The sequence below is a fragment of the Carassius auratus genome, chromosome 34 (genome assembly GCF_003368295.1).
Source record: "Carassius auratus strain Wakin chromosome 34, ASM336829v1, whole genome shotgun sequence".
Classification (NCBI taxonomy): domain Eukaryota; kingdom Metazoa; phylum Chordata; class Actinopteri; order Cypriniformes; family Cyprinidae; genus Carassius; species Carassius auratus.
In genome coordinates, this window is record NC_039276.1 from 1 (window position 1) to 72,089 (window position 72,089).

General features: G+C 36.4%; 1 protein-coding gene across 1 annotated transcript; it reads left to right on the top strand.

Moving 5' to 3' along the window:
• The first annotated feature begins 11,818 nt into the window (after window positions 1-11,818).
• On the top strand, window positions 11,819-55,930 carry LOC113052867 (ubiquitin-conjugating enzyme E2 E3). The gene is made up of 6 exons (XM_026217303.1): window positions 11,819-12,306; window positions 13,985-14,191; window positions 15,168-15,218; window positions 48,591-48,723; window positions 52,683-52,830; window positions 55,137-55,930. The coding sequence occupies exons 2-6, from the start codon at window positions 13,992-13,994 to the stop codon at window positions 55,232-55,234; spliced, it is 630 nt and encodes a 209-aa protein (XP_026073088.1). The 5' UTR covers window positions 11,819-12,306; window positions 13,985-13,991; the 3' UTR covers window positions 55,235-55,930.
• Window positions 55,931-72,089: the final 16,159 nt, after the last annotated feature.

Genomic DNA, 72,089 nt, shown 5'->3' on the forward strand with positions numbered 1-72,089 from the left:
TGCTAAGAAGGCCTTGGGAAGCCGCCATACCCGAGTAGAGTGAGCCTTGGCCCCCAAAGGAGGGGGAAGACCAGAGGACTCATAAGAGACGTTGATAGCCTCGACTATCCAACGACTAAGGGTCTGCTTGGTGGCAGGAGAACCCTTGTTAGTAGGACCGTAGCAAACAAGCAATTGGTCGGATTTTCTCCACAGGGCAGCTCTGTGGACGTATGCGTGCTCGCACTGGACACATACAGTTTAGCTTCTCTTGGTCTGGCTCCCGAAAGGGAGGAGGACAAAAGGCCTGCAGTACGATAGGTTGTGGTGTTACAGAGGGAACCTTTGGAACATAACCCGCTCGAGGGTATAAGAATGCTTTGGCCATACCAGGGGCAAAGTCTAGATAAGTAGGGGCCACCGAGAGGGCCTGGAGATCTCCAACTCTTTTTAGTGAGGTGATTGCCAGTAACAGGGCAGTTTTAAGTGTCAGATGTCTATCTGAGATATCTTGTATTGGCTCGAATGGAGCTTTACAGAGAGCCTCTAGAACCACAACCAAATCCCAGGGGGGAACACGGGACCGTACTGGAGGTCTTAGCCTCAGCGCACCGCGGAGGAAACGTGTAACTAGGGGGTGTCTACCCACTGACTGATCATTGAAAGGGACATGGAAAGCAGCTATGGCCGCCACGTACACCTTTAAGGTGGAGTGGGATAACCCCGCAGAGATCCTAAAAACTCCAGAACTGTACCAACTGGGCAGTTAACAGGGTCAAGGTGGCGATCTCTGCACCATGAAGTGAAAAGTTTCCACTTCAGGGCGTACAATTTCCTCGTAGAGGGAGCTCTGGACTGGAGGAGGGTCTCAACAACCTCGGTTGAGAGACCAGCTGCTAACAGTTGTGCCCCCTCAGGGGCCACACCCACAGCTTGAACACCTCCGGGCGAGGGTGAATTATCGTGCCCTGCGCCTGTGAGAGTAGGTCTTTCCTGATCGGTATCTCCCACGGAGAGCCGTCGAGGAGTGAGACTAGATCTGAGAACCATATTCGGCCCGGCCAGAACGGGGCTACTAATAGAAGACGGACCCCGTCCAGGCGTACTCTCGCCAGAACTCCCGGGAGCAGAGTGATAGGGGGAAATGCGTACAGACGAAGCCTCGGCCAGGTCTGTACCATAGCGTCCAGTCCCAGAGGAGCTGGATGAACTAGAGAGAACCAGAGGGGACATTGCGATGTCTCTTGAGTCGCAAAGAGGTCCACCTGAGCTTTGCCGAACACTCTCCATATCTGCTTCACCACCTCGGGTGAAGCATCCATTCCCCGGGCCTCGGCCACTGCCTCGACAGTATGTATGCAGCTTGTACAAGGGGCGTGAGCGCAGACCCCCCTGTGATTGATATAAGAGACCACTGATGTGTTGTCGGTGCGCACCAACACATGTGACCTCTCAGGTCTGGGAGGAAATATTTTAATGCTCGATAGACTGCTAACATCTCTAGGCAATTGATGTGCCATGTCAGATGGCGACCACTCCACAGACCGCGGGCAGGGTGGCCACTCATAGACCTCACCCCAACCGGTGAGGGACGTGTCTGTCGCTAGTGTTACACGGCGACGAAGAGATCCCAGCACCGGGCGCTGATTCAAGAACCAAGGTTTCTTCCACATGTCTAAGGCACGAAGGCATCGCCGCATGACCTTGATAAACTCGAAGTGGATTTCCCTCGGGGAAAAGCCCTTGGACTTGAGCCACCACTGTAGGGGTCTCATGTGCAGCAGGCCAAAAGGTATCACGTTGGACGCAGCTGCCATCAGCCCTAACAATCTCTGGAATTGTTTGACAGTGAGTGACTGGCCTTCTTTGACTCTTTGACTCTTTGACGTGCCTGCATCGTGGTCAAATCCCACACTACGCCTAGATAGGTGGTTCTCTGAACTGGAGAAAGTACACTCTTCTTGGCATTTAGTCTCAAACCCAGCTCCCCCATGTGTGCGAGAACGACATCTCGATGTCGAACCGCCATCTGCTCTGATTGAGCTAGGATCAACCAATCGTCGATATAATTTAGAATGCGGATGCCCTGCATACGGAGGGATACCAGAGCCGCATCTACACATTTCGTGAACGTGCGGGGTGAGAGTGCAAGGCCGAAGGGAAGTACTCGATATTGATAAGCTTTGCCCCCGAAAGCGAACCTCAGAAATTTTCCTGTGTTGTGGAAGGATGGATATGTGGAAGTATGCGTCTTTGAGATCTATTGTGACAAACCAGTCCTCGGATCTGATTTGAGCTACAACCTGCTTGACAGTGAGCATTTTGAACTTCAGTGACATAACTGAGCGGTTCAGGTGACGTAAGTCTAAGATCGGACGCAACCCCCCATCCTTCTTTGGAACTATGAAATACCGGCTGTAAAATCCGGATTCCCTGTCTAGAGGAGGGACCACCTCGATGGCCTCCTTCCTTAATAGGATATTCACTTCTTGTTCCATAACCAGAGCCTGCCGGGGGCCGACCACAGTCGGTGTAACCCCGTTGAACTTCGGTGGTGGATGACCGAACTGATTGCAATAGCCTTTTTCTATTGTACGCAGGACCCAATGAGATACATTTGGCAGTAGCTTCCACGCTGCTAAATAATCTACTAAGGCAATCAGTCTCTCAAGACTGACCTCTGGTGTAAGAGGCCCCCGAAGGGGCGGCGAGCATCCCAGCTCCGCTGCGCTCACGGGCGGAAATAACTGGGAGTAGTGCTCGCTGGAGGCGGCTGCGCCCCGAAACTCTGGCAGGGTTGGCAGACCGACCTCCTGAGGGCACTGAGGTGGACCGCGCTCTACCCCAGTAGGGGCTACCCTCTGGACCCTGGCGTCAGGATCTTTTCGTCGAGGACTTCCGGGCCTCGATGACTGTTCTTAAATCTGGCCTTTTTACTTTGGAAGTCCCCGACTCAGGGCATCGCTGAGGCCCTCGGTCCCGTCGTGGGGGAACCCGAGCGGCGACACTCTGTTTTTGCGCTTCCCGGTATGAGGAGCTGGTATGTGGCGTGGTGATCTCCCAGATGCACCACGAGAGCGACGAGGGAGGAAATTCTGGAATGCCGCCGCCTGTTTGCGTGCCTCCTGGAACCTGTCGACGACAGTGTTGACTGTGTCGACTGTGTCGCGAAACAGGCCCGAGGCTTGAAGCGGGGCGTCCAGAAGGCAGACCCTGTCTCTTTCTTTTATCTCCGACAGGGTCAGCCACAAATGCCTCTCCGCGGCCACTAAGGCTGCCATAGACCGTCCAATCGTGCGAGCGGTCTCTTTAGTGGCGCGGAGGGAGAGATCAGCGGTCTTTCTGAGTTCTTCAATATCTTCAGACTTAATCCCCTCTCCCTCATCGACATCTCCCAGCAGGTCGGCCTGATAAGCTTGTAGGACTGCCATAGTATGAAGGCAAGCCCCAGCCTGACCTGCTGCCACATAACCCTTGCCCACAAGCGATGATGTAACTCGCAGCGTCTTAGTGGGCAACCCCGGAGCCTTTAGGGACGATGCCGAGCCGGTTACAGATAGCCCGCGAGCGTCTGTTCGACCCGTGGCATCGTTCTATAACCGTGCTCTCCCAGCCCCATCACGTTGCCATAGTATAGTGAATCGGGGCCAAAGAAGCGGGTAGAATATGGGTGCTTCCACGATTCGATTTTTAATTTATCGCGAGGAACGCTGCTGAAGGCTCCCTCCTCGAAGAGAGCCCTCCGGGATCGAAGCGTCCGCATTGGCAATCGCTCGCAATGCGGACAGTCGGCCCCCTCGAGAGCCGACTCAACATGCTTCGGTCCCAGGCAAGACACGCACAGACTGTGTGTATCCCCGCTCGTAATGTAGCGAGGGCAGGGAGGAACAAACAATCTGTAATGTGGCTTGGAATCGCCCTTTATATGTTTGGTCTTTTGCTTTGCTTTAGGCATATTGAGCTGTTTAGCGATGTTTTAATGGCTAGGGACAGACAACAATAAATAGGACCAACGGGACAGACTTTTGACATGCACACACAGAGCGCTTGCTGAAGCTGAAGCCAGCTGCACGGCACGTGCTTATATAGCTTCCTGGTCGCTACGTCACCCCGCTCCGTGACGCCACGCCCGTCCATTGGACAAGATTGCACACGATATTCAGAGTAGGTCTCGTCAGGGACTTTCCCCAAAGTGCTACGACGCAGCTCGAGTTCCTGAAAAGGAACTGGATAAGTGTTTATGTACTTACTGTAGATGCTTGGGGTGAATTTGGTTTTAGTTTTCTCCAAAACTATACAGTAGAAATATTTGAAACTTCATACAGTAATGGTCAGATTTACTGTAAACAGAAATAAACAGAAAGAACGAGCAAACCTATAAAACAAAGATTTTTATGAGTGCTTGAACATGGGACATGATGTAAAGTGCTTATGCACTTAAATGCTTGGGGTGAATTTGGTTTTAGTTTTCTCCAAAACTATACAGTAGAAATATTTGAAACTTCATACAGTAATGGTCAGATTGACTGTAAACAGAAATAAACTGAAAGAGTGAACAAACCTATAAAACAAAGATTTTTATGAGTGCTTGAAAATGGCACATGATGTAAAGTGCTTATGCACTTAGATGCTTGGGGTTGATTTTGGCTTCAGTTATCTCCAAAACTATACAGTAGAAATATTTGCAACTTGATAGAGTAATGGTCAGATTGACTGTAAACAGAAATAAACTGAAAGAACGAGCAAACCTATAAAACAAAGATTTTTATGAGTGCTTGAAAATGGGACATGATGCAAAGTGTTTATGTACTTAGATGCTTGGGGTGAATTTGGTTTTAGTTTTCACCAAAACTATACAGTAGAAATATTTGAAACTTAATACAGTAATGGTCAGATTGACTGTAAACAGAAATAAACTGAAAGAGTGAGCAAACCTATAAAGCAAAGATTTTTATGAGTGCTTGAAAATGGCACATGATGTAAAGTGCTTATGCACTTAGATGCTTGGGGTTGACTTTGGCTTTAGTTTTCTCCAAAACTATACAGTAGAAATATTTGAAACTTAATACAGTAATGGTCAGATTGTCTGTAAACAGAAATAAACTGAAAGAGTGAGCAAACCTATAAAGCAAAGATTTTTATGAGTGCTTGAAAATGGCACATGATGTAAAGTGCTTATGCACTTAGATGCTTGGGGTTGATTTTGGCTTCAGTTTTCTCCAAAACTATACAGTAGAAATATTTGAAACTTAATACAGTAATGGACAGATTGACTGTAAACAGAAATAAACTGAAAGAATGAGCAAACCTATAAAGCAAAGATTTTTATGAGTGTTTGAAAATAGGAAATTATGTAAAGTGCGTATGCACTTAGATGCTTGAGGTTGATTTTGGCTTTAGTTTTCTCCAAAACTATACAGTAGAAATATTTGAAACCTAATACAGTAATGGTCAGATTGACTGTAAACAGAAATAAACTGAAAGAACGAGCAAACCTATAAAGCAAAGGTTTTTATGAGTGCTTGAAAATAGGAAATGATGTAAAGTGCTTATGCACTTAGATGCTTGGTGGTTGATTTTGGCTTTATTTTTCTCCAAAACTATACAGTAGAAATATTTGAAACGTAATACAGTAATGGTCAGATTGACTGTAAACAGAAATAAACTGAAAGAGTGAGCAAACCTATAAAGCAAAGATTTTTATGAGTGCTTGAAAATGGCACATGATGTAAAGTGCTTATGCACTTATATGCTTGGAGTTGATTTTGGCTTTAGTTTTCTCCAAAACTATACAGTAGAAATATTTGAAACTTAATACAGTAATGGTCAGATTGACTGTAAACAGAAATAAACTGAAAGAGTGAGCAAACCTATAAAGCAAAGATTTTTATGAGTGCTTGAAAATGGCACATGATGTAAAGTGCTTATGCACTTAGATGCTTGAGGTTGAATTTGGCTTTAGTTTTCTCCAAAACTATACAGTAGAAATATTTGAAACCTAATACAGTAATGGTCAGATTGACTGTAAACAGAAATAAACTGAAAGAACGAGCAAACCTATAAAGCAAAGGTTTTTATGAGTGCTTGAAAATAGGAAATGATGTAAAGTGCTTATGCACTTAGATGCTTGGTGGTTGATTTTGGCTTTATTTTTCTCCAAAACTATACAGTAGAAATATTTGAAACGTAATACAGTAATGGTCAGATTGACTGTAAACAGAAATAAACTGAAAGAGTGAGCAAACCTATAAAGCAAAGATTTTTATGAGTGCTTGAAAATGGCACATGATGTAAAGTGCTTATGCACTTATATGCTTGGAGTTGATTTTGGCTTTAGTTTTCTCCAAAACTATACAGTAGAAATATTTGAAACTTAATACAGTAATGGTCAGATTGACTGTAAACAGAAATAAACTGAAAGAGTGAGCAAACCTATAAAGCAAAGATTTTTATGAGTGCTTGAAAATGGCACATGATGTAAAGTGCTTATGCACTTAGATGCTTGGGGTTGACTTTGGCTTTAGTTTTCTCCAAAACTATACAGTAGAAATATTTGAAACTTAATACAGTAATGGTCAGATTGTCTGTAAACAGAAATAAACTGAAAGAGTGAGCAAACCTATAAAGCAAAGATTTTTATGAGTGCTTGAAAATGGCACATGATGTAAAGTACTTATGCACTTATATGCTTGGAGTTGATTTTGGCTTTAGTTTTCTCCAAAACTATACAGTAGAATTATTTGAAACTTAATACAGTAATGGTCAGATTGACTGTAAACAAAAATAAACTGAAAGAGTGAGCAAACCTATAAAGCAAAGATTTTTATGAGTGCTTGAAAATGGCACATGATGTTAAGTGCTTATGCACTTAGATGCTTGGGGTTGACTTTGGCTTTAGTTTTCTCCAAAACTATACAGTAGAAATATTTGGAACCTAATACAGTAATGGTCAGATTGACTGTAAACAAAAATAAACTGAAAGAGTGAGCAAACCTATAAAGCAAAGATTTTTATGAGTGCTTGAAAATGGCACATGATGTAAAGTGCTTATGCACTTAGATGCTTGGGGTTGATTTTGGCTTCAGTTTTCTCCAAAACTATACAGTAGAAATATTTGAAACTTAATACAGTAATGGTCAGATTGACTGTAAACAAAAATAAACTGAAAGAGTGAGCAAACCTATAAAGCAAAGATTTTTATGAGTGCTTGAAAATGGCACATGATGTAAAGTGCTTATGCACTTCGATGCTTGGGGTTGATTTTGGCTTCAGTTTTCTCCAAAACTATACAGTAGAAATATTTGAAACTTAATACAGTAATGGACAGATTGACTGTAAACAGAAATAAACTGAAAGAATGAGCAAACCTATAAAGCAAAGATTTTTATGAGTGTTTGAAAATAGGAAATTATGTAAAGTGTGTATGCACTTAGATGCTTGAGGTTGATTTTGGCTTTAGTTTTCTCCAAAACTATACAGTAGAAATATTTGAAAATTGATAGAGTAATGGTCAGATTGACTGTTAACAGAAATAAACAGAAAGAACGATCAAACCTATAAAGAAAAGATTTTTATGAGTGTTTGAAAATAGGAAATGATGTAAAGTGCTTATGCACTTAGATGCTTGGGGTTGACTTTGGCTTTATTTTTCTCCAAAACTATACAGTAGAAATATTTGAAACGTAATACAGTAATGGTCAGATTGACTGTAAACAGAAATAAACTGAAAGAGTGAGCAAACCTATAAAGCAAAGATTTTTATGAGTGCTTGAAAATGGCACATGATGTAAAGTGCTTATGCACTTATATGCTTGGAGTTGATTTTGGCTTTAGTTTTCTCCAAAACTATACAGTAGAAATATTTGAAACTTAATACAGTAATGGTCAGATTGACTGTAAACAGAAATAAACTGAAAGAGTGAGCAAACCTATAAAGCAAAGATTTTTATGAGTGCTTGAAAATGGCACATGATGTAAAGTGCTTATGCACTTAGATGCTTGGGGTTGACTTTGGCTTTAGTTTTCTCCAAAACTATACAGTAGAAATATTTGAAACTTAATACAGTAATGGTCAGATTGTCTGTAAACAGAAATAAACTGAAAGAGTGAGCAAACCTATAAAGCAAAGATTTTTATGAGTGCTTGAAAATGGCACATGATGTAAAGTACTTATGCACTTATATGCTTGGAGTTGATTTTGGCTTTAGTTTTCTCCAAAACTATACAGTAGAATTATTTGAAACTTAATACAGTAATGGTCAGATTGACTGTAAACAAAAATAAACTGAAAGAGTGAGCAAACCTATAAAGCAAAGATTTTTATGAGTGCTTGAAAATGGCACATGATGTTAAGTGCTTATGCACTTAGATGCTTGGGGTTGACTTTGGCTTTAGTTTTCTCCAAAACTATACAGTAGAAATATTTGGAACCTAATACAGTAATGGTCAGATTGACTGTAAACAAAAATAAACTGAAAGAGTGAGCAAACCTATAAAGCAAAGATTTTTATGAGTGCTTGAAAATGGCACATGATGTAAAGTGCTTATGCACTTAGATGCTTGGGGTTGATTTTGGCTTCAGTTTTCTCCAAAACTATACAGTAGAAATATTTGAAACTTAATACAGTAATGGTCAGATTGACTGTAAACAAAAATAAACTGAAAGAGTGAGCAAACCTATAAAGCAAAGATTTTTATGAGTGCTTGAAAATGGCACATGATGTAAAGTGCTTATGCACTTCGATGCTTGGGGTTGATTTTGGCTTCAGTTTTCTCCAAAACTATACAGTAGAAATATTTGAAACTTAATACAGTAATGGACAGATTGACTGTAAACAGAAATAAACTGAAAGAATGAGCAAACCTATAAAGCAAAGATTTTTATGAGTGTTTGAAAATAGGAAATTATGTAAAGTGTGTATGCACTTAGATGCTTGAGGTTGATTTTGGCTTTAGTTTTCTCCAAAACTATACAGTAGAAATATTTGAAAATTGATAGAGTAATGGTCAGATTGACTGTTAACAGAAATAAACAGAAAGAACGATCAAACCTATAAAGCAAAGATTTTTATGAGTGTTTGAAAATAGGAAATGATGTAAAGTGCTTATGCACTTAGATGCTTGGTGGTTGATTTTGGCTTTATTTTTCTCCAAAACTATACAGTAGAAATATTTGAAACGTAATACAGTAATGGTCAGATTGACTGTAAACAGAAATAAACAGAAAGAACGAGCAAACCTATAAAGCAAAGATTTTTATGAGTGTTTGATAATAGGAAATGACGTAAAGTGCTTATGCACTTAGATGCTTGGGGTTGATTTTGGCTTTGGTTTTCTCCAAAAGTATACAGTAGAATTATTTAAAAATGAATACAGTAATGGTCAGATTGACTGTAAACAGAAATAAACTGATAAAACAAGCAAACCTATAAAGCAAAGATTTTTATGAGTGCTTGAAAATGGGACATGATGTAAAGTGCTTATGCACTTATATGCTTGGAGTTGATTTTGGCTTTAGTTTTCTCCAAAAGTATACAGTAGAATTATTTAAAAATGAATACAGTAATGGTCAGATTGACTGTAAACAGAAATAAACTGATAAAACAAGCAAACCTATAAAGCAAAGATTTTTATGAGTGCTTGAAAATGGGACATGATGTAAAGTGCTTATGCACTTATATGCTTGGAGTTGATTTTGGCTTTAGTTTTCTCCAAAACTATACAGTAGAATTATTTAAAAATGAAAACAGTAATGGTCAGATTGTCTGTAAACAGAAATAAACTGAAAGAACGAGCAAACCTATAAAGCAAAGATTTTTATGAGTGCTTGAAAATGGGACATGATGTAAAGTGCTTATGCACTTATATGCTTGGAGTTGATTTTGGCTTTAGTTTTCTCCAAAACTATACAGTAGAATTATTTGAAACTTAATACAGTAATGGTCAGATTGACTGTAAACAGAAATAAACTGAAAGAGTGAGCAAACCTATAAAGCAAAGATTTTTATGAGTGCTTGAATTTGGGACATGATGTTAAGTGCTTATGCACTTAGATGCTTGGGGTTGACTTTGGCTTTAGTTTTCTCCAAAACTATACAGTAGAAATATTTGAAACTTAATACAGTAATGATCAGATTGACTGTGAACAGAAATAAACTGAAAGAACGAGCAAACCTATAGAGCAAAGATTTTTTATGAGTGTTTGAAAATGGGTAATGGTGCAACAGATAGAATAAACTTTGATTAGGCATGATTTTGCCAATGATTTTTTCCAAAACTATACAGTAAAAATAATTGAAAATTAACGCAGTAATGATCAGAGTGACTGTGAATAGGAATCAAGTGAAAAAATGAGCAAACCTATAAAGCAAAGATTTTTGTAAATGTTTGAAAATGGGACATGGTGTTAAAAAGCTTATGTGATTAGATTCTTGGAGTTGAATTTGGCTTTAGTTTTCTCCAAAACTATACAGTAGAAATATTTGAAAATTAATATATCAATGGTAAGAGTGACTGTGAATAGGAATCCACTGAAAGAAAGAGCAAACCCATGAAGCAAAGATTTTTATGAGTGTATGAAAATGGGTAACGGTGCAGGTGCTAAAATGCACTTTTCTGGAGTTATTTTGCCATTAATTTTCTCCAACGCTATACAGTAAAATAACTTAAAAAATTAATTCAGTAATATTCTGGGTCACTGTTAAAAGTTATCAATTGGAAAAAGGAGCAAACCTTTTAAGGAAAGCATTTTATGAGTTAGTGCTTTTTATGAGAAAAGAGTGAAAATGCACATTGACTTTTGGAGTGATTTGCCTTTAAATTGTACAAAAATTTTATAATAGCTTTAACTTGAAAAAAAATACAGCAATAGTCAGGATCACTATTAGTTGAAAGGTATACACACACAAACAACACACACATACGCATTACATATTGTATCAATGTTGATATATATATATATATATATATATATATATATATATATATATATATATATATATATATTATATATATATATAAAATGTATATTTATAAAATGTATATATAACATATATATATAATATATAATATATATATATATAAAATATATATAGAATATATATATATATATATATATATATATATATATATATATATATATATATATATATTTATATATAATATATATATATATATAAAATATATATATATAATATATATATATAAAATATATATATATAATATATATAATATATATATATATATATTATACACACACACACACACACACACATATATATATATATATATATATATATATATATATATATATATATATATTTAAAATATATATTTATAAAATGTATATATACAATATATATATAAAATATATATATATAATATATATATATATATATATATATATATATATATATATATATATATATATATATATATATATATATATATATATACACATTGATAAATTATATATATTAATGTAAAATAAAAATGTTAATGTACAAAAATAATGTATTCAGAAACATTAATTCAATGTTCAAGTCATTTAAAAAAATGCATTATTTATATCATGACATGAAATAGCAATACATAAATATTCTGATGTCCCTTTAAGTTCTTTTTATGGGTTAAATGACGTTTTATGCAGATTTTATTTAATTTATTTTTTTTGGGAGGGGGTGGGCACCCGTGAACTTTTGAAAATATCAGAAAAAGTATAAAGGAAACGCCGTTACGACAGCTTCTTTACATCTATTTTGACCGCTCCCTGCACCCGTACCGTCAGTGCACGATTAGACGCACAAACAAAAAAAAAAGTGCGGCTGGCTTGACCGTGTACTTTCAAACCGCGGCTGGCTTGACCGCAGTTCGGGACACCCACCTGCAGTGGAATTCCAGCCAAACTTCTCACTCACGCTCAAAAGTTTCCGTGAGCTGATTGCTCTCACCATGGTGCCGTCCCAACAACAACAACAAGTCAAAACTTCCTCGCGACGCCACAACATCCCCTCGTTCTGGACACGCCGCTGATGTCTTCTTCACACGCACGGTGATCGTTTTTAAATCCAACTCAGGTGGAGCATACCGTGAGGTCATACAATTTCACGTTGGTTTAAAGGTTGTGTGGGACCCTCCGAGGCGGTAGACGCTTATTTCCACGCGCTATACAGCGCCGCCCGTCGGCCCCGAGTAAAACTGCAGCGCCTCCTCTCCTTCCTACTCTCCAATGTTCACAGCTCGGCCGGAGCCCGTCGTCTTCCCGGCTCCATTTCAACTGGATTTTTAACACTCCTTACCACACCAGATCAGGACAGGACCGCGTTTAAGGTAAAGAAGAAACTCTAAGGGTCTCGTAGAGTCCACATTAGGCGGGGTAACATCGTCCTTTCTCAGTGTTTTCAGGTCTGAAGAGAGGGGAGCTCGAAACTGACTTCACGCATCAGTTGGTACACCATGCTGATACTGGAGTGCCTCCTACCATAACAAACCTCTTACAAAGGATTTTAAAAGATCCAATCTGAATCTTTTCGCCCCGGCGTGCGTTAAACGACTCGATTTTTCCTCGCAATCCGCTTGCGATATCGCCTCGTTCTCCTAAAGTGAAGGGGGTGGACATGCTGCAAATAGGTGCAATTATTGCTTTCCTTTGCAGCTCTTGAAATCTCCTTCTTCTCAGCGCTAGATTCTGCTGGAACCGCCGTGTGTTTTTCTCGTTTACTCTCATAAGCTCAGCCGCTTGCATCTATTCAGCTGATGGAAAGCGAAAAAACTCAAGGCTTCTTTTCGCGGAGGAGGGTTTCGCGACCGCGCGATGGTCGCTGCAGCTTGAAACATTAAGCGCAAAACTGATACAATGTATCGTGGATCCATGTGAAACGTCATAATGGTTGCATCAGTGTTGCCGCTGCGCTATTTACAAATACTATCAGCTCAGTCACTAATGGATTAAGTTGGTATGTGTGTGGTTTAACGTGTTAAAACGTGGACGTTTTGTCCTTCAGAATGACAACAGTTTGATGTAATTGGAACGGATCATCTACACGTTTGCTTGTGTTTTCGGAGTCCAAATACTGTGGATTCATTTTGATTGGCGCTCTCATGGCAAGCCGTTTTCGTGTTTATTATTTACAACTAACACATACCTATTTTGTTTACTTGTACTTTTTAATTATCAGTGTATGTAATCCAACACTGACTAGTGGCTTCATTAGTTACCAGTACTGATTAGTTTTTATTCTAGTGTTTATTCATTAGCTGCATTCATTCCTGTAGTGACAAGAAACTAGTCCAGGGTTAACTAGTAGCATATTTTTGCACGGAAATTCAATGGGAATCGGTGATTCAGATATTAGCTATTCACTTCCAACTGGTAAGCATTCCAGCTGTTGCAGGTACCTATTCCAGTTTTTCTAGGACCTGTTTATTAGTTTCTTTGAACTATTCAAATAGTTGCACCTATCTATTTCACTTTTCCTTAAAGGCCTATCTGTCTGAGAGTAGTGTGTGTTCCTTAAAGGCCTGCTTATTAGAGACAATTGTTACTTGTAGATTTAGATTTATGCATTTAGTGGAAGTTTTTATCCAAAGTGACATGCATTGCATTAAAAGTATACACATTTGATCATTTCTTGTACTGGTAACATCTTTAATCTCACTAAATTTTAATTGAACTATAAATTAGCCATTCTTTCTAGTGATCACTTACAACATTTACTAGTAGAAATTGGTATAGGTACTAGTTTATCTAATAAATAAGTCATAGTAAAGCTGAAATGGACAGAAATAGATACAGAAATAATTGTTAAATAAGCTTGCCGTGATATCCTGATTGCTTTTAGAAAAGTCTAAATGAAGTGTCTGTGATATGACTCTTTGTGTTTGCATACCCTACCAATTTAGAAATGTTAGGGTTGAAGTTTCCACTTAGCAAATTTGAGATTTGCTTAAACCCCAGGAGACTCCGCAGTCAGCCCTGGTTCAGAACCTCTTGTTGTCATTTACAAAGGTGGAAAATGTCCAGTGAAAGACAACGGTCAGATGACGAAAGTCCCAGCACCAGCAGCGGCAGTTCCGATGCGGATCAGAGAGATCCTCCGGTGCCAGAACCAGAAGAACAAGAGGAGCGAAAACAACCCACACCTCCACAACAGCAGAAGAAGTCCACCAAACTGTCCAGCAAAACAACAGCCAAATTATCCTCCAGTGCGAAGAGGTAACGATGACATACTCGATCTGTTTTGCCTTTGAGCATTCAATGTCCTTTTTTTGTTATTCAGGAAAAAAAACTTCTGTCAACACATTTAACACTTTTTGTGCATTAAGTTCATTTTCAGAATGTACCAATTAACAGCTTTAGCATCTGTGCTCCATACTTGAGAATAAAAGCGCTAAGCTTAGATAATGCTTTACTGCATGAGCAAAGAAGCCGTGTGATCAGCTTATATTTAATTTCAATGTTTGCTTGGCATAAGTTCTTTTGAGGCATCCCAGAACTTCTAAGTCAAGTTATTTGAGGAACAAGAGATGTGAATCAAATCTGTCTGCCTCGTGGATACTAATAAATACAGAAGTTCTACCCTCAAATTTCATTGGCACTGAAAAAAACAACAACAAAAAAAACCAGTAACCAATCAATCCACACCAGTGCTCATTAAAACACCAGAGACGTTCTCAATGTGGGTGGAATGACAGACAAAAAACAAACTGTTATTCTTAGAAAAGGTAAAAAATTCTGCCCTGGCTCCTTTACACACTGTTGATAATGCTTTAGTAACAGCACCCGAGCTGTGCATTAAAGCTCTTGTCAAATATGCCCGAGAACACCCCCCTCCCTCCCTCTGCCTCATTTACATATAAGCTTGAAAAGAAAATCTTTTGTGCTTAAAGTGACTTAAACCCGCCGATGAGGGGCGGGGTGTGAGCTAAGGGGAGCGGGCTTTGAGCTGAGGTGACGATCAGCAGTGTGCGATGGAGGGAAAGGCAGAAACCAGCACGGCAAAGTTTTCCTGTTATGGGATTCGGGTTATGCCTCCGAGAACAAAGAGGAAGCAGCCATGTTAGCTTTGCTGAAGGGAGAGCCAGCCGTGCAGTAAACGCAGCAGAGGTAGAGGGCAGTGTAATTCCCTGGCTGCTTGCAATTCTCACAGCTTTCTAACCATCTCTCCCTTTCTCTCTTCTCTCCCTCGCAGAATCCAGAAAGAGCTTGCAGAAATCACTCTGGATCCTCCACCCAACTGCAGGTATGTTATTTAAGCGTTATTTCTTTTATGGGCTGGTTTGAGAAAGGTTTGCTGTGGGAAAAGAGTCGACTTTTAACACCAACTGTTGGAGTTTTTAGACTCGTTTTAAACTGATGGACTCACTCAGGACGGATGTGGCATTTTGCTCCTCGGCTTCAAAGAGCTAGGAAGGACAGTGTTTTGTTTTTTTTCTTCCTCTGTGCATTTATTGTTGCTGATGTTCCTGTGGTCTTGGCGTTGTTGTGTTTTTAATAATACGGCAGATGCTGCTCTGAAACATATGGCTCTGATTTCACATCCTCAAGCTGAACTCACTGCTGAACCCCCATCTGTTTTAATGAGCTGACCTAGAGATGCCAGAACAAGACGAGGGGAGCTTTTAAAAATCCCTTTAGCTCTCTTTTTTATGCTTTGAAGGACGGACGTTTTCTGGTTGTTTCTTGGTGATTTTTACAGTCCTTTCATTGGGAGGATTTTTATTGGAAGATTCCCCCTTTGGATAGTATTGTAATATTCTTAACAGTCTGTGTCGGATATGTGTTTTGACTTTCTATAATATTGGAAGATTTATGCTTATTGATTTATGCCTTTTTCATAGATGTTATGTCATGTTTTGGCTTTATCCGAGGAGTTTTGATTGTGTGCATTGATTGGGTTCATATTTTAGTCTATCACTAAAATATGATTCCAATAAATGCACAGTCTATTAGACTGGTCATTGTGAAATTATCAGTATTGGTTGTCTGCTGAGAGTTTGGCAGAAAACAGTCTGCAGTTCATTTTGAGGTCAAGTAAGAAATTGATGCTTTTGTTCATTACAGTAATTGTTCATAATATTACAAAATATTATTGTGACAACCTTTTAAATGTTCTATTTATCAAAGAGTTTGGAGACAAGACTAGTTTTTATAAAAATAATAAACCATACGACTGTTTTAACGTTGATAATGATCAAGCTATTTAATTAAACATCTCCTGAGCGCTAAATTGGTGTTAAAATAGTTATTTGAGGAGTCATATGAGTAATGACTGGAATTTTGCTGCTGAAATTTCAGCTTTGCCATCACAGTAATAAATTCCTTTTTTTTTATTAAGATAGAAATGCCATATAACATTTTTATTATTAATTATAAGAGATGTCTTTCAAAATAAATAAACAATAATAATAAAAAAAAGTACTGATACCTGATTTTTGAACCCTATTGTTAATTTAGCAGTCAAGGAGAGTGCTAGAGTGTCTAAGTTACCCAACATCAGATAAAGCTGAGTGCAAGTCCAATGTCCAAAAGCAGGCATTGAATACAGCAAGTTAATTTGATCCAACGTCATGTCAGAAACTCTTCCAGCAACTGGTCTCCGCTCGGTTGACAGGTCATGCACTACTGACTCTACGCACTCGGGTTGATCAAGCACAGCGGATCCAGAAAATGTACCATGGTATGATATTGTGTTTTTACATATTTTAGCACCTGACCCGGGTGACAGTGCGCTGCTGTTCAGCACAGTTTAGGCGGTGTGACGTCAAGCGTAAAAGCAATGCATTGATGCATGAGATTCATTACATGTTTTTAAATACATTTACTGAAAGTTGAAAGTTTTTTGCACAGCAAATTTTTATAACCTTTGAAACTTAACAAGTATGAAATATAACAGCTGAAATTTTGGTGTGTTCATTAGACTGAAAAAAAAAAGTTGGTGTAGAAATAGTTTTCACTCTGGAATTGCAAGTAAATTTCATAATTAATTACAAAAATAGCAAATAACACATTTAATTCAAATTTAAAATTTGGAAGTGGAAAGACTAAAATAGTATTTTCTTTTGTAAAACATACTCCAATAATCTTGTAAGAATATTTTTTTCCAGAACACAAAATATTGTATTGCTTCAGTCTTATTTGCCACTTTTCATGATCCTTTTATGCTGATTTTCTTTCTTCTTAACTATTTATTGTGATTGAAATACAAAAAAGCAGCCATGAATTTCTCCCCTTTTGTGTCCACAGAAGTAAGTCATACAGGTTTCAAACAAATGAATCATTTTCAATTTTTGGGTGAACTGTTCCTAAAAGCAAATGTTCAGAAACGAAGAAATGCCATGCTTTTTTGAGAGGGTGCAACACAGCGTGCGCTCTGCCAGCCGAGAGATCAGTTCAGCAGCTTGGAGCCGCAAGCCAGAGATGCTGATAATGGTAATTGACAATGCAGGGATTTGGTGGCTTTTCATGGTCTGATCTGTGCAGCCACACAGTTCAGCACACTGAGATGTTTATCCCTTAACGTTCATCATTAGCTCCCTTTACTGACACTTTTCTCAGACAGCGTTTCCCTTGAGCGAAGTTTACCTGGAGGCTGACATATTATACTGATTTGTTGGTAATGTGCCACATCACATAATATCTGTGGGAACATATCACAGATCACTCTGGGCTGCCATATGGCTCTCTTTCTTTCAGTAGATCTGGGCTTCATTACTTGAATGAAATGAAAATTCATACCATTCCAAACAGGAACACTGTTCTTTTTCTTGAGGAGAAAAAAGTTAGAATTTTTGAAGTATTTTCTAAGCAGCTCTTGCCATATATAGTGACACTGACCAAATGCTTTCAGTGCTTTCAAAAAAGATTAAAGGAATAGTTCACCCAATTTTGTTGAAAGTGTGCTTACTCTCAGGCCATCCAAGATGTAGATCATTATTGGAACAGCATAATTTCAGCCACAATCAGCTTAATCAAAAGAAATTTGGAGTAGTTTAGCTTTACATAACTTGCTTACCAGTGGAACCTCTGAAGTGAATGGGTGCCATCACAGCTGATAAAGATTAAATGTAGTTTAGAGGACTAGTATTTTTGCTGGAAACAAGAATTTGAAGGAAAAAAAAAAACAATTCTTGATGCAATTGATGGACAGGATTTTTTAAATATATTTTTTTTTATCATCAGCGGTTTGGAATCTCAATCTGACGGCACCCATTCTCTGCTATGGATCCATTGATGAGAAAGTTATGTAATGCTACATTTCACTAAATATCTCAACGTAATATCTCTTCAAAGATTCTGAATCTATTCTGGAAACTTAAGAACATAAGAACATACATTACATAAGAAATGTACAGTGTGAAATGTGCTTTTTCTTGACAATATGTTGTTTTACTCGCCAGTGTTTCAGTTTTTTCTTTTCTTAAGGCTCTACGAAGGCATAATGCTTTAAGGACAGGACAAAACATCTGATATGTTGAAAGTGATCCGTGCATTAGTGTGAATGCATCCTTTAAAGCCTGCCATCTATCATCCGTTATAATTAAACCATAAAAATGTTGGGGAAATGAAAAGAAAAAGCCTTTTTTTTTACTTATAATTGGTTATATTGTAAGTTGAAGATGTATTTATTTAATATTTCTTAACAATTTGTATTTTTTTACGTTTTTTTTTTTTAAAAAGCACAAATACATGTGATATTCAATAATGGTAGATCAAGTATTGTTTTGGAACTGGATTGTGATTCTCGAATTTCGAATCATATGAGGTGTCTGCTAGATTGAGCGCGACTCATTTCCACAGTATGTAGGGGTCCCGAGACAAACGTTTCGGGTGAGATATTCTTTTAATCAGGCAGCGCTCTGGTGTTTCTGTCAGCTTTCCGTCAGAGATTGATCGCGTAAACTGTGCTTTTGTCACTGGTTTCACGCTGCTGTTGTAATAACTGTTTAGGCAGGCACAGTTACGCTAACGTGTTTGAAATGATGTGTTCCAGCATGACTAAAGGGGGAAATGGTTATGGTGATTCACTTATAGACACAGTCAAATGCTTCTGTGTTCAGGTGCTGCCTGACTTTTAGCATTTTCCTGCAAATGTCTGTCCAGCCACTCGCTCCGTCGCTGTGATTTACAGCTAGATTCTTCCTAAAAATCAGATTTTTAAAAGCAATGTGGAGAGCGCTCTATGAGTTTAAGAAAGCTATTAAAATTCATGCCGTGGAGCGAGACGCCGGTTGCTTCCCGGCATGAATTTGCATGTCTTCATAAAAATAAACAGTAAAACTCAAATGGCCTCTAAAGATGAATGATTGGTACTAGTTGAAGCCTTTCATCCATGCTGAACAGACAGAAAGAGGAAGCACTGCAAAAAGAAAGATAAAACGATCTTGCCATCTAGTCTCAGCGAAGCATTTGTTTATATTCTGTACAACCGCTGTTTAACTTCAGTTGTGGTTTATGGTTTGAATCGTCACATTTGTGAAAATCTAACATGTACTGTAAGGGTTGTAAATAACCCCCCTAAGGTTCTTAATAACCAGAGTATGTTTAAGGAAGTAAGAGGCTTTGACATGAGCTTGCTTGGTGTGTTACAGTATGTCTGCTTGGCTGTGTTTATCCCTGTCTGGTGTATGTGTGTGTGTGTGTGTGTTAAGCCTTTGCAATATAGCTGTGAAAATATTTGTTTAGCCTTTTTGGTTATATTAATTGCATCTCTTATCCTGCCTGAAAGCTTATTTTATTTATTTATTATTTATTTTTGTTTAATTTAATTTAATTCTGCAGAGTAAATGTGATTAAAAATAATCAAGGCATATATTCAATTTGACATCTTTTAAAAGAATTAAATCATTGCATTTTTGCTGCTGAGGTTTAAAGCAATAAAATAATCAGTGTTTGTTGATTTCTGTAAAAATAAAATAGTATTGCATATACAGTAAATACTGTGTTTCGACCAGCATAGTGTGTGTGTTTGTGCTGTTCTGATCTCAGAAGCGCTACAAGTGATAAAAGTGTTCAGTGATTTTTTTTTTTTTTCGTGATTATAGAATTCCACAGAGTAAAGAGTTGCAATATTGACCCACATTATCACAGCTCTCTCATTTGAGAGTTGAGCTTTCATGCCTCTGTTGTGGCTTTTTTTCTTTCCTGTCTCTTAGTCTAGATGTCGAGTTTGTGACCCACGGCTACAGTGCCAAGTGTTTGACTTGTTGAACATGTCACAGCCGTGGATGAAGGTGTTTTACACGGTGCTGATGCAACAGTTTGAAACACCCACTGTAGACAATCCACTCCGGGATTTCTGGGTTTCTTTTTGTTCTTGTTATTTAATAAAGAGTGTACCATTTGTTTGGTTTAAGGTTTATCGTTTTCTCTGCTCTATTAATGGAATCTCTTCATTGATTCACCCGTCTCACCAGTGTGTGAAGCAGGATAGTTCAGCATATACACTGGCAGGAACATTGGCGAAAACATGGTAAAACAGAAGACTGTTTTCAGACTAAATAGTGTTTGAGTTAGTACTGCTGTTTTGCAATATTATAGTCTTTTTATTTTCTTTACTTGAGTACAATATACACCACCAGTCAATATACACTGGGGTCAGTAAGATATTATATTATACATTTTTTTTGAAGCAAGAAAATTAATACTTTTATTCATGAAATTAATCAAAAGTGACAGTAAAGACTTTTACATTGTTATAAAAGAAAGAACAGAACATTCTATTCATCAAAGAATCCTCAAATGTTTCATGTTTCCCTCATTAAGGGATAAATATTAAGCAGCAAAGACAAATCTGAATGATAAATCATATGACTATAATGACTGTTATTTTCAATTGTAATATTTCGCAATATTACTATTTTTACCATATTTTTATTAAATAAATGCAGTCTTTGTGAGCATACAAGACTCATGTTAAAAACATTAAGAAATAAAAATTTTAAAACCTAACTTTTAAATTGTAAAATATTAAATTCACTGAAAAAAAGTGCATTATTGAATAATATTTATTTATTTGATACATTATTTGTACAGTGATTTTGGCCATATCATAGCTATACTTTTTTATTTATTTATTTTTTTTACTCTTGCAATAAGAACCAAGCCGATTGTTCAGATTCCTCTGTTGACCAGGAAGGGCTGTTTTGCTCGTTTTCTTTATTGATTTTTAATTCTGGCCACTGCTATAGATTTCCCACAATGTCTTTTTGTTCTGCTCTGCAAATATTGGAACAATAATATCAAATTTATATACTGTAAAACTTGACCGTAGCAATTTTATTTTCATGTCCGTCTGTGCTCTACACCAAAGAAATGCTGTTTAAACTAAATGTCCTACAGTTACGGCGTTTAGACAAATGAAGGGACTCATTACAGATGTAGGGTTCAGGAAGCTTGCAGCCTGTACGGCACAACATACCATCTTCATTGTGGTTATTATATTGGACTGCTGCAGCAACTCCCCTTCATTATGGCGGAATAAATAAGTGCAAGGACAATGAAGGGAAGCAGTGCGCGATGCAAGTCCATGGCCTGCGTGCTGAGACGCTCTGAGTAAATATTTAAAGAGGACTCTTGGCAAGATTGGGTAATTGAGATCTGATGCATGCATACTCATGAATCACAGAAAGCATGGCCTGTGTCCTCATGTAGTTTGTGCTGATGGGGCTCTCAGCGCTATTACTCACGGGTCAGGCTCTCCGCAGGCAGTTTGTACTCTATAAAAATTCTTGCAAATGTATTCAATGCTCAGCAACCCTTTGTCTAAATTGAAAGGTAGCCCTACAGCAGCACCTCTTTTTCTCAGGGGGTTTTCCTTAACCCACTTTCTTTCTCTCCTTGCATCTCGCTTTCTTCTCTTTCCCTTGGTGAAGCTCACATTTATTACAGGCTTGTGACAGTGACGGCGTTTATCATGCCCTGGCTCTGGTCCAGCTGTCAGATTCACTGTGGGGCTTTTTTTCTTTTTATTGGTGTAGTGTCAGAGAATGTCCTGCGGACAGCCTCGCAGGATTCACAAGACACCCGTCTTTCACACAAAACAGAACAGTAATGCTTAAGGAGATGCTGTATTGAAGTCAACATAAAAATTGATCTAGTAAAATATTTTAATGCACGTTTAGGTCTTATTGTGAATGAATCATGGGTATGTGTTATTTTAATAATGATAATTCTCTTTTTTTATCTTTTTTTTCATTAAATACTAGGTTTTCCCTTTTCAGCTCATCTAAGCTGCTTGATAATGTAAACTAAAAGCCAAATAGCAATTTTATTTTATTTTGCCTTAATCTTTTTTTTTTTTTTTTTTTTTATCTGTGTCCATTGTATGTTTATTTTACATATTTTGGCTAATTTTTATGCCCCACTGATTTCTTTTAAGCATGTGGATAGGCCACAGTTCTCAAAATATATCGCTTTCTAATCATGTCTTGTTCATTAATGTATTATAAAAAAAGTATATAAGTGGCTGGAATAGTGAAGAATTCTACATATTTTGTACAATTTGTTTGTTGCAGTAGTTTGGTTGGCAGTTTTATAAAATCTGTGTCTTTGTGCTTGATAAAGGGGATGGTAGAGCAGTAATTTCCTTTGACTGGAACTGCAGCCATTACTCCTTTTGTGTCAGCGCTCACAAAGAGGTGAAACGGTCTGAGCCACATCTATCCATAGTCAGCCATATCCTGTGCCCCGTCTCTGAGACTGCCTGAGGAAGCTGGCCTGTTTATTTCTGCAGATCAGTATTAGTGCTGTGACTGCATGCTCTTTGATGAACGGTGTTTGTGTTTTTTTTTTTTTTTAAACAAATGTTCCACCGTCACTGTGATAATCACTTATCAGAGTGCTCGAAGGCCGTGGTTCTTGGTAATGTACTTAATTGTCTTGAAGTTAAAGGGGTAGTTCACCCAAAAATGAACATTTGATGTTTGCCTGTTTACCCCCAGGGTAAAAAAAAAAAAAAAAAACATACACACACACACAGCTACAAAATCTTGCTGATCTGATTTCCTAAAGTTAAAGCAAAGTTATTCAAAAGATTAGATAGTACACGGTAGGGCTGGGACAACTCGTCGAGGTCATCGATGACATCGACTCAAAAAATACGTCGACGCAAAATATGCGCATCGATTCGTCGACCTGTTTTTATTTCTCTAAAAAATGTTTGCAAAATGTTTACCTTATGTGCGCTGAATATACGCGATGGCCTGATCAACATTCTGTCCAACGTTATATAACCAATCCAGGGGTTTTTCTGCATTGATCTTTTTTTTTGGCGGTTGTCAAAGCCTTATTTGATCGGTGAGTGATGTAGAATAGAATTACTTCTGCGCCTGACAGGGCACGTAAGAGAGAGAGCCCCGGCTGTGCACGCGCACTCACAGTCTTCAAACAACACGAGCGCTTCTTGCTCTCTCTCTCCCTTAGGGATGCACCGGTTGACCGGCCATAAATCGGAACCGGCCGGTTTTTTTTTTTTTTTGGCCAATTTTTCCAGAAGTGCGCTCGTGTGCACAGACTACATTGTAATTGTTCGCTATGTCATTTGTGTGGAAGAGTATTTCGAAATCTGTGCGCAGGACACAGGCAGCCGATCAGTACTGGAAATGCAGAGTTTCATGTCTGAGACAGGAAGCGAACAGTTACTGGTGTACTGTACCGGTCCGCACCCTGAACACGAGTAGACCGTGAAGAGATGTTCAGCTCAACTTCTCACGTGTTGGATGAGAAACAAAACAGACTATACTGACAAAACTGAAATGTTCTTTTTTTTATTAGAACTTGTATACACGTTTGAAAAGCCAGAAATAAACGTCAGTTCTGCATTAGGATGATTATTTTTATTTTACCTTAAAATTACATAGACTTAATTTGATTTAAAAATCACCTGCTGTAGCACACTGAGAAAAACCGTTTCATTCATCCAGTTAAAACATTTTAGGGTAATGATTCACATCTATATTTTTTATTTTTATTTGAGACAATAAGTTATATATTTTTCATTGGCTCAAGTAAAAAAATATAGATGTGAATCATTACCCTATTCTTTTTTTTAATTGGATGAATGAAACACTTTGTTTCTTTGTTTTATTCGCACCAACATAATTTGATTTTAACATTTTGGAAAATGTATATAGCATACTTTTATTTAGTCTCACTTGTAAAAAACGTTTTTTTTTATTTTATTTAAAAGCAAATTTAAAAACTAAAATACTAAATGCTGATTAAGAAACATCTTATTGAATGTGTGTTGATTGTGTTGTTTGGATTGTAAAACTATGCAGTTATTGCCTTCAATTTCACATGATTACAGTTAATCTTTTAATTTAAGGCCAGATCTGTAGTTTCAACCCAATTCAAAAACAAAAGCTAAATGCTGATGTCTGTACCATCTATGTTTGTATTGAATGTAGGCTACTTACTGTGCAGTTACTGCCGTTAATATCAGATGGTTACGGTTATTGTTTTCAATAGCCAAAAGCAAGTTTGGCCTATTAAATACCAAATATCTTGTTTATGCACACTTTCCTTCTTTCTTGTTTGTTGCTAAAAATAAAATATAGGAAATCGGTATTGGAATCGGCAAGTTTGCTTTGTAAAAAATCGGTATCGGAATCGGCCATGAAAAATCATGATCGGTGCATCCCTACTCTCCCTTGTGCATAATAATTAAACACTATAGAAAAAGGGCGAAACACCAAAGTTTCACGCGCGCTCGCGCACTCACAGTCTTCAAACTACACGAGCGCTGTCTTTCTCTCTCTCTCTCTCTCTCTCTCTCTCTCTCTCTCTCTCTCTCTCTCGCATATTAACCAAAATCATTAGACACGATAGAAAAAGGGCGGAACGCCTAAGTTTCATTTAGAGATTGTTTTTTCTCCATGACAGGCTGCTGGCTCACACTGTTTTTTTTTTTTTTTTGGAAACGCGCACTCTGTATTAGCTTAAAGCCCTCAAGTTTACATTGGTTACTGTATTCTTTCAATTGCTCTAAACAAGTATTTTGGGTGACCTTTTTTATTGAATGCTAGACATCAAGTTGTTGTTATTTTCATCTGAAAGAAGGACTTTTTTCAGTAAGCAAGGCCCTATGTGTTCAGTAAGCTTGTTTCAGTAAGCTATGTGTTTTCAAGGCTTCAATGTTTTATTGAATGCTATCTCTATACAAGTGCAAAGTAATGCATTCTTGGTCAGTCTTTTATTTTGTAATTTTAAGAGCAATAAACATATATTGCAATGTTAAGGAATTCATGTTTTTTTTTTTCATTCAGATATGTAAATCAACATGTATAAATTGTTAGTAATCAATTAATGGGGAGATAATCGAAATCGAATCGGTCTGAAAAAATTAATCGTTAGATTAATCGATGCATCGAAAAAATAATTGCTAGATACACGATAATGTATTAAATAGTAAAGTAAATAAATATACTTTTCTCTCTTATTGATTGACTTGTATAAAATCTTGATCCATTAATCAAAAATCTGCATCTTTTTAAATCCATCCCTTCTTAAAGCCATTCACATTCAGTGTTATTTTTTTTGCATTTGCATTCATTCATTTAGCAGACGAGCTTATGCAAAGTTACTTACAAATGAGAAATATCACAAGCAATTTTAAGCTGCTCTTCACAAACACTGCCAAAGTGTAAAATTAAAATAGTATTTTTTTAACCTATAATTCAGTGGTGTAGAGAAATATCCTCATGCATTGCAGTGGTAAAAATAACATGTTCTTAAAACCAGATTCTGGAGCCCATTCTTATCATTTTCTAAACATATTGACATTAGCAATATAATAGAGGCACCTCAAACTGCTCGATCAAGGTGTATTTTGATGTGCAATATCAACTTGTTTTTAATGCCACAAGCTTATTGTTGATTGCTAATTCTGTAATGCTAGCTTGCTTTCCCAAGGTACAACGATTTATATGTGTGCCTTTTTTGTGTGCACCATTCTATTGTTAAGGCGGGTTCACACCAAGAATGATAACTAAATCACAATAGCTTTATTAGTGTCCACAATAATAGACGATAGGACTGCACGATATTGGGAAAAAATGACATTGCAATGTTTTATTTTTCTGCGATTATATATTGTGATATTTTTTCTTACATACAAATGGGGTGAGCACACTTACATTCTCATTTTAAATGATTTAAACATCTACAACCACCGTGTCAATTGATTAATATGCGCGAGGGAGAGAGAGCAAGAGTGAGCAAAAAAGTGTTGGCATGACATACAAAGGTACATATTGCCAAAGCATTGTACATATCAGAATAGAAACAAACAAAACAAAAATACATATATATTCATAAGAGGAAAAAAAAGGAAAAAAAATTACATGCAAAATAAATCCATATACATTTCTATAAAAATTGATGGTACATCTAATGTACTCTCTCTCTGTTTCTCTCGCGCGCGCTCTCTCTCTAGCAGCAGCGCGCCAGCCCAGCGCCGCGTCAGGCACGGTTCTGGTCTAAAGACACAGAAAACGCGAGGCAGCCACCACGCTTCTCTCTCTCTCTCTCTCTCTCTCTCTCTCTCTCTCTCTCTCTCTGTCTTTCTCGTGCGCTCTCTCTCTCTGTCTCTCGCGCTCCCTCTCTCTCTGCCCTGATAAACTTGCATGTGGTTTTCAGTCCTGTCAATGATAAACTTTCACTCTATGATGGTTTAGCTGTGCAATTATTCGGCGAATCACATTCGTCAAGGGCCGGGGAGTAGCTGGCCCATACAGTTAATGAATAACGGATCAACTACGACAGCCTACATCGCACATCCTGCGATGTGACTATCTGGATTCGTACATTGCGATATCGATGCTTAAACGACACATCGTGCAGCCCTAATAGACGATAACTTTGTATATAAATGTGCAATGCAGTTTTGTCATCTGATGCTTTAAATGCTAGAGCTCTTCAAAGATTCTGACTGGTCAATGTTTTTAATTGTTCAACAGCTGGGGTAAAAATGCTCTGAATATGATTCCAATGATATATTTTTTTAATGTATTTTAACATTGTTGTGAGAATACTGTAAATGTTCATGAAAAACTCAATTTATCAGGTGTTAAAAAAGTTCCTTTAAAAATGCTTTATTCATGGATTTTTTTTATCCATGAACATCTAAATGACCTATAAGAAGTACCTCAGATCTGTTTCAGTTGAATCTTAAACCAGGCTAGTTGTGCAAGGTATCCTTAAAACCATTTGCTTTTTTATTCTCTAATGCAATCCATCAACTAGCTGTTTTTTTTTTTTTTTTTAAGATATAGGCCTAGTTTTGCACTGGCTAGACGTGTCTTTTTTTGTTTGGAAATGCAAATGTAGCCACATTCTACTGGTCTAAAGCATGTGCATACACCAGATATGTCTTTTGGATTCTTGTGTCCGCCCTGCCTATTAATGGTGCATGATCCTCCCCAACCCCCACACCACTGAGAGCCATCGCTCCATCACCCACGGCTGATAAGACAGGAGAGTCATGTTGTGGCTCGACCGTTTGGCCTGGTCTTTAGATAACCACCCCATAGCACCTCACACTGTGATTGTGATAACCAGAGCCTTTTTCTTTCAAACACACACACACACACACACACATACACACACAGTAGCCTTGTTCTCCAGCACCATTACATCCACTGCGCTATAGGGTTCTGCCGATAGACGATAGAATCGTGCATCGGCGATAGTCAGAGATATCGACATAAGCAGATTTCTCTGTCTATAATCAAAACGATATTAGGCTCATTCCTATTAATGTATTAGATTATAATAATACCTTATTTTTTTTATTTTTATAAGGCGGCCTATTATAATTCAGCTATCAAACTGCCAAGCTATTTCACTTCAGCACCACATTACACACACACACACAGCGCGCACAAAAGAGGATTAGAGCCTGTAGTTGATGAATAAATTGTTACGATTTGACTCGGATAACTCGTTAAATCCATGAAATGAAAGAGATAGAAAATGAGGAGTTGGTGCCCCACACATTTAATGGCTGCTACACGACAACACGCTCTTCTCATACATGACAGATTAACTATTTCTTGGCGTTACAAATAAAGTAAAGACAGAATAAAAACAAGGTGGCAGAGAGAACTTATCATCCATAGTGGTTCTCACGTAGACCTTCTATTAAAGACTGATCACTTGATCACTTAACTAATGACACACACTATGTGGTAAGACGGAGCTTACCCCAATCCGATCTTTTTATTCCTCATCTCAAGAAATATCCGCGTCCACACGAAACCGCAAAATGATGTAGTATACATGCCAGACCAGTATGTGGCGCTGTAATTCTGCCACGGAGATACACTAAAAACAGAGAAGAAGACTTGGACTATGCTCATAAACCTTGCGCGTGGTACACAAACGAACATGGAACAATACATTTATTTATCAGTGTTAATGTTAGTTAATGAAAAGACAATCGTTCAGTGTTTGTTCATGTTTTTGATGCTGTTACATGACGTAGAGGTGTCTGACTAGGGGGGAGACGTGGGCTGATGACGTCATCGTTTCAGAAAATATACGGATTAGCCGTCCAGACGAAAACGCAAAGAAAAAATTTATCCACTCTGGGACCCGGTTTCAAAAAATAGCGGTTTCACCTTGCGAAAACGCCGGATAAAAAATTTGTGCGTATTCACAGAAACGCTTCTCCGTGTGGACGGGGCCTACGTGAGAACCACTATGGATGATAAATTTGCTCTGCAGTCTTGTTATTATTTTCATGCACACCGCACTATAATGTGATGCATGCAAAAAACAGAGTTTTGGCCGTTACAAAGTCTCCATCCACAAACAGATGTACATCGTCTGCAAATATAAGGTATTTCATTGCACTTTAACATGTAATCTGAACGGACTATATATGTGCACTATTTTAAACGAGCCCTCACTAACTGCGTTTAATGCTAAAGTTATGTTAGAATGCATCTCATTCTTGTTTCTGTGGGGGGGCATCGAGCTCGTCATGAGGTGATGCAGCAGTTCAATTAAACTTTACTCCAAATATATGAATTTACCTGTTTTGAATACTTTGATATTTAACATGTTCGATTATGTACAATATTAGTGTTAAACGGTTGGACTTTAAATTAAATCTGCTTTTTATTTTCACCGTTGACTGATTTTGCATAACATTAACTTCCGTAATATTGTGTATCGTCGATGTCACGGGCTGATGATATGACGATTTGAAAAATTACCACATCGCCCAACACTACTGCGCTACCCTACTCGTCTGTTAATATGATTGGGCTCACACATGCTGTGTTTCACAGACTTGTCGGGATGTGTAAAGACATGTTGTATCTGAGCATGAGGGTTTTGTGAACCTGTTTGAAAACTGAATATGCATTTTGTTCAGGCTCATTAAAGTCGTTTATAAATTATAACAGCACAGATACTTGATCAGGCTGCTTTAATCATATATGTGGGTATCCAAGAGGGTCCCTCTGAGCTGTTTGCTCTCAAACCAGCCCCCCATTTGCTGTGTCTCCCATGGAGACGTAACATTGTTAGGCCATTACCGCTGCACTATAGCCCCCATGACGCTCGGGCTCTCTGGGGCCGTGTATTATGATGCCTGCCGCTGGCTGCTGTTGGGTTATTTGCACCGTGGTGACATGAAATTAGCTCCTATTCAGCTGATTTCACAATTATCTTGAGTGTAGACCTAAAACGCTCAATAAAGCTCAGTGATTTCTTCATTCTTGAGAGCTGCACTGTTCATTTTCCTTAATGGCTTGTGTTTTGGATGAAGGCTGATGAGTAATGAGCCGTTTGGGGAGTAACTAGTGTAGTAAATAGTCGAGATTTGCTGTTTTAATTTGTGCTGTTCAGAGGTTTTAGGGTCAGTAAGGTTTTTGAGGCTAGGTTTTTGATTCTCACAAAAGGCTACATTTATTAGATAAAAAAAAAAAAGTATATATATATATATATATATATATCATTACTATGTAAAAGAACTAGTTTCTTTTTTAAATGTACTTTATTCCTGTGATGTAAAGGGTGCATTTTCAGCATCATTACTCCAGTCTTCAATGTCACATGATTTTTCTGAAATCTTTCTAATACGCTGATTGGAGATCAGTAGCTATGTGTTTGTAATTAAGTATGTATACTTTTGGAATTGTATTACGTAACCTTTGTTTATCTTGTATTATCGAATTTAGTGAAAAAGTGACATACATACAGGCTTAATAAACAAGGCTTCTGCCTATACCTTTTTTTTGTGAAGAGTTGTCTGTAAGGATCGAGATAAACAGAATTGAACTGATATAGTATCTATGATTCTTTAATGAATAGAAAGCTTTAAGAACACTATTCATTTAAAATGTAAATCTTTTGATAATACTTTTGACCAATCTCATTCCCTCTTGCTGAATAAAAGTATTAATTTCTTCAAAGTCCCCAAACTTTCAAATGTTAGCATATGTATTTTGTCACATTGCTACATGCAGCTGTACAGCATAGGGAATTAAAAAATAATAAATTTCACTCTAATATTTTTCTTTTCCTCTTCATATACCATCGATAAATGTGATAAATTCTAGTCCCTGTGGTGTGGGTCATTTTTTAAATTTATTACAAAGTGCTGCTATTCAGCTTCAATTTTGTTCATTACTTTTTAAAGGGTTTGTAGTTTAACTACTTTAAGACTGTACGTAGTTTAAATGTATGAGTAACTTAAGAAGCTGTTAATAAACGTTCAGAATAACATTAATGAGCAATAAGACAAGAAACAAGAAAGAATTTGTATGAGTTATTACTTTAACTTGTAGGGTAAGTTTAATGTGCCAGAAATCATCTATTGCCTCATTTCTCAAATTAGGCGCCTTTCATCTTCCTGTGGTTTTCGGGTTTCCCCTGCTTATGCTGCAGAAACAAATCCTGACATTTTTAACGTTTGTGTGTCTCTAATGCTGTCTTGTGGCTTAAAATGGTCTCAGATTTAGTAAGAACTCTTTCAGATAGCTGCATTAAGTCTGCCAAGTCGTCTTAATGTAAAAGCAGCAACTATTTAGCCAAATCCTTATCAAATATCTTGATGCGGAATCACAACAACTTAGTTTAAGGCTGTGCTTTGCTTTATCACTCATTTTAATCTCACAGATTGTCAAAATAGTTTGTTTCATGGAAGAAGCTGGTTTTGTTGGGAGAACCGTTCTGTTCAAATAGATTTAAATGTTTGTTTGTTTTTTAGTCTTGAGGCTTTTAAGTGAGAGCTTTCAAATGAATTTGAATATCATGTCAGGACTGTTACTTCAGCTTTAAAAAACAAATCCTCCTGTCAAATAAGCAAATGGTTTTATCTCCAGGCTTGAGTTTTGCTCACCTGACTGAATGTCACACAGAGTAGCACACCATTTACACCGAGCTTGCGCGTGTGTGTGTGTGTGTGTGTGTGGGACAAAGGATAGCCTCGCTGCTCAGCTGGGACAAAAGCAGGCGGGCCCTTAGGCCGAGCCCCTTCTCTTTCCAACACGCACACAAAAGGAGGATCGCCTTCAAAACATGTCTGCTCAAATTGATTAAGCATTATCACAGTTCTCCCCTTTGAACTGCACAAAGGTCCCAAAGTGGCCTGTCAAGGAGATCTCCTTCAAAATGCCACTGGTATTCAGACAGGTTTTTATAATTGCGATATTCTGTCAGTGAGCCATTAGCGCATGTTCATTCTACTGGAGAAGTGTCAGCTGATAATAACTTCATTTTTTTAAAGCATTTGAATGTTTGCATATGTACAAAGCGGATTTAAAAGGAACAGTTCACCTAAAAATGAAAACTGTCATCCATTTCTCACCCATATGTTGTTCTGTTTTTTTTTTTTTTTTTTTTTTTCAGTGCATCATAAATGGAGATGTTTAGCAGAATGTCCAAGCTACTGTTTTAGATCGGTGTCATTTTAGTAATTGTTATATACTATTATAGTATTTATTAATAATTTTGGCTGGTTTTTATATTTTCAGTTTTAGTAAATTTTATTGGTTTATGGCTACAATATTTAATTTGTGCATGTGGGTGGCGCTAAAATGCCCCTTTCATTTGATTTGTCGAACAACCACTTCTTCTGTATAAAGAGTGCTACAGTACTGTTTTTAAACTTTAGTAAAATATTGTAGCACACCACCACTCACTGCTAACTGCACATGGAAATATTTGATGTTGCTGGGCACGTAATTATATGCTTACGTAACTTGCCATGCATCGCCTCTAGTAATCAAGATAAAGTATGTTAAAGTAATATACAGGACTTGTACATTCGGTGCACGCTTGCAAGATAAATCACATGCAATAGTTAATGCGGATCTTGTCAGTAATGCCAGTTCTGTAATTAGTGGTAAATCACTATCACCTGCGCGCTTTCACATGGAGCTGCATTTAGTACGTACACCAAGCCATTGTTCACTGACAAGCTTGTGCGCACACTCTCGCATATTGAACGCTATACCAGTCATCAAAAGGCAAGTAAATAAACCGATTTGTAAACCACCACCAACAAAATAAAGAAATGTTAAAAGAAAATGTAAAAATGCTCATTTTTCTCATATTTTGCTCATAGCACTTTCCAAGCAAGTATGAACATTATTGATGTCAATAATCTTAAAATGGCTGGCTAATTGATGGCACATTGTCTACTTTGTACATTGTTTTAGTATAAGTGAATTCTTGTCTTGTCTGTCTTGCACGTCAGGTCCATGTGCCGCCCAATGTCCTTTTACTGACCTTCTAATGGACATTTCTCGCAAAAGTGGCAAGCATGTTCTTGATTTGGCAAGCTCTTACCTGATTGGCTGACTTTGCTGTTGTCCTTTGCAAGTATTTCCAAACTTGTTTTTTTTTTTCAGCCAAACTCCATTAATGTACAAAATTTACTTTAATACCCACTGAAATTTTTAACTAGTATTTCAGTAATTTAACCTAACATTCTTGCTTACGGTTCTCTGAAGTTAATTAATAGTCACATTACATGCAGATAAACAGTTTAAACAATTTTAAGTAAATGAAAAATTATTGCTTGCATTTTGGAAGGTTGTGAACCCCAGTTTGGAAAACCAAGGTTTACTGGCAACTTATGGGGAGTAGAGATAAGACTGCCTCAGTTTTCCTGAAAACAAAGCTGTTTTTATGCAAAATAATACAATGAGTGCTTTTGAAGAAGAGTTACTTGGTCAGTTTCTGAAAGTTTGTGAGCTTAGTGGCATGACATTTTTGACACTTGGAAGCAGTTAATATAGATTTCCTGAGAAGTACTATGTGTTCTTGATTTTATGTCCGTTATCTGTGCAGACAAGCATGTAACACTGCTGAGTCATTATTTGGAGGCGTTTCTGTCATGGAAGTCTGTGGTTGTAATATCAACCATTTCAGATGTACCAATGCTATCTCGCGTCAAATTTGTATGTATTTTACGGGGGGCTAATTCATACGAATTCGTACGACCTCAGTCATACGATTTGTCTAGACCCTAGTGACGGGTAGGTTTAGGGGCAGGGTTATGTGTAGGTCATTCGTACAAATTCACATGAATTAAATACGTACGATAAAGCACAAATCGTATGAATGAGGTCGTTCAAATTCATACAAATTAGCAAACCTTTAAAATATGTATTAATTGCTGTGAGAACAAGCTGGATATACCCATTTTTAATAATGGGTAAAAAACAAAAGGAACTGCGATTTTTACATGTTCTTAATCTTCTGGTAATCAAAAGTCTGGCTTCTCTCCTCCACAGTAAAACAGTTAACACCAGTATCCAGATCTCTCATCCTGACATACCGTACTTATCCTTCCTGTAGCCTAAATGAGCTTAATTCAATCTTTCTTCGACATAAGAAAGGCTCCTAAAATAATTACCACTCCACCGGTGCCATTTTACCTCAAAGTTAATTCAGCAGCTGTTAATGGGCGTCAGATATCTCCTAATCCACTATTAAAAATCTCGACCGATCCCATGGCAACAAGTCTCAGGCTCAGCCGAGGGAGCTTAAAGCGGGATGCCGGTTGTTCTTTGTCTTCTCTTCTCTCTTTTGCCTTTGCTGGATAGAAGCGTGGTTGTTCTTAGTCTGCTTGTTTAGTGCTCTGATGGTTTCATGATTGTGAGATCTTAGGCCGACAGTGGGCTTGATGTGTTCAGCGGGGTGAAGCTGCCTTTAAACGCACCGCTGGAGCAGGACGTGTCCTGTAAGCCCAGGAAACCACACCGTCCTGCCGTGTCATGACCTGCTAAGGTTTTTGCCGTAGATGGGATTAAGTTCTCACTCATGAAGCATGTGGATCTTTTTGCATGTAACAAGAGAGGACTGAGTGGAATATTCTGTGTCAGCTGCCAGAGGTGTTTATATATTAACATTAACATACGCATATACAGCAGGTGTTTTTGAAAGAAGTCTCTTATCCTTAGACTGCATCCATTTGATTAAAAATACAACAAGAATGGTATTGTAAAAGATTTCAAATATCAGTTCATGTGATGGCAAAGCTGGATTTTCAGCTTTACATCTACTTTAGATTATTGCGTAGCATTTCATTCAATGTTTAGATGCTTAATTCACTACATTATTTACCCAATTATGGTCATTGACACATGGTTATTTAATAATAATAATAATAATAATAAATATTGGATAAAAATGAATTATATTGTGATTATACCATTACTGTGATTGATAATGTTACACTAAGTCTGTGGTCATACCGCCCGCCCCATTATGAGATCATGCTTTCAGATCACTTTACAATAAGCAGTAATACGTGTGGGTCATTTGCAGCCATGACACACACACACACACACACACACACACACACACGCTCTCTCTTTCTCTCAGTTGTGTGGCAGCATGCTCTGAACATGACTCTGATATGGACTGTATGTGGTTAGTGCTTCAAAGCTGCTGTAGATATTGCAAGGTGTAGGAAACCACTTCCTGTAGCAAGTGCATCATAATAGAGGTGATACACCTCTCGCTCAGGGGTCTCGGGTATTTATTACAGATGTGATCCAGAATCAAACCTGCACGCTGGGGGATGTGTTTGTTTGTTGTTTCTCCAGACAGTACAGAACGATTTGAGTAATTTCATTTTACGGTCATTGTAGCTTAACAATGGATTTATGTATTAATTCCTTTTTGGGCGTAAAAATAAGTGTATTAAAAATAAAGTGGTAATTCTGGTCTGAAACCATTTACTGAACAGATTTATATTTGGGTTTTGTGTACTTAATAGAACGGCAGAGGAATGTTTCAATTTCTTAGAACAGATTACTGCACTGTTCAAAAAAAAAAAAAAAAAAACGAATCGTAAATCTTTGTGGTGAATTAAAGACATGGCAGTGGATTAGTTTTGTGCATGTCGAGCTTCAAGACTTTCAGTAGAAATAAATCAAGTAACAAGTAAAATGTAGTTTATTGCTGTTTATTGGTATATTGATGCATATCAATAAATGATTCAGTATCTTTATTACTTGTATTTATTTAGTTAACAGTGGTATGGACAACATATAAAATCATGTTTTAACTATATTTTACTCCCTGCTTTAAAGAGTTTGACTGTATTCTGTTATAAAATAGCTAAAAAAAAACAGCGATTCTTGCAAATACATAAATATCAAAAGAGGATTTGATGTTGTTGAGTGTGTAATGCCACTCACTCTCTTATTCTCCATTGTCTCTGAAGCGCTGCCTGTAGTCATCATGCGCTCCCATCAGCATCACAAAGCTAACTCACGCTCAGTGTAATGAATCACTGTCAGCATTCAGCTCAGACAGAACAACTTCATCAAAATCATGAACAAGTTCTTAACCAGCATGAGGAATCTTTACTGGGTCTGGCTGGGTGAACTTCACCCCAAAAAGGACAGTTCACCCCCAAAATTGAAATTCTGTCTTTATTTACTCATCCTCAAGTTGTATGAGTTTGTTTCTTGTGTGGGACATAACATTCTTCAAAGTATTACCTTTTTCTATACCTCCTGTATCTCTTTTCATAATGTATCAGTATACCTCACAAACAGTTTAAAAAAAAAATGCACACAGAAGTTTGTGGTTAAAACAGCTCTGCATTCTTGTGGTACACATTCCAAACTGAAAGACCTGTTTCAAGTTGATGGTATGAATAAGTGTACTGTCTGTTACACCCCCAATATGCATAAATCCAGAATCTGAATTCTGTTGTTTAACCTCACTTTGTAAAACGGGCACGGGACTGCAGCTTTTCTCTAATCCTCTTTCTTATGCCTATATAAAATCGGCTGCTCTGTATGAGGAGTGGAGTAGGTTTTGCCATTGCTTGGCTCCTTCCATTTCCTGTCCATCTACCTAGCAGAGGGCAACCCAGCCACTGCGCTGCTCATCTGAGCTGTCAGCCTTCATCAATCTGCTCTACATCATCATCATCATCATCATCACAGGCTGATGCAGCGGGCTGACGCTCCCCCTACTGATGTCTCAGCACAGGTTTATTTTTACACACGGGCCATATTGACTCAGGGCTTATTTTTGCCATAGTGGCTTCTCATGCTGAGCAGAGAGAGGCAGCGCTCGTCCAGGGGTCCTGTATCAATGCACTTCAGACCACTGAAATCAATAGGCCCTCTACCAAGAGCAGGGATTCCAGGGCACACAACATTGGTATTGGTGTCAACCCGAAACAACCTGGATACCTGATTATTTCTGATGACTTTATTTGTTTTATATATATAATACTGATCGCAACAATCATATTTTGTCTTATTTATAATCTTGTTTTTTATATTTATTTTTATTTTATGTATTTGTTTTAGATTAACCTACTGATGCAAAAAAAAGATGCAATTTAGTGCATTTGTGTGTATACATATGTATATTATAAATTTTATTATAATTATTTTATATTTAAAATCTTCTCAAATATATTCCAGTGTTATTTTAGTATAAATGATGTACTTTTATAATTTTTTATTAATATTTTGAATTATTTTTATTTAAAGTTTAAGTAGTTCCGTTGCGAGGTTTGGTCATTTTTTAGTATTTTTATTTTAATAAAAAAAATGTCTAAAGGTCTTTTTTTTATTGTATCAGTTACCATTATTTTAGTAAATCATGTTAAACAAAAACAAGTTGCTTTTGTCACACAGACACATACACGCATATTTATTTATTTATTTATTTATTTATACATACAGCTTAGAAATTCTGAATATATATTATATACAATTCAGAATATGAGTTTATTCCTCTGCCTTCATACTTGGATGGCTCTCACTAAAGCTGACAAATTATAAAAGCTATCAGTAAGTATTGATTTTTTTTCCCCCATTTATGTTCATTGTGTTCTTTTCACTACATTCATTTTCTCTGAGCAGTTTTTCATTTGCTCGTTTATGTAAAACAATGCATCTGCCAGTAAATAATGTACACCAATAAAGAGGTAATATAAACTCAAGTCACCGTCTGAATGAAAGATTGCTACGGCATCTGAAAAGCATCGCTACTTACATTCACAGCTGATCTGATTACAGCACAACCATTAGTGTGTGTGTTCTGTCTTCTGGTATCTCATTAATTCCTGCATTTCAATAACCTGCTCTAAATCAATTTCTGCAGGAATAGTGTTGAACGAGAGAAAGAGCTCATGCTTTCTGCTTGATAAATGGTGTGGTGTGACAGTGGTTACTCATGTTTGATGCTGAAGAAGGATGCTTATGTGATTGTGTTATGCCTCTTTTGGGAAGGATCTCTCAGATAAGCGCAGTCTTTTATTTTTGAGTTGATGTTGTCATATTTGTCATTCTACTATAAGAGAACAGTTGTAACTTGAAGGTGTTTTTCCAGTGCAGTGTGTCTGAATGATCTGGTGTTACATTTTTTATGTTGTCAGTTTCATGCAGTGTTGAAATGAGGTGAAAAAGATGACGGGGGAAATAGTAAAACAGGTTAGTGTTGTTCTTTTAAAAACATAAACCAACATTAACTGAACATCTTGCCCTCCAGAATAGCACTCGTACAAAAGCACATTTCTTCCACAAAATAAAAAATTGAAAAAGGCAGTGGCGACTTTTTATTTTGCAATTTAAAAATTATTTTCTCACATTTCTAAGAAAAGTCTGAATGGCAAGATATAAACTCACAATTGCAAGAAAAAAAAAAGATTCTGGATTTTGAGATATATGCTTTCTTGTAATTCTGACTTTCCATCTCACAATTCTGACTTTTTGTTTCCGCCACAAATTAAAAAGTAAAAAAGGTAATTATGACAGTTTTCACAGTTTTGATTTATTTATGTATTTATTTATTTACTAAAATTACAACTTTATATCTTGCAATTCTGTGTTTACATCTTGGAATTCGGAGGTTATATGCAAGAAAAAAGTTTGAGATGTAAACTCAGAATGGCGTGTTTTTTTATTTTTATTTTTTTATTATTGTTATTATTATTCCATGGCAGAAACTGGCTTCCATGCAAATCTTTTGCATTCAAGCATGTTCAGATTTGCCACACAAGAACCAATAAGGTTTGGCTTCACTCGTGGTGCATTGAGATTATTATCCTTTCATATAGCTCTAGAGGAAAGCAAAAGCTTTAACAAACATCCCACACAATTCCTCAGCAGTGAATTGGCATATGAACAAGCACTTATCCTCTAAAGAGGTCCGTGTTTATATCATCATGAATAAGAACTGGATGTGAGCTGAAACTGATGAAGGTGTTGGTGAAAATGTTATTTGTCTGATAGCAATGTCTATGCTCTTCCTATTGTACTTTCTTGGATTCTTTAAACTTGCAGGGACGTTAGACTTCCAGTCAAGCTCTGTCAATTGCTGCTCTTGTGTTCATCAGTCTGTTGCGTGTCCACTGTGCACACTTTGGTAACATAATGCCCCATAGATCATCGGGTCGCAAAGGAGGTCATAAGAGAAAGAAAGATCACGACCACAAAGACGCTTGTAAGAAGTCTTTTGAGTCATATCATGACAAATGATAAACACTGTGGTTTCGTACACTTTGTAAGCAAAGACCGCAAGTCCATTTCAAGTGCATTTGGGACAAGGCCTCAATATTTTGTGCTTGTCATTTGATAATTTGGTCTCATGGAATCAAAATTAGCATTTTGTGGCATTTGAAATGTTCTTGAAGACTTTTAGGCTCAGCAGGGCTGCATTTATTTGTTCAAAAGTACAATAAAACAGTAATATTGTGAAATATTACAATTTCAAATACATTTTTAAAAATATAAAAGTAGATAAGTTACTGTATTTTTCGGACTATGAGTCGCACCTGAGTATAAGTCGCATCAGTCCAAAAATATGTCATGATGAGGAAAAAAAACATATATAAGTCGCGCTGGACTATAAGTTGCATTTATTTAGAACCAAGAACCAAGAGAAAACATTACCATCTACAGCCGCAAGAGGGCGCTCTATGTCTTCAGTGTAGACTACAGGAGCACTGAGCAGCATAGAGCGCCCTCTCGCGACTGTAGACGGTAATGTTTTCTCTTGGTTCATTTCTCTCGGTTCATGTCAAATTAAGTTTGATAAATAAGTTGCACCTGACTATAAGTCGATGGACCAGCCAAACTATGAAAAAACAGTGCGACTTATAGTCCGGAAAATACGGTAATTTACTTCTGTTGTTGCAAAGCTGAATATTCAGCAGCCATTACTCCAGTCTTCAGTGAAAAAAAAAAATGGTGTACAAACCATTTTAATTCAGAAATCGCTAGAATTTTTTTTTTTACAAACTGTTAAAAGAAATGGCAAGTAGCGCATTGAAATACACATGAAATTTTGAAGTAGAAAAACTAAAATATTTAGTGATTTAGTGCAACGTTGAAAACATTGTGTTGCTTGATATTTAATACTTTTTATCAGGATTCTCTGATGAATAGGACATTTTAAAGAACAGTTCTCTTTTGCTCTTTGTATGGTAATAAATTGCCCAGAATTTGACATTTTAAGAGCTGAAATTATAGTAATTCATATAATGTCATCATAATTACAGGGCTGCGCATGACTTTATTCCAATTGTCAGATAAATAACAGCATGGGACACTGGCAGGCAGTTGATTATAGTTGTGTATGCCAGCAGGAGAGGAGGAACGGGGGGTTGATCGCTGAAAGAGACCGTATAAAGCCCAGCCCCTGAGGTTAACGCATTAATTGTGGCCAATTTCAAAATAAGCATCAGGTCATTGACTCCGCTGCTGAATATTATCTGACATTTCTGTGTGTGTTGGCTGGGAAATTTAATGTTGAGTGACAGGGGATTTATTACAGCATTTAAAGCGAGTGTAGTTTTATTAATAATGTTTTAATTGCTGATATAATTCCACTGTGGCCTGCTATAAAGTGTGAGAGAATATATCTGAATGGCTGTTTCCAAATAGCAATGCGTCTTATGAAGAAGATCTTTGTTGCTGCTGTGAAATTGATTTATTGATTTGTGCTGTGGCTTAGCCGTTTACAAATGCACCAACATGTTAGACGGTGGTGCTGATGCGGACAGTTTGAGTTCAAGCCCTGTTTGCATATTTACCTACATATTTGCATATTATTGCTAATATCACTGTTCCCACATTTAAATATATTTCCGGTAAGCTTTTAAAATGGGTTTTGTTGTATACTAGCACTGTGACAGGTGATTGGGAGGATGTGCATTCATACAGTTTCTGACTCTTACCACTCATTTTGCATCAAATACACTTTCAAATATTTAAGCTTAATATTAAATTCCTATGTAGTGTTTTTTTTTCTTCTTCTTGTAACTGTACAGAGATAGAGTTAGAAAGCAAGAACTGGTTCTTATTCCATAACAGATCTGTTTACAACATTCTTTTATGTTATGCTAAATCTGTGTATTTTCTGAATATAATTAAGTTTTGACTAGTGTAATAAAAAAAAGAAAAAGATAACTTAAATATTGTAAAGCAGTAGTATATTGGTAAAAGACTATAAGGGGCTGTTTGCACAGAACGTATTTTTGCATTCCATCACACTCCGTATCTATAGTTATTCTATGTCAAATTTAGCTAGACACACATCTTTTAGGCAAGGCAAGTTTATTTATATAGCACATTTCATAAACAATGGTAAATCAGATTGCTTAACATAAAATAATAATATTAATAAAAAATAATCACAAAAACTTCAAAAATTATTTGAACATTGATTTAAGATGTTTAAAATGAGTATAAAACTGTTAAGAAATGAAAATGATTATGCATAAAATATAGTGCAATCAGTTTAGACATTGCACAGTGCTTTTACTGTTACTGTTTCAATTTGTAAATGTAAATGTAATGTAAATTTCTTAACATGCAGCTCTAGGCCTTGTTATTTCATACCCTGCGTCTTGTGTTTTTAAACTCAAAAACATGCTGTGTGAATGGAATAACCTTTTGCAATTATTTTCATTTTTGTTAAAAAAAAAAGATAAAAAAAGTGTGTGTGTGTATATATATATATATATATATATATATATATATATATGTGTGTGTGTGTGTGTGTGTATTATTTATTAATGGTGTAACGATTCACTCATTTTCTCGATGCATCGATTACAAACCCTGTCGATTCATATGCATCGATCTTGAAACACTGTTTACCGACTGTCACAAGATTGTGCTCGCGCTCCGTTCGTCTCTGATGCAGCTGACGTGTGATCTATAGGACTCATGGCCAGTAATGCTAACGTGAAGCAGTTTTACTTTTCTGTAGTTTGTCAATGGCTCTCTGCATCTTACCGACGGTAAGAAATGTAAGTGGTAAGAAATGATAAATGTGTTTAAACAATGCGGATGAACCGAATATACGTAGGAAACTGTTAAAATTAACCACAGCATTAACAATGACCTTGAAATAAGAGCGCCAGATTTATCTGATAATCAGATGCATGAAAGTAGCGTTTGTTTCATTAGCAAACAGACAAAAGTTAAATAGAGATGAAGACGTTTTCACACTGAAAAGAAGCGATCTCGCTTTCATAGACGTGCCAGGCTATATCTGCAATAAACTGAATAAAAGCAGAATGTATGAATGATGCAGTGCTAATTGACATTTATTATAGTAAAGAAACTATAAAGTATATTTTCTACCTTATTCTGTGCAGAAAATTTAAATAAATGCTAATTAAATGTAGCCTAGTATATAAAACAATCATAAAATTGCCATTAGAAAAAAAATATAGATTACAAATGATTGATTATTGTCCAGCAGTGTTTGATTTATTACAGCTAATTAATAGTAATTAAAAAAAAGATAATTCCTTGTTACAATTTTTTTTTATTATTATTATTATATAGGCTACATACATAAAATGAATGTATTTTACATTTCTGTCACTTCTGAAATTATGGCTAGGCCCATGGTGTGACAAAATGTTAGCTTATACATAATACCCTTAAAGCTCTTTTTTAAAAACTTGGCTTACATACATTTTTACGTATGCCATGTCGCATCATTAAACTAGCATTTAACAATGGACAAAAGTTTTTTTTTTTTACTAACCTATGGTTCTCTAACCATAAATGCTACTGTAATTTGCCCCCTGACTAAGCATTTAAAGAATTTAGTAGAATCATTTTAATAATCCCGTGAATGCACTTCGAATGCAGAATGCAGAATCGAATCGTTATAATCGAATCGAATCGAATTTAATTGTGAATCAAATCGAATTGAATCGTTCTAAATTTGCAAAAATCGTTCTTGAATCGAATTGAAAACCTATGAATCGTAATCGAATCAAATCGCTGCCTTGCCAAAGATTCACAGCCCTATTATTTATATATACTGTGTGTGTGTGTGTGTGTGTGTGTGTGTGTGTATGTGTATATATATATAAAATTAAAGATTACATTTAATTTATGCATTTATCAGACACTTTTATCCAAAGCAACTTACAGTGCAGTGAATTGAACCCACAACTTTGCGCTGCTAATGCAATGCTCTACCACTTGAGCCACAGGAACACTATATATAATGGGTTTCTCAGGTAGATTTTTTATGCAATATCATATGAAACTACCATGCGTTCTCCAGTGCTTTGCTTGCCCTCGACATCTTTCTGGGTTATCTGAAATGACAGATGGAGATTGATAAATTGTATATGTTTGAGCTTAGGTTAACTTAATTATTTTCTCAGCAGTATCTTCTGTGTAATCTGTTACACCCGGAGCTCTTCACAGACAGGCAGACAGATTGGTGAGCCGGCAGGCTTCGATTCTCCAGACACAGCGGTAGCTTAATATCATAAAGGCTTGTTCCTTTCAAGAGAGCGTGTAAGAATCTGAATGGAAGCTTGTTTTGTTAAATGGTTGGAGTTTGCTCTGAAGCGTTAAAGGATAACAAGTCGTTGCTTGGTCATTAAAGCAGTCTCTGCAGAGAGAAATGTGTGCAACAGGAAGTGGGCGAACTGCAAACACATATGAGGTGATTATAGTGTGTGTGCACCTCAAGGGAGTGCTGGATTACACAATCCCCAAGCCCAGAGCCCATCGCTGCGGTGGCAGAGCTGCCTACCAGCCGCTAGATTATTGAGGTCACCCCTGTTTTTCAGGTGGATTACTGCCTGAAATTCACCCCTAACATACTTTCTGGATTATATAACATTGACACAGTTGTAATTGCATCATAAATGTGGTTGTTATTGTTGGCGGTCCTCCCCATACCTGCTTTAGGCTTCCCCAAAACCACTACAAAAATATGAGAGTGAAAATCTGTTGAAGTGGGAAATTTCCAGAGGAATTTTTTAAAATTGTACAGAAGCGGACATGGTCATTAAAAAAATAAATAAAATAAAAATAAAAACATAATATAAAGGTCAGAAGTATAAAATTCTTGTCTGGGTGCAGTTTTATGGGGACATGGAGAACACACACACACACACAAAAAAAGTTATGCTTTTGCATTCTCTTGCATTTTTTGGTCATTGTTAGTTTCAGTTTATTTTATATATTGCCTTTGTTTACTTTTTATATTTTTTGAAAATCTTGTTTCGGGTTATTTAGCTTATATTTTTTAATATATATCATTTATCAATATTTGTTGCTTAATTAATTTTAAGTTTTTAACCCCATTTACACTGGTTTATTTCAGAAAACGAAAGTGTTTTCATTGCAGCACAGGTTTACTAAAGTTCAATTCCATTACTTTTCACAATGCGGTTGTCATGCTCAATAATAACTAAACATAACCATATTTAGCATATTTTAGCTAAAATGGAACTGACCATATATTCTTATGAATTATGAAGTTAGCCTCTGAGTTTATTTTACTCTGTATTATTTCTGAGTAGATCTGATCCCGTGTTTGTGTGAATCTCTTGTATTTGCTGGAAACCATGTGGAGGTGATTGTGTTTTTCCGAGAAGCATGTGTCGGCCTTGGTCTCAACAAATGCAGTTGTCCACTTGATTGCCAAGAATTCATTAGTCTAGAGGACTTGTTCGGCTATTAACAGTGGCTTTTTTCAATCATTTGCCACTTTTATGTTTTAGTTAAGAGTTTGCTAAATCTGTTTATGAGTGGCTCTTCAATGTCAACATAATTGCTTCAAATCTTCACAGTCCAGCAACAAGACTGCAGGCAGACACTTCAGCATGGATGGGAATACATAGAGCCACATTTGTAGCGGCTGCTCTTTACTGTGATGCGTCTGTTCATCCACCATATTGAAGAGGTTATGATCAGAGGTAAACACATGCAAGTGAATTGACATATGCGGCAATAGCAGTCTTTACACAAGATTTGGTTCGTCATGCATGACAGACTATTTGCATATTGCAGATTAGCCAAATGCAAAATGTATTAGCATTTATGGGTTTTACACTTGTGTGTGAGGCTGTGTTGTAGAGTGTCTTAAAATGACCAATGATACCTTATAACGCATTAAGAAGTTTGTTTTAATGCTTCATTTAATTGTTTCACCATTTGAACAACAATAGAAAATTTTATGTTTTTTAAAACATTGGTAGTTCAACAGGTTTAAATCCATGCAAGGTTAAAAAAAATTGTCATTTTGTCAAAATATCATTTTAAAATTACCTCAATTCTCAGAGATCCCCAAACGGTTTGTGCGAAGCTGTTCAAAAGATTCAGTTTCCTTAAACCCCACCTTTCGGTAGCGTACTGTGTTCTGATTGGTCAACTGACATAGTCAGTTGTGATTGGTTGTTCTGCACACAACTTCACGGTAAACAATGCGTTAGCATTAACATATAGTGCTAGCGCGACATACTGATAAGACGCTCGGGAGAAAACAAACACATAACTTCATAATCATACTTACAGGTTGTGATTCGGAGATGCTTGTTGGTCCAAATAAAGATGATAATGAACCCTCTTTTATGGCCAAATGCTTTGAAAATCCCACCTTCAACTCAACGAGATTAGAAAAGCAGTCATCAGTGAAATGTTGTGAACACAACAAAAGGGATTTATTTTACTGCTCTGGTATTGTGGTAAAAATGAATTTTAGACATTGGTTCTTCTGATCTTCATTCTTTGGCAGTGAAAATAAAACAAACTTGCCTTTACAATTAAAAACACACTGTCTCCTCGACATGATGCTCTCACACCAACCAGAGCGTCTGTGTGGGGGGTGGGGCAGGTCAGAGTTCCGTTTCTCCCAAGACGGTAGGCGGAGATTATTATGCAAAGTGTTCTCGTTACGTACAAAGAGATGGGCAAAAGATTTGAAATCTATAACGACTCGTTTCAGCGATTCAGAGTCTACTCCTTACTTTAGAAGCCAATAAGTTTATAAATCGTGTACTTTTTGGTTTAATTACTTTGCACATTGTTTACACTGATTGACCGCTACATCATACACTTTAATACAGGTAACTTTTGATTTCCCATCTGTGTGGCTCTTTAAATGTTTTTAAAAGAAGTCTCTTCTGGTTATCAAGACTGCAGAAACTATAAACTATTTACATTAAGTCATTTAGCAGAAGCCTTTGTCCACAGTGACTTACAAATTAGGACAAGCAATCAAAATCAACTAAAGAGCAATGCAAGTGCTTTAACAAGTCTCAGTTAGCTTAATGCAGTACATGTAGCAAGGTTTTTTTTATTATCATTATTACAAGCAATAGGACAAAAACTCCAGTAGAACAATTAAGAAATGCTAAATGTTCCATTACACTTTTTCTTTCTCAGGTGTTTGCTTTCAGTTGAAGGGATAGTTCACCCGAAAATGGTGTAGAATGCTACTGATGTAGAATTTAACCATTCAAGACCTATAAAGCGGTAAAAATAACGTTCAATACTTCCGCACTCTAGCGTGCACGTATAGCGAAATGAGTTCTCTTTCGCTGCTTATTCCATTTCAACAGCTTAAAATCACTTGTTTTTAAACTGCAATGCTTTAAAACACATGCAAACGGTACGCATTCATGACCAGCAACGACACATGAGCATGTAACCGCAATAGAGACGATAGTCCAAAATATTTCCTGGCTGACAAATTTCTTCTGGTTAATCTTGTAGCGCATATTGCCCACCCCTAATATTATGGTATATACAATTTACTAATTAATATATTAATATTAGTATATATTTCTTTGTTTTTTTATGATTGGGTTTTTATGGCTGATTTTACAGTATGTTAAAATCATTACAGTTTCAAAAAAAATTCCTTCAGCATCTGTTTGGGGTTAGATGAACTTGAAATCAGCCTGATTAAACAGGGTCTCTCGAAGACATTTGGTTGACTAGTCGATTATGAAATGAAGTAGTTTTTCACATCCTTAAGATGAGGTTGCACACTTCCTATTGTATGAGTTTAGTTGCTGTGCTGACAGAGCACCTCGCTTTACTAAAAACACCCTACCAAAGCCCTGTCAGAATTATGTTCAGATGCATTAAAGATATTTTTCTATTTCTTTCTCATTCCTCTCGCTGTAAGCTACAGTTATATGATTTACTATGACGTGAGCTAAAGCCTCTCTAAATGTCATGTGTTGATTTTATGGCGTTAAGCAATGGCCAAAGACTACCCTGCGTGTCGCTGTGCTATTAAATGATCTATGTAGCAGGTTGCTCTTGCTAAATCTGCCATTTATTGATCTTTACTATTTTCAAAGCATTTTTTTACCCTTGCTGCTGTGCGTGAGGCAGTCCAATAGTCCCGGATAATTTATCAGGCTCAAAGAATTAAGTAAGCTATGTGGCAGCTATGAATTCTTCTGTTACTTTTCACGCCGTCCGCTTCTATTATCTTCCTGCTTTGCTGTAATTCTGCCTATTCTTGGCCCTCCACTTTATGCCAAGTTGAGCTTGACAGTTGTGCTCTATTGCTGTAAAGCACGAGTGGATATCCAGTGTGTAGGCTGGAGACTTGCTGGCAGAGACGAGTGTTTCATCACATGTTAATTGAGCAATAGATGTGGATGATAAGTGCCTGCTTATGGCTGCATCTGCTACATTCACCTGGCTCCTCCATTAGAGGCTGGTCTCTCGCGCTTCTACACCAGCACAGAATCACAGGAGTGGACCTTTAGATTTCCTTCATTGCCCTTATTTTCCTCCATTAGCTATGTTTGTGTGCTTGTCCCTGTTATCTCAATCTGTTCTCTGACTCAACCTGTGTTGCAGATATTTCGCATGCTCTTTAGGTACTACATACTTAGATCCTATTTCAGTTTAGTTTAGATGCATTTTCAGTGTAAAGATTCTGTTTTACTAACATACACTACCAATCAAAAGTTTGGAATAATTGTGTATATTTACTATTAATTATATTATATATACAAAGGCTGTGTTTATTTTATTAAAAAAGTAAAACCGTAATATTGTGAAATATTATTGTCTGAAATAGCAAACATATTAGAATGATTTCTTAAGGATCATGTGATACTAAAGACTAGAGTAATGGCTGCTGAAAATTTAGCTTTGCATTACAGTAAAACACTACATTTGAAAATTATAGAAAAGTTATTATTTCAAAAATATTATAAATCTTAATTATTCCACATTTTTGACCAGTAGTGTATGTTCTGACCTGTCAATAAAATTGTATGAGAAGTTTTTGTAACCTGTTTTTTTATTGTTATTATTAATTAGGCCAATCATATTATTTAATTTAATTTGATTAATATTGTTCAGTGCCACATCAAAGTCAACCTTTATGTCATGTCTCGTTTTCTTGTCTGTGAGCAAGAATGGTCGACTTTACATTGTGTCCTGTGATTGTGATCATGTGTAAATATGTTCATGCCACATCAGTGCTGCTTTAAAAAGTGTGTGGTGGTGTCATGCATGGAAGAGAAGTCTGTTAATAACACGTTTGTCCTGTATACTATATGCATTGTGATGCGCAGAATTAATAACAGTTAATATAAAAATCTGATTGTATTATATTTTGTATTTCTTTAATTTTATTCATAAACATTTTGTGCAGAAAAGCAAGCTGAAATCAAACCAAATCAAACAATTTATTTATTTACTAAAGTAATGTATTTATTTGGTTTTGAAATTGTTTGTGATACATTTGGATGTTTGTTTGCAATGCTTCTGTTAATCGGCCAATGCCACTATTCTGAAAATAGTCTGATATTGGCCAGTGTTGTAGTCTGGGTGTAAGACGCTCAATCACCTTGTCTTATGTGTGTGTTTTTCAGTGCGGGACCCAAAGGTGACAATATCTATGAGTGGAGATCCACCATCCTGGGCCCTCCGGGTTCAGTCTATGAGGGAGGCGTTTTCTTTCTGGATATCACCTTCTCTTCCGATTACCCCTTCAAGCCACCAAAGGTACAGTGTGGAAAATCATCTTCACTTTTTATTCACTATTTTTGAGGTATTAAAACAGAGGATGCTTCATCCTGCTTCAGGTGATCTGCCTTCATGCATTGCCTTACAACTCTAATCAAAGTCTTGAAAATTCCAGGCAAGTGTACCAGGATGGTCATGCTATCTACTGCTTATATAGGCTGCTGCCTTCTGAGGGAGAATCCTGAAATGCTTACGAATGCCTTAGAACTTGGTCAGAAGCAGGTGTCTCAGAAGGCAGCATCCTCATGCTTTTAGAAGCTGCATTGGCAGCTCATTATGTTTCACGACAGGATCTCAATCTAAATGCAAACTCAAATGCACTGGAATGTATTTGGAAGCATTTCAGACTGAATACATTAAAGCTGTTCTTGAATGTGGGGCAGAACTTAAAACAGCTGTTTCAGCTATTTGATGCTGTTCTTGAGAACCAAAGCTCATGAATCAAAGTCCCATGACATTTCTAAGCCATATGAAATCAGATGATCATTTAAGCATTATATAATTTGAAAGTTATTGTAAAGTGGTACCTCATGTACATGTATTTACTATGTATTCCATTGTTTTGAATTCTACAGCCTTATCACACATCAGCATGGTGGAAAAACATGTTTACAGCCATTGTTGAATATTTAAAGGGTTTATTGTTGTGTGTTCATATGGTGGTAAATATCATATCATATCATGATGATATGACATGACATATAATCACATCATGATGGTAAAAGGTTTTCCCAACCGCACTGAAAAAAAAACAAGGCTGGCTTTGAAACACTGCTATTAGATTTCACAAATAATTACAAATAACACATTGAATTAAATGTCAAATTTTAAAGCAGAAAAACTGAAATACTATTTTCATTAAAAACATACTCCATTAATCTGTTTTATTTACATCACACGATCATGTGTTGTAATTAGCTGAATTAAAAATAAGATTATAATAAGTATTTAAGAGACAAATATTCATAGTACTACAATACATCTCACAGTGGGTTTAAAAGTTCTCATTTTTAACAATGTTAAAAATGTTATGATGTAAAATATTTAAGATTCTGCACTGTTTCTTTTTCACTAATCTTAATAGTCTTTTATAATTATTATTATTCCATTAAAGTTCAAGGTGGAGAACGAGTGTTTCAATTCAGCTTTTCACTGGAATTATTGCTGCTTATATGATTTGTAATGGAAAAAGCTAATAAGCTGTTATAATAAGATACACAATAGAAGCATTTTCACAAGTGGACTGTGGATGTGCAGTTTGCTATTATTAGTCTATAGAGCAGTGGCCTTTAATTAAGATGTATTAGCTCTACCAAGGACACTCTGTAAGAGATCATTCAGAACAGGTATTGACCTCTGGTAAAATATCTCAAGGATAATGTGAAGCTGAACGATTGTGTTTTTCTAATTTGTGTGCTGGATGACTAAACGTACTCCTTCCGAGCGCTGGCTATGTCCAGTGCAAAGCAATAAGTGAGATGCCGACAGGCAGCGATGTGGTTTAGGGAAGCTGGTTTACTACAGCTCCAGTTATAAAGGTGAAAGAGTCAACCACAGCATTTCGGATTAATTAGCATCCAAATCTCCTTCGTTAGCATGTTTGGGAATTTGCCCCGCTCTGAGAGGCTCTCTGCCTCAGTCTGGCCTTCATCTCGACTGTCAGTGGCATCTGTAAAAAAACAAGTTTATATAAAGCTCATGGGCTGGAGGGGGCTCTTTGTTCAGATCAAGCCACTGCAAAGCTCTAATCCACTAATTATAAACAGGATTCATCCTCTGCGGTGGATGGTGGGCAGAGCTGGTGGCCCGCACCCCCTCATTCTTTTGTCACCAGATGAAACGCGAGGAAACTTGGGTGCCGATCTCGCCTACATGTGTTTGGGTTGGTGCTCTGTGAAGTTGTTGCCCGCTCTTGCTCACTAAGCGGTGAAGCTTGGTTTGTGGTCCGCTAATCTGTGCTTTTGTGAGTAAGTCTGTCTGTGTGTGTTTGGGAGCAAAGAGAGAGACTTGCATTTCATCCTAAAAGTATATCTAGAAATAAGGGTATTGATTAACTCGAGCTGTAAAAGGCTCTAAAGCATTGGCTTGTTTACAGATCAGTTTGGTTGGGTCATTATCTGCCTTTAAAAAGAGCTATTTGTGTTTTAGTTTGTCTCTTGTGTCTGTTTTTTTGTCTGTCTCTGTCTGTTTAGAAACTCTAAAACTCTACGCGGCTGCCTTCAGTGTTGATAAGCTAATAATGACATTCCTTAATAAAAGGATGATCGTTTAATTAAGATCTGATTATGTTTTGATTAACATTCAAATAGGTTCAACTATCAACCCGTTAATTTGCAGTAATCTATCTCTGAACTTGGGGAGTTTTTACTTTACATGACATATTTGTGGATATGCGACAGCTGTGTTTTGGGGATTTTGAAAACGATAGTTATAATCTGTGTAAATGACAAAAACAAAACTTTGACGAAAAAACGGTGAAGTCATGCTTAAGCAAATGACATGTTCACGTAGTGTTTCTTTAGAAGGTGGCATCGCCAACGACTGGCCTGTCATGCACAAAACAATGTTTTTATCATTTTTGCAGATCCATGTAAATGTGGATCATTATGGAAATGTTGTTGTCTGTTTACAAATCTTTAAAAAAAAAATGTGAAAGCAAAAAATAGAAATAAAATAACATTTTTTTTTAATTATTATTGTAAATATATTTTATGCATTAAAATATATTTATATTACATATTTTATGCTTATTAAGTGTATGTCTGTGTTGCATTAAATTTACAAGTAACACATTTTATGTTAAACATGATACATTTAAATTAATATTAAATATAATTGATTTAGAATTAATATTTGTAATTTGTTGCAAAATTCCAAAATTCTGGGCAAAGTTGAACATTTTAGCCACCTTAAAAAATTTAGCCACCTTAAAACTTTAAACTTAAGACTCACCCAGAAATACACAGCACATACAATTTTGGGTAAAGTAGGAACATTTCTCAATATTTCTCAATATTTGTTTACATTCAACATTCCTCTCAACTTGCTCTCTTCTTGGATTAATATTTCTGTGTAAATGTGGCTCAGGAATGCTTGAGAAAGGGATGGCCAAAACAGTAAATATTATATTTTATAGTGTGTGAGATTTATTTTTTAAGTGCCTGTTTATTATATTAATTTAGGATAAATAAAAAAAATCCTATAATAATTTTTATTTTCAGATGTGCAATGTATTTCTGATTATTGTTCGCCTACATTTGACTAAAAAAGCCATCTTAAAGAACAACTTCCCAACTTCAGGAACAGTCTTTGCATGGCTAGTGTCATTATGTTGCCTTAAAATGCTATATAGGCAGCTCAATAGGTTTTTCCTCTCACTTTCTCTACATAGGCCTCATACAGGTTGCCCGTGTCATGGCTGTGTTTCTGAACTCCAAGACCACCGTGTTCATACAATACCCGGATTGTGCCAGCCAGGCAGGGTTATTTTAGTCTCTGTTTACGCTGCATCATGTGACTGGTGTCTTAGTAGCTTCTGCAGGGGGCAGAGTGAGATGTAGTCAACAAATAAGAAGCACTCTTTATGTGCTAATGGAGCAGACTAATGCATGACCCAGACTGTCCCTGGCAGATTCGGCCCTCCCACAACACTGCAGTCAGCGGTGTCCCGCCAGTCCTGTAAGCCGGGGCCATAAGTCGTCAGGTTAAGCTTGCTTGACTTTCTCTTCTCACTGGATCGATAGCTTTCAGAGTTCAGCCCTGGTTTCTGAGAGAGCTGTTAATGAGAGTGATCCAGCTCTCAAAAGCCCCGTCTATAATAAAAGCCCTGTTATAACACATCCAGAGTATTAAAGCGTGGTTCTGGATTGGTGAGCTAACATCGTCTATTTTTAGATAGACTTGTTTTGTGATGCTTTTGCTTTCCTCCTCTTGTGCAGGTCACGTTCCGTACGAGGATCTATCACTGCAACATCAACAGTCAGGGTGTGATCTGCCTGGACATCCTGAAGGACAACTGGAGCCCAGCTCTGACCATCTCGAAGGTCCTGCTTTCCATCTGTTCTCTGCTGACAGACTGCAATCCAGGTGAGTACAGCAACTCGGGCCCAAGTCCTAAGACTAGCTTTATTAGTAAAATCAGAAGAAATTAATTCGATGTGCATTTTAAAGTGATGGTTCATCCAAAAACGAGAATTGTATCACCATGTACTCACCCTAATGTCATTCTGAAAATGAACTTTCTTCTGTTAAACTCAGTGGACCTCATTCACTTAGTGAAAGTTAACTTCCATAAATTAGTCCCTACATTTATTCATAAATTTAGCATGCATTTTAGTACAAAAGTAATTGGTGAAAAATGATTTGTTAGTGAAATTCCTGTACAATGGGAAAAAAAAGGGCTCCATTGTTGTTTGGACCCAACTGACTTTAAAAACATACTCTTTTATGCTCCACAGATTCCAGACAGGTTTGGAATATCATGAGTATGAGGGAATGATGACATAATTGTCATTTTGGGTGAACTATCCCTGGGGTGAAGTCTGATTCTTCTATGCAGAATAGGACAAGCTATGAACATTGTAGACTACATTCTTTGTCACAGCCAACTTGTAGTACCAAAAAAACTGCTGACATAGTAAGGAATTAGCAAACTTGAAAATAATAATAATGATTTTCTTGTTTATCTACAATTTGGTAATCACAGAACTTAATTCTGTACCGCACCTAATGCTTGATTGCATAACTCAGGTTCACTAGAAGGTCTCAGCCATGACACATCTGAAAGACTACACCCACCAGATAAAAACCAATTGATTTGGTGAGATGATGACCACTTTATTTATTTGACTGAAGGCCCTAAGGCATGGGTGTCCAATCCTGCTCCTGGAGAGACACCCAGAGTTCAGCTCCAACACGCCTACCTGGATATTTCCAAAGACCTTGATTAGCCAGTTCAGGTGTGTTGAATTATGGGTAGGGTTCAAGGTCTGCAGCAAGGTGGGCCTCCAGGAGCGGATTTGGACACTCCTGAAACTCAGACTGGGCAAACATAGAAAAATAATTCGAGATTTCATAGAACTTTTAGCAGTATTCACTTGGGTCAAATAATAAATGGGATATTCCAGTATTTTAAGTTCTTAATATTAAAAGAAGGTCCTCTGATATGCTTTTAAAGAGTCCAGTATATCTTTTTACAGACAGTTTTTTTTACAATTAAGTTGTGCTGTTTTATAAAATTATATTGCTCCGCGAACAGCTTCCATTTTCAAGTTTTTATCTAATACAAAGTTTAAAAACCTGATAACGGTTTTTAAATCACTTTTTAATACTATTTCAGTCTGTTACTCACTAGTATGGAAATAGCCAAGGAAGCTGGCGTGGCATTATAAGCCTCAAATAGGCAAAACCAGAACAATAAAGTTCTAGAAAATGCATGGGGAAATAGAAATATATATATAAATAGAAACTTAAAAATAGATTTAATTTGATACCTGTTATGCCAGCAGAGTTTACTGTTGTCTAAACCTAAAATTAAAGGAAAGTAATTATGATTTAATGAATCAAAAACATGGGAAATCATCCCAAAAACATGTACTGTATTGAGCCTTTTTTTTATTTTAACTGAAACTCTTAAAATCATTTTCATTAATAGAAAAAATGAAATAAAATATAAATATTAGATGAAAACTTTCATCAAAATACTCCAAAAGAATAAAATATAGCTATGTTGCAATGGCAGCTAACTTGATTATAAGTATAAACTGAAGGAGCAAAATGACTAAAACTACAACAAAAATGAAATAAAGCTACATTAAACAAACAAACCTCAAATGAAAACTTGAATGAATTAAAGTGGAAGCTGAAAATCTAAAAATAATGGCTAAATCAAAATAGGAGTAAATGCTAAAATCAACACTGCTGATACATTTTCTAAAATGAATTCACTGAATACAGAAAGACTGACTGATGTTGAAGCTGATGACTGAACTTGAGCCTTCATGTTGCATATTTCTAGTCAGGTTCACATTAGGTCTTCATTGTTGTGAGGGTTTTGTCATGAGCAAGCAAAAGCAGACCTTTCGGAGGAGTCCTACAGTTTGGAATCCTGTAAAGCCTTCACGGTGTTTGTCTCTGAAACATCTCTGACATTGTTGTGTCAGCTGAGTCAGCACATGACAGATGTGTCTGTAGAATCCCACACAGCTCTTTCATTTACTCTCCACGGTGTCTCGCTTCCCACTGCCCTCTCTCTCTCTCTCTGTGTGTCCTTCCCAGCGCCTGTCTGCGTCTTTCAGAAGACTGTGTTCTCGCTGACTCCTGGGTATAAGAATGTCTCACTTTTTTTCTTTCCGTTCTTCTTTTTCTCCCCTCTCCTTCCCCTCGTCTCTCAGCGGATCCTCTGGTGGGAAGCATAGCTACTCAGTACCTGACCAACAGAGCAGAGCATGACAGGATAGCTCGACAGTGGACCAAGAGATACGCCACATAGACGGCGCCCGCTCGCTCGCTCGCCCTCCCTCCCATCCACCGCCCCCTTTCTTCCCAGCTTCCCTTTGTCCACCCGTCCTTCCTGCACTCTTCTCCAGCGCCGCCCCAGTTCCCATCACCCGCAGGAGTGTAAAGATCCAGGAGAGGCAACTTTACAACGTGCAACAAATCTTTATAGCCTTTACAATACGGACTTCTGTGTATATGTCATACTGATTCTACCCCGTGTTTTTACCCGATACGGACTGGGAGCGCAGACAGGACCCGCCAGGACCCGTAAAGGCTGCCGGAGTAGAATTTTGTAGCTGTAGATTTAGTTCTGTTTAAAAGCCTACTTGCAAGTCTTGCTTCTTTGGGATATTAAAAAAAACAAAAAATGTATTTTGTGATGTAATAAGGAAAATGTTCCTAAAGTCAACCAAATATTATGGTGCATTTTAGCCTAATTCATTATCCGTATGAAGTCAAAGAAAATGATGAAAAAAGATAAAAAAAACAAGCTGTAGATTATTAGAAATGTCATTTATATGAGACCCACACTCATTTCCAGTTCTGTGGTACATGCTGTTGTGAATCTGTTATACCTTTGTCAGTTTGTAATGAAGCGATCTCATTGAACGTTTTGTAGCTCGGCTGAAATGAGCGACCACTGTAACATCCCCACGAACACAATAAACGAGGAAAACTGTCCACCGGGTCAGGTGTCGCTGTGTGCTGTTTCTCATGTCTGCTGCACTCTTTACACCTACATTAAGATCCGATCAGCTCACAGATGATGGACTGTGCTAAAAAAAAATATAACATTTTATACAGCAAGGAACGGATGCAATAAATGAGTCAAAGGTGACAGTAAAGACTTTTAAAATGCTACAAAAGATTTTAAAAGAAGAGTTCTCATGAACTTTGTGTTCATTAAAGAATCTTGAAAAAAAAAAAAACGATCATGGTTTTCTACAAAAATAAACTGCAACTGTTTTCAAGTAATTTATTAAAAAAATACTGAAGTCTTTCAAACCTCTGAATGTTAGTGTAAGTAGGCTTTTATTACCTTGAGAGATGTTAGATTATTTTATTTTTTAAACAAATGTTATGTTTTTAAAGAGCTTTATTTTCACTCTTTTTACTTTTTCCCCCCTAATATTTATGAATTAATTAGGTTCTAATTTTCTATTATTTATTTTAACCCCTTTTGAAAACCACAGCTACATATGCTTGATTTTTGCAAGGGTTACATGACAAAAAAATATATTTCCATTAACAAAAAACATTGTTTTCTGTAATTCTGTTTCCTCTGTCTCTTTAAGTTTTGTATTTTTTAATGACTTCATTATTTTTCTAAAATATGGAAAATTTATTTATAACATATGGCTATGACCTGGAAGTATGTTGGGCTCTCATTTGTGGTCATGCTTAAAAAATAATAATAAAAAATAAAAAAATAAAAATAATGTTTAAAAAAAACATACAAAAAAATAGACGTTTAAAAAATATCTACTGTAACATAATGAAATACTTGCATGTTGCTTGCAAAACATTTCATCAGGATAGGCAGCTCTTTTTAAATGGCCAACAAAGGAGAAAAAGGCTTGGAAGCATAATGATAGCAGCGAGCAACTGTCCATCAAAACCTGCCTGGTAAAGAAAACTTCCTGTTGATTAGGGTCATTTTGGACTCACTAACTCCACAAAACACAAGGGTACTACATTCATTAGCACTGTTATGTCATTTTTGGCATCCATGAGGGGTCACTTCACTTGGTCTCTTGTGTACATCTCACATTCACATTGGCTCTGCCTTCAGGATGTTTCTATGGTCAGAGTGAGACTGGATTTTTTTAGGGTCACTCCCAAAAGAACATCGGTCAGTGGTCTGGACTCGCTGTGGTTGAAGTGAGATTCATTCTGACCTGTGTTGATAGTGTCAGATTTACACCCATGAGGCCAGGGGTATGTGAAACTGCTGTCTGACCCAACTTGAATCTTTGCAGCCCCCTGGTGGAACCTTTCTTAATCACACTTAGCCGGGAGCATGATGGAGATCAAGCCGGTGTTGTGTAGGGCTTGATTATTTTCTTTATTTATTGTCGATTGTCAGTTGCTCATCCATTTTATGATGTGATGTTTTTTCTTTTCCCACTGATATCTAAAAAAAGTTTATGCATATGATTTATCATTATTTTAGTCTATTTAATAAAAATGCATATGTATTTTTTTTAACATCACTGCTTTTTAAAACTTTCTGTTCAACAAGGATCCAGGGGAAAAATAAATCATGGTTGGTTACCACATATTACTATTTTAAAATATTAATATTAGAAATACCAGTGAATCCTTACAGTAAAGTGCTGGCATTAGTAAACTACATCAGTTAATATGAACTAACATTGAAAAATACTTCTAAAGCATTTATTAATCTTATTTATTATTATATAAATGTTATTCTCGACATACTAATGCATTATTAACATCAAGTTACATTTGTTAACATTAGTTTAATGCATGTGAATTAGCACATTTTTTTTATTAACTAACATTGTCAAAGTTTAATAACATGCTGTAGAAAATATATTGCTCATTATTAGTTCATGTTAATTAATGCTTATTGTGAAGTGTAACCAATTGTATTACAAAATATTATTTTCCACAAAGTATTAATATTATGTCAGTAATAATTAATCAGCACAAATGTTTTCATTAATGTGTGTGTGTATGTGTATATATATATATATGTGTGTGTGTGTGTGTGTGTGTGTATATATAAAATACCTTTTAATCTAAAACTTTTGAAATTAGACGTGTAGGCAAATATAAGCCATATATGGAAAAATGTAAAACTCTGTTTAAATTTATTGTTATTTACTGTTTATTATTGTTGTTGTTTTTTTTTCATTTCTATTTTTTTGTTTTGTTTTTGTTTTTTTGTTTTGTTTTTTGCTTTATGTACATTTCATTCTTATTTTTATTTATTAATATATGAGTTTGATTGGATAATAGTTTTAATGACTTCACAATTTTTCCTAAAAATTCTAACAATGAGTAGGTGTGTTCAGGCTTTTGACTGCAAACACAAATTCCAGTTGTTAAAAATGTTTTAAGGACCTGTTGGAGACAGAACTTCATCTCATGGCCACACGAGGGAGACAAACCATAACATCCCGTTCTCTCACTGCCTGCTTTGTTTAAAAATGTGCCTTTGATTGTTTATTGCCTTCATTGATCCCATCAGGAAGCGGTCTCGTTAAATGAGCTGAGGCAGGTCAAATGAGAAATCACAGCGTAAGGAAAGTTCATGAGTGAGGAGAGGGGTGAAATACTGATGAAGTGCCCAGTGTCATAAAGAGAATCAAATTCAGTCAATGAGAAGACAGACCCTTCATCATGAAGAGTAAAAATGAGATCTCGCACTCACCTCACTTTAGACACCCATTGGCCTTGAGGTCTTATGGATGAGACTTTCCTTAAGTGTGTTTTCTTACATGACTGTTTCTGTGTGGAATTATTGATGTTATGTGGGATGATTTGCACATAGATAGATCTATTTTCTGCTCCTGTTGCTCAGATGTGTATCCTGGAGTTTTATCAAGTTTACTAAAGCAATAACCCTCACAAAACTGTCTTGTTAAAATCACTGTAACAGACATTCACAAGTGGCATAGTGAGTTTATATACAGACAGAAACAGCAAAAAAAAAAAAAAAAAATCCTTAACATTCATTGGCAACCATAACATTAATGCATTTGTTATCATAAATGAACAATGAACAACTTTTTACAGCATTAGTATAATAATAATAAAAAATAATATTATAAATAATTATTTACTGTTAGTTTATTATTATAATTAATGAACTATATTATTTGAATTAGTTTATTATTGTTATTAATAAATCATCACAGTAAGCAGCTCTTCCACCAATAGAGTTCATAGCTGTTCAAACTATGTAGCTTTTAAAAATGTAAACACACAAAATTTAAAAACATAAACCAAGATTAATAAATTAATGGAAAAAAATAAATAATGCTATTTTAAGTAAATTTTTAATGCATTAACTATGCATTAACAAATATAATTTTACTGAAATATGTAAAACAATTGTTTATTTATAGTTTATTTATAATTAATTAATTCCTGATTAATATTAGTTAACCAAGTTGTATGATTGTGGTTTTATTTATTTTTGTTTATTGTTAAAGATAAATATTTTTACTATAAGCAGTAATCAGCTCTTTCACTAACATAGTTCGTTACAAGCTACATAGCGCCTTAATATATTAATGTTCAGTCGCATATGCGTTTTATGATATGGGTCGTCCTAGCAGAATCAGAGCTGAAGCGGTTTTTATAAGTATGGTTAACATCCTTTAAGCTGATTTTCTTAAGCTATCATTACCTTCTCATAAGCAGTGTTCTGCCTATTAACCCCTCTTTGGCCGTGTTGTGAGACAAAGGAAGGGGTGGAAGCGTTCAGGCACTGAGTTCAAGTGTGTTGTAGGCCTGTGAACACCAGCCGCTACAAGAAGAGGACACAAAGGTTTAATTGAGATGAAGTGAGCTGTGGATTAGTATGGGTGCTGCTAAATGCCCTCATCCTGGCTGACAATAGAGGCCCTCTGACGGGGTCCCGCCGGCTGAGACGACCCAGCCTCCTCTTTTGTTTTTCAAGGAGCTGCGTGTTTGCCTCCTCCAAACCACACAGAGTTTGTGTAGCAGACAGGTCTTGAGTGCTGTAAGCGTGACAATATTAGGCTGTATGAGAGTACGTGTTAATCAGGTTTGGTTTGGGGGGGGGGTATTAGAGATAGTAAATGTCATTTTCATAACACAAATGCAACGTTTGAGCCAAAAGTCAAATAGTGTTTTTCATTTGTCTGTGTTTTTAAAATAAATCGTTTATGCTCTCCAAGGCTGCATTTATTTGATTAAAAAAACAGCAATATTGAATACATTTTAAAATGTCATTTATTCCTGTGATGCAATGCTGAATTTTTGCCAGCTGTTACTCCAGATGACATGATCCTTAAGAAAAAATTATAATATGCTGATTATGAGCTCATTAAAAACTATTATTGTTATTATAAGTGTTGAAAACCGTCGTTTTTAACATTTTGTTATATAAATGTGTAAGTTTTTAAAGTGACAGTCACATATTTATTTATATAATTTTCGAACAAAATTGTTATATAATTATTTTGACATGAGATATATATATATATATATATATATATATATATATATATATATATATATATATATATATATGACTGAATCGTGACATTGAAATGTTTCCATTTTCCATGAATATAGCCACTGCTGCTGCCATGGGGTTAAAACATAAAGAAATAAATCAGGTGGCAGTTACTCAATATAATCTGACAACATTACCAATAGTGAGTTATAAAAGGTTTTTGGTGAACTATATATTTTTAATATGCATAGTTCAACAAAGCTAGTTCTTAGTTCTTCTAGGTCTCTCTCTCTGTGTGTCCGTGTTACTGTACACATAGTATAAATAATTATGTATTTATTTATTTGAATTTGCATTAACAAATTAAAAGTTTTGCATTCCATCAGTAACACTCCTCACTTAATTTGTATACAAGACCGAAGCATTTCAAGCAGTTTGAGATGAAATACAATCCCTGTAGACCCCAATTAGATCTCATCACATTCTTTCATTAACAAGTCTTCTGATTTTAGGCACTGAGAGGTGTGAAACTCTCCCACTCCAACCAGTATGTTCCAGAATCATAATATTTAGACCAGCCGTGTGTTTTGAGACAGCTGATCGCATAGAGGCTGAGGGTTGGTCGGTGTTTTTTATTTTATTAAAATTGTGTAAAATGTTGCTAGAATCTGAGTAAACCTCCTCCTGAGGACATCCTAAAAAGAAAATTGGTTATTAAATGATTAAAAATATATATTTTAGGTGCAATAAAGAGTTTGGGTAGGGTAATTGTGTAGTTATATAAATATTTAATTCATGATATGTTGATTGCTTGGTACACATGTACATATTTCTGGGGTTTATCTTTAAGGTGCAACTATATAAAACATATTTTGGACTGGAAATCTAGACCTCTTTACCAAATTCCTTATTTCTTAAAAAAAAGAAGTGCTATGAGTCTTAAGTCTCCTAATGCGTTTGTTCCATCTTCCCCTGGGTGATAGTGTGAGCTTTAAGTGTAAAGCTGTCATAGCCAACAGATGGCACTGATTCCACATGCATGAGGCTTCTGGCCCACAGATTGGAGAGCCTTTGTCTTCATGATGATGCTGGGATAGCTCGCTAAGTAGCTCCTCGGGGAGGTTATTGTAATGGCAGTTTTAGCAGTCACACACCAACACTAGATGCTTCCACAGATCGCAGCTGCTGCTGGGATTACTGCACTGTTAACCTGTCAACTTTAAGAAGTGCCTGCGATCCCCTTTCTCTATCTGCAGGAAACATACCAGGAGAAAACCATCAGCGCAACTATTAGAAACGCTTCTTCAGATTCTTGACTAAATGTTCCCTGCTGTCCATACAATCTTTTTTTTTAATTATTATATTGTTGTATTAGCTGTTGCAGATCAATTATATCAATTATAAAATTAAATAATTAGCAAAAAATAAACAACCTATTTTTAAGGATTTTATTATTATTATTATTTTTGTAACAGTAAATCACTTAATTCCCATTTTTCATTACATTTTTGTACTGGTTATTAATTATGTTTTGCCCCAAATTCAGAATAATAATAATACATGCATTTTATATATATATATAATTTGCATAAAATAAACACAACCTATTTTATTTTATTAATTTATTTTCCTTATTTCGTAACAGTAAATCACTTAATTCCCATTATGTCATTATACTTTTTCTGTTAGCTTTTGGATAAACACAAAAAGAAACACAATAATGTTTTACATAAAAATTACAACACTTATTGTATGATGTGATTTCAAAGAATTTAATAATTGTAATAATTAAACATAATTGAAAAACAAGGCTAAAACAAGATTTTGATATTTTTTGTTACCTTTTACATTTCTGGGAGTCTGTTAAGAATTTCTCCTCTGCCTCTATGGCTGATTTGACTCAGGCTATATGATTCAATTCACCTCGGCCCTCCTAGGTTTAGAGGCATCCTCTTTACATCGATGGCAGACAGGGATGCAGTCCTCTTGTCGAATGTAACAGAGCCTGGCCCTCCAGCCAAGATGATATATAATTTAGCTTATTCTAGAAACACATCCACTGTTAATGGTATGCATGTCCCCTTCTGTGAGATGAGTTATTGTGAGAGTGAACCCGCTCTGCATGACCTTACAAACCATCAGCCATCCTCAGGCTTTGAGGAAATTAGACTCCTAAATGAATCTGTCAGAATGTATCGGTGCTGATAACAAACATCATCTCTGACACCGAAGTGATTTCTTGTGGTCAGATTCTATTGTTGTAGACTCAAAGCCAGTGCTTCTTATTCCTAAAAGAGTATGTTTCAAATTAGCCAGGGCACATTTGTCCAGAATCTCCCAAACAATGGCTCTTTGTGAGAGCTTGCAGAATGGCTCATCTGTGCTTCAAACACAGATTGCTGGTGGCGAGGAACCAGTCGACAGACAGTCTCCTCCTAATTATTTTAGCCCTTAATTGGTGTTCAAAGCAAGGCAACAACACTGTCTCTCACTCTCTATTTCTGTCTTTGTCTCACGATGGGAGTTTCCAAGCCTGTGTGCTCCTATGCCACCCATCATGAAGTGGAAAGTCACAGTGTCGCGCAGGTGAGTCTGCTTTAACATTGATGTGAGCTCACTCTGGAGCTTTTCCCCTAGTTTATCAGATTTGTAACTTTCGTAATATGCCCTTTCTTTATTATGTCCGAACATGCAATATTGTTACAAAAAGAATGACAATTATTATTATTTTTTTACATTTAAAAAGAAATGTGGAAAGTACACATTTCTGTACAATAGTTATTTGATATTTCTATTTTTATATGAACAAATTTAATCTGGTTGATCTTTTCTACCAGTTACAATGAATGAAGATACTTAACAGCTTCATAAAGGATATATCATATATTTCATTTAAAAAAAAAAAAACTTATGCAGTGTGTATTTATTATATTATGTATAATGATGTGATTATTTATCTATTTATTTATGTATTCGTAAATAAAGTGAGACAAAAAAGTAGGGTTTCTCTCACAGGCATTGCACACATTTGTATGCTGGCATTCAAAATAAGTCCTACGAGTGAGCTTTAGAGACCCATTCTGTGGTCCACCGTCATGTGAGAGATGAAGTCACACTTTTAATGAAGTTCATTTTAATGATCCTGAGTGTATTCTGATCTAGAGCTGGGAGCGTGTGAGTCGAGCTCAGATCACACGGTGTAATCTCAGATCCAGACCGGGCAGCAGGAAGAGGAATTGCCTGCATTTCCAAATAAGGACATGTTCTTACAGAAGACCCCCCCCCCCACCATAAATGCTTATTGCCAAATAAGTCAGCACTATTAGCACACAAAACCATCGTGACCCCATCAAACCAAAAAAAGCAGATGGTTTTCATCATAAGTAATGAGAGCACTGGGCCATTTCTTGTGGAAAGGATGTGTTAGACTTCAAATAAGTATGACTAACTCAATGCATGACACAGACCTACAGAACATAAACAGTCAAGATGCTCCGACCTCTTCAAGACCTCACCTTATAAAAGTTCAGAGGATGTCACCTGCACCCTCAGGTCGTTTGAGAGACTGGAGCTTGTGTTTTAAATGAGTACGGTCATCCCTCTGGTGACTCACACTGTACTTAACGTCGGATGAGCCACTTGCATCAGAATAGCTCAGGATTATAAAAATAATTGCACGCAGATAAATAAACCCACGGCCCACAGCTCAACTCTGAGAGAAGCTCACTATACTGCCAGTTACAGACAACAGGTTTTCATGGATTACCTCGGCCATGTGCAGCATCCATCAGCAGTACCAGCTTTCAGCATTTGGGACCAGGTTTTTAAAGGGATAGTTCACCCCAAAATGAAAAATGTCACTATACTCTCATGTCATTTCAAACCTGGTTGATTTACTTTGTTCTATAGAACACAAAAGGACAACGTGTATACATTTGTCAGACACTTTTGTCAAAAGAGATTATTATAATTTTTTTTTTATATATATATGTTTAATTATTTTTTATTTATATTGTTTTTTAAAAATGAAATGTTATCCAAAGTTACTTACCGTATTTTCCGGACTAGAAGTCACACTTTTTTCCATAGTTTGGCTGGTCCTTGGCTGGTCGACTTATTTATCAAAATTAATTTGACTTGAACAGAGAGAAATGAACCAAGAGAAAACATTACCGTCTCCAGCCGCGAGAGGGCGCTCTATGCTGCTCAGTTCTCCTTTAGCCTTCACTGAAGAGATAGAGCGCTCTCTCGTGGCTGTAGGCGGTAATGTTTTCTCTTGGTTCTTGGTTCTAAATAAATGAGACTTATAGTCCAGTCCGACTTATATTCCGAAAAATATGGTACATCGTATGCATATCTATCCTATTCAATTCAATTCCATTATGAAATCAATATCATGATAAAACTAAAAATAAGACATAAATTATTTATTTTCCTCAACATTATTTTAAATAATATTCTGGTTTTATATCATATATCATATCATGGTCCACAGAATAAAGTCATACAAGTTTGGAATAACTTAATGATGACCGAATTTTAATTTTTGGGTGAACAAATTCTTTACACCTCAATCATTTAATGACTATGAGTTGATAACAAATTGTTTTCTGAATGTTCCTGACACACTTTACACCATGTATCTCTTGAGATCAACTCATATGACTCATTGAGAGTGAATCATGTAGAAAGACGAGACACATCAGAGAGGAGCTTGGAGGAAATGCTGGAGACACAACAAATCCATCATGTGTTTCCCCCGTCTGCTGCCTGGATTGATTTAGCCTAACTGCAGAGCCCCAAATTATTTCAGGAGCAATTAAAACCAAGCTCATTTTCAGCGAGAAGACATTAAAACTATAGTGGAAAATACAGTCTGACGTCTAGCAGAGACTTTTCACTTTCTATCTCAGCAGCCATCTGAATCCAGCAGCGCTGATGACTTTGAGAGAGGAGGACGGCGTGTCAGGACGTCTGGAGCCTGGAGTTTCAGCCGCACATTACTTCTGCAGATTGCCAGGCTTTATGTGCTTCACACAGGTCCCTTGGCTACTCTTGCAATAAATGCCATCAGTGGCAGGCTGGCAGCACAGGGTACGAGACCTAAAGTTAATGCAGATCACTGGGGAGAAAAAGCAAAGCACAGCCTGTTTACTAAACAACAGCATATCACAATAGATATCGCAATATTCCCAGAGAACATTACAGTGTAAAAGATTTAGCCCAAAGATGGTTGGAAAATCTTTGTCAAGCAGAAGGGGAGAAATTACACTTCGTTTCTCCAGGGGACAATATTTGTTCACCAAGGATTGAATTTACAAGTATTTTTTTTTATTATTTTTTTTTTTCACCTTTAATGCTTTTTCCTAACGGGATTAAAACAGTATATCATCCATGTCAATACAAATTTAGTTAAATAATTTAATTTGATGTGAAGGCAAATGCAATGTTGAACTGGTATGAAATTGTTTTTGCTGAAAAATAAATATTATATAAATAGAAAAAAATCTTAAAATTCTAATATTACAATATAATTATATATTATATTATTATATAATAGAAAAAATAATTTGGGAAATGTTTGTGTTTCTTTTTTTTTTTTTTTTTTTTTTTTTTTTTTAAGTTCTGACCCTATTCTTAAGGGAGTCTACTAAAAATAATATTGACTTAGGTAATTTCACTTATGAAGTTTCCTGATATGTCAATAGAAGTCTGTGGTGAGGTTTTTGACCACATGCTTTCAGTAAATGGTGTAAAAACAAAAAGCACTAAAATAGTAAAATCTTTTATTTGAATACATTGAGAATAACAAAGCACTGTTCCGCTGTTGTTTTGTTTGATGTGTCCTCATTAACTCTGTGGATTATTGATGCCACTTGAGGTTAAACCAAAAGTTAGGCTTAGGCTTATATGGCTTTAATCTTGACATGCTTAAGAGGGAAGAGCCCTATAAAACTGCTTAACTACAGTTTTTTTGGACTCTGTATTTCAGCGTGACAGGGAAGCAGCACTGTGTAGCGTCCAGCCTCAAAGACTAGCTCTGAGACATCTGATAAGTCATGTAGACACTCCACAGAAGCCAGCGAGGTGAGATTTCCACATTCCAGTTTTACCTTGTTTCGTTTGGACACACTTCAGCAATGAGGCCTCGGTGTAGGGCTTGATAACTTGCTATAACAGCTCAGGGTTTGGCTGGTTAGCATTAATTCCTGCAGCCAGAAGATATAATTACAGCATTTGGGGGCACATTGCATCTTTTTCCATTGATAGTCATTTAAAAGTAGTCATTAACTGTGATGAAAGGACAGTTTGTGCATAAGAAACAACATTTACTGGGCAGTTAATGTTACAATTTGTTTAATTTAATTACTTATATTCTATTATATTATGGAATTTTTTAATTTATAATCTTGTCAACAATATTTATTTAAATTTTTTTGTTATTCACAATGCACCATTTTGTATAGTCACATGAAAATTACGGCCCATATGACAGAACTGAGTGCCCAAATTGCCAAAAGCCAGTTGTGTATTTCCGTGGGGTCTTGCAATAATTGAACAACTACATGCTAATAACAGCTAATGGATATTCCTCAGGTGTTACGGACTTCTAAGTTTGTCACTCTTCTCTGTTTGAACTTTTCTTTATAATGATGAAACTTCAAATTGAGTTAAAGAAAGCATGCTCCTTGCTAATGCACACTAGCTAACGGAATACATTCTGTGGGTAATTAACAAGAAAATGCTCTCTACCATCGGAATCCATTTCCAAAGTCGAAGCATGCTGATTCTTCCTCTTGTACATGTCTGGAGTCAACTGACTCCTGCAAATGACTGATGGAACAGCTCCGCACATTACAGTATAAATAACTGCACTGGTACATTAATTACCACCTCTGACTGGATCTCACCCTGATCACACTCCCATCTAATGGCGAAGCCTGTCAAAGCGTCAGTGGGAACCTTGACACCTTCCTGTGAGAATAAAGTGATGAGAACAGCGAGCAATCCGCTATCAGAGGCTGTGGCAAAGACGTGCCAAAGTGCTCCGAAAAAAAAAGGAGATGAGATGAGGTGCAAACCTTGGCACCTTTCTGTGCGTGTGTGTGTGTGTGTGTGGGTGGAAGATGAGGGGCTAGACATGTTGTCATGCATCTGTCATCATACCACTTGTCTTCCATCCAGGTTCCCCCCTTCCAATCAGTCCTGCTGCACACTGACACTAAATCATTTGAGTTTTACACACAGAACATCTGTCATCTGATTAACACTTAAGTTATCAGTCAAAGACTTTTCCTGTAGATTCTTTATGAATATAGAATGTCACTGCTATTGTAAACCTGTAGCAATTGTTTGACTGTTTTAAATTTGAATTGTGATTCAGAAATATACTATTTTTAATAATGTTTAAATCTGTGTTTGTAATTTTGAGGTTGTTTTTGTTGTTTAATGGAAAATGTTTATATAGTCATTTATTGATTTATTAATGGGGGTTTTCCAAAATCCAGTACAATCAATATTATAGGGGAAAAAAGAAAGAAAAAGACGAACAAACCCTTCATACAGCAACAATCTGTGCGGTATATAAAATTAAAAGCAAAAACGTAAGGTATATACAGTGGGGATCGGAGGTTTGGGCACCCCTTGCAGAATCTGTGAAAATATGAGTAATTTTTAAAAAATAAGAGAGATCATACTAAATGCATGTTATTCTTTATTTAGAACTGTCCTGAGTAAGATATTGTGCATAAAATATTTTAACATTTATTCCACAAGACAAAAAAAATGCTGAAATTATTAAAATAACCCTACTCAAAAGTTTGGGAACCCTTGGTTCTTAGTACTGTGTTCTGTTACCTGATGATCCACGACTGTCTTTCTGTTTTGTGATGGTTGTGCATGAGTCCCTTGTTTGTTCTGAACAGTTAAACTGAGCAGCGTTCTTCAGAAAAATCTTTAAGGTCCTGCAGATTCTTCAGTTTTCCAGTATCTTTGCATATTTGAACCCTTTCCAGCAGTGACTTTATGATTTTGAGATACACCTTATCACACTGAGGACATTTGAGGGACTCAAACACAACTATTTAAAAAGATTCAAACATTCACTGATGCTCCAGAAGGAAACAAGATGCATTAAGAGCTGGGGGTGAAAACTTTTGAACACAATGAAGATGGCCAAATTTGTCTTATTTTGTTGAAATAAAAATTTTTTCCATTTAGTTCTGCCCTTCGTAAGCAACAGAAGATACTTGTATGTTTCCCGGTACACAAATTAAGTACAATTTACCTTGATCTTCAAGGTAATCGATCCCCACTGTATATATAAGCAATATGTTTAATTAATCAGTTTTTTTATATGTATATTTACCAGTTATGCAGTCAATATATTATACTTTTTTATATTATATATTATTTATATTTGTATATTTAAGAATTTGATTCTCTCTCTCTTGCTCTCTCTCTCTCTCTCTCTCTCTCTCTCTCTCTCTCTCTATATATATATATTTACTGTATATATTTAATTATGATATGCAAATTTTTCATTGTTTCCCCTTTTCTTTCAGTTTCAGTTAAAGCTAGCGAGCAAGTGTGTGTGTGTGTGTGTGTGTGTGTGTGAGAGAGAGAGAGTTCACAAAAGTGATGATTGTGCAGAGCTGCATTCAAACACAGCAGGACTTCTCATTTTCTTAGTTTACATTCTAACAGAACATTTATGATTTTCACATGGAATCTGTCTTTGAAAATTCTGTAGATGCATTTTAGTTCACTGAATCACATGGCAGTGGTCTGACTGTAGGATAGATCTTTATAAGTTAGATTGGACATTTCCATTTTAACATTCCATTTTATTTATTTTAAAAGATATTATATATCAGCCACAGGGATTGAGTTGCAACAGATGACTTATCTGTGCAGGAACAGTATTTAAAATTGTTGATATGAGACCTCCGCGCTAGATCCCTGCACCCTTTTCTTGTGAGTGCGCATCCTCCCTAATGCGGTGTATGTGTAAACATACATATTTTATATAAACTAATGTTTTGCAAAGTCTTGCGCAGTATTTCTGAAGCCATCCTAACAGGCTTTTCCTTTAGCCCTGCGTTCTTCACCAAACAGGAAGTGCCAAGAAGACGGGATTCACGAAAGCATGTTGACCCTTATGGTCCACAGCCCATATCCTTCCACGCTCCCTTAAACATGTGGTCACTCCCTTTACATACTGCTGCTTTTTGTAGACAGGCTCAATGTGCCAGCTGCCTGTTTGTAAGGGAACACTGGACTTCCTGAGCCAGATTTCTCAGAATCTCTCTTTTTCTCTTTCCACCGCCTGTTTTAGATTTTTAATTTTTCAACAATATATGATTTTTTGACTTATATTGGCTTGGAGAAGCAAACAAAATGCAAAAAAAAAAGGGGGAAAAAAAAGAAATACAAAACCATTAAAATACTTTTGAATAAAATGTACTGAATTTTACATTAAAAATATACATATATAAAATAGACTATATAATGCAAAAAATGCATAAATTTATCTATATAAAATTATACATATTTATATTATATTATATTATATTATATTATATTATATTATATTATATTATATTATATTATATTATATTATATTATATTATAATTGAACACCGTGGAAGAACCATTTAAAGGTAACAACATGGATCATAGTTTTATTATTAATTTCTAAATTCTGCATGCCGTCCCATGTTGATTTTTGCTTTGTGTATGCAAATTCAGGCTGGTTAAACAAGAAACTATTCGCCGAGTATAACTATAGAATCATGACATGATTATTGTACTTATAGATGTCTTTGTTAGACAACAGTCAGAAGCAGTGAATTTAATTTTGCTGTTCCTCAGATGTAAAATCATTATTTGATTTCAGTATGTTTGAACAGACCGCAGCCTCTGAGGTATTGAATATTTCAACAGACACATAAATAATGCTTCGGTGGCCCTGTTTCCACGGGCGGTTTACACACAATAGCATGAACAGAAGGGAAAACAGACTCAGTGGGATTGGGGTAACACCCCTCAGAGAGGCTTTTATGAAGAGGACAAAAAGTAGGCTTTTAATAAAAAATATAAATACAAATGGTATAATGTGTCCAAAGGACATGAGAGAATCATGCTGGGGGAAGTGAAGGTTATAGGTGCATCTCAATAAATTTGAATGTCATGGAAAAGTTCATTTATTTCAGTAATTCAACTCAAATTGTGAGACTTAAAGATTTAATTTAATATTTATTTGTATTAAATAAATTCAGCGCACACAGTCTCAAGTAGTTTAAGTCTTTGGTTCTTTTAAAGCTACAGTAGGTAACTTTTGTAAAAATATATTTTTTACATATTTGTTAAACCTGTCATTATGTCCTGACAGTAGAATATGAGACAGATAATCTGTGAAAAAATCAAGCTCCTCTGGCTCCTCCCAGTGGTCCTATTGCCATTTGCAGAAATGCATCGCTCCCGTTAAGAAACAACCAATCAGAGCTGCGGTCCGTAACTTTGTTTGTGTTCAAAATGTAGAAAAATGTATATAATAAGTGAGTACACCATGAATCCATTCCAAACTGTGTTTTTAGCTTGTCCTGAATCACTAGGGTGCACCTATAATAAGTGTTTATATTCGGACTATTTTAGATTGCTTCGGGGATACCGCGGCGGAGTAACCCAGTACCTTTGTGGTTCTTCATAGACATAAACAGAGAGAGTTCCGGCTACGATTTTCTTCCACAAGATGCAAGCAGTTCTGTTTATTAACCGCTAGAGCGTCAAAAGTTACCTACCGCAGCTTTAATTGGGATGATTTTGGTTTATTTCATAAGACCAATAAAAAAATTACAAAAATTGAATTGTTGGCCTTCTGTAAAGTATGTTCATTTACTGTACATATACTAAATACTTGGTTGGGGCTATTTTTGCTTTAATTACTGCCTCAATTCATTGCCAAAGAAGCTGGCTGTTCACAGGGTGCTGTATCCAAGCATGTTAACTGAAAGTTGAGTGGAAGGAAAAAGTGTGGAAGAAAAATATGCTCGACCAACCAAGAGAACCGCAGCCTTATTAGGATTGTCAAGCAAAATCAATTCAAGAGTTTGAGTGAACTTCACAAGGAATGGACTGAGGCTGGGGTCCTCATAAGGGGACTGTAATCCTCATAAAGGTGCAGTTCTCTCAGTTGGTTGTGCATCTTTTTCTTCCACACATTTTCCTTCCACTCAACTCTCTGTTAACATGCTTGGATACAGCACTCTGTGAACAGCCAGCTTATATGGCAATGAATGTTTGTGGCTTAACCTCCTTGTGAAGGGTGTCAATGATTGTCTTGTGGACAACTGTCAAATCAGCAGTCTTTTTTGAGATAGCGAATTGGTAGGTTTTTTGTTAAATGTGAGCCAAAATCATTACAATTAAAAGAACCAAAGACTTAAACTACTTCAGTCTGTGTGGATTGAATTCATTTAATACACAAGTTTCACAATTTGAGTTAAACTACTGAAATAAATGAACTTTTCCACAACATTTTAATTTATTGAGATGCACCTGTACATTTACTCACCCTAATGATGTTCCAAATGCAGATGATTATCTTTCGTCGGGATGCAACAGAAGATGTTAGACCAAATTCAAGCTATTCTTTTCTGACCAGCAAAAG

Coding starts and splice junctions, on each gene's coding strand:
- LOC113052867 (XM_026217303.1), top strand. CDS start 13,992: ATGTCCAGTGAAAGACAACGGTCAGATGACGAAAGTCCCAGCACCAGC. Junction 15,219..48,590: donor GATCCTCCACCCAACTGCAG/GTATGTTATTTA, acceptor TGTGTTTTTCAG/TGCGGGACCCAAAGGTGACA. Junction 52,831..55,136: donor GCTGACAGACTGCAATCCAG/GTGAGTACAGCA, acceptor CTCGTCTCTCAG/CGGATCCTCTGGTGGGAAGC.